Raw genomic sequence first — 72089 nt, 5'->3', positions numbered from 1 at the left:
ATTGTCTTCTTAGAAATGCCACAAAAAATATTTCCTTTTCCCTGAAACGTTCTACCCGGACATAAAATATATGGACGTTGACGTGAAATTTCCTTTTGAGACAATAGATGCATATATACACTAGGAGCCAAAGTGTGTTTTCTAAAAAAAATAGATTATAAAGTAGTGGATTTTTTTAACAGAAAGCGGCCTGGAGAGGCCCAGAAGCTTCATTATAAAGCGGTGGGTACAGATTTACAAAGAGACCCTCTAGCATCTATTGCCCTGGAAAACCTACAATTTAAAGATAAGGCCTCTAATATAACAAAAAGGACCGTAGCACAAAAAATGTTCAAGCTATCAGGTGCCTAGGCTCCTCCACCACCGCACGTCGGCGACCTCAAGGCACAAGATGCGCCAAGGTCAGAGAGGAGGATGCTCACGATACTCTCGTTGGCGATGCAGAACCAAATTCGCCGACCATCACTGCACCACCGGGGACGAACCACTTGGGGGGTGAAGCAACAGCGAGCTCCGGCGCATGTCAGAGAAGAAAGGCCTCCAGAAGGAGGTTGAAACTTTGGAGTAGAGCCGCCCTTCGGCCATCAGATGCTAGGGCAAGGCGTGATTGCCAACATCGGTCCCCTGGTAATGATCTTTCGAGAGAGTGATTCCGAAGATTGCCGCCCGCTCCATAGATCTACGAAGGACATCAACAGACCAGTACTCCTCTTCTTGACTAGCACCTCGATGGCCAAAAGAGAAAGGAAGATCGATCTCCCTGCCTCAATCTGGAGAGCACAAATCAAACTTTATTGAAGGCGATGTCGATGCAGCGTCACCGCCCACCTCCATCTCCTTGCACTGGACCATCATGAGCAGCAGGACCAGCACCAACCACCACCAAAAGCAGCTCGAACACCTCAGTGACGAAGTCCCCAATGGCATCTCGCCAGTCTCCACATGGGTAATACTTAGATCTAGAACTAGAAAAAAAACTACCTCTACAACAACTACTACAATGGACAAGAGGAGCCGACCTCCTTTCTTCAACTCACTCCGGCCAGCCGAGGAGAAGGAGAGAGGAGTCAAGAACAAAGGACGACTCTCAAAAGAGGGGTTGGAGAGAGAAAGCGGAGAAAGAAAAGAGAGCCCTCCCTCTTCGCGTATTAAGGGTGACTTCTTTTGGGCTTATGCTTATGCATAAGCCAGCTTCTGAGTTTCGGTGGGGAGAAACTGTGGTGGGTAGAAGCTCCTAGAAGCTAGTTTCTCCTATTCTTTTGGGCTTCTAGAATTATGGCTTATTTCTATGTTAAGTTGTAAAATGTCTATAAAGCCCCAAAAAATTGACAACACAAATCCAAATCATGGTGATTGGTTTATAAGGTCATACAAATCAGCAACATTGGTTTATGACAACACAAATCCAAATCAACAACATACCTTCATGACAATGTAGACCAAATAAAATCAGCAAATTGGTTCATGACAATACATATCAACAAATTGGTTCATCTAACAAATCCTAGTAGAACATTAATTGTTATCTTATGATACAGATAAAGTCAGAAATAAACGATATCTTCATAGAACAATATGTATATCACAAATGTCAAATCACTAGAAGAGCATCAATTCACAATCAGAGAACATTTGGAACAAATATACTAACAGAGTATCAATGAAAATACAAGTAAACATTGGAATGAGCTAGTTGCCAGTGGAGGATGAGGCAGATCGCGGAGGAAAACGTCGACGGTTAGCTGGTGGGGGCGGAGCAGAGAGCTCGTCGGTGGCACCGGTCTGCGAGTAGAGAGGTGGGCGCCGTCCTTGCTGCAGGTGGAGATGCGGGACGAGAACTCAGGGATGCGGGGGCAGCAGCGGTGAAGACGGTGAGGTCAGCTGTAGAGGACGAGGTCGAATTTCGGCCAGCGGGGGCGGAGTTCAAGCTCGTCGGTGACGGATGCAGATGCGGGTGGCGTCCTTACTGTGGATGCTGGGCGAGACTAGGAGGGATGCGCGGGCGGGGAGTGGGGTGGCGGCGCTGCTGCCCTGTCGGGCCGGAGCGGAGAGCTCGTCGGCGGTGGATGCAGGGGCGGGCGTCGTCCTTGATGCGGAAGCACAGGCGGCGACGCAAGGCGAGCACAGGAGAGGCGGCCGCGCTCCTTCCCTTCCGGAGCTGACGACGGCGGGTCACCGGCCCTAGAGCGGTGGCGGCTTTGGGGTGTGAGAGCAGGGCGACTGCGGGAGAGGAGGGACGCGTCCGGGTGTACCGATTCACGGGAGAAGCTCGGGAAACTGCCGAGGACCAGATTCTCGCTACGTGAAGAAATTAGGCTTCACAGTGGGAGGAAGCTGTGCAGATCTTTTGGGTTTCAGCTGTTTAGGACCTAGAAGTTGGGGTAGAAGACCAAAAGAAGTCACCCTAAGTAGTGGATTAAAAAAAAAAGATCGAGAGTGCATTCCCTGGCGCTTGCTTGAAGAAGACAAAAACTGCCCCCATGCAGGATCGAACTACAGACCTTCAGTTTACAAGACTGACGCTCTACCACTGAGCTATAGGGGCTATATGGCGTCAGTGCAATTCCACTTGTTAATGTATTAAGGATGTATTTCATCTATGCCCGCGCTCTGCGCTTCGGCGAGCCATGGACACGCAGCGACGTGGACGGCACCTCTGTTCGATCCAAGCCTACACGGCCGTGCTGATGGTGCCTTCCGCTCCCATGGCTTCTCACCTTGGCATACTGCTCTTTTTTCGAGGTCAGCCTCCTCAGGCGCAGCGACTGCCGCAGCCTGTCCTTCCTCCTCTCCCTCACCGACGACGACCCCACTCTCCATCTGCTTGCACCCCTTCCAGTACGGTCGTGATCACTATCGTACGAGTCCTCCTCCTCGTCCGTGCTTGAGCCGGCGGAGCCCCGTTCAATGTCCGGAGGCCGACGGCGGCGACGACCGCGGTACACGCGCTTCGTGTCACGCAGCTTGCGCCAGAGGAAGCAGGACGTGTCCGTCAGCGCGTGGCAGCAGGACGAGCATGCCGCCGCGGCCATCTTGCAGCTGTTCTTCGCCACGCACTGGATGATGCCTACTTTGCACATGAGGTACACGAAGAAGAGCACTGCCAACAAAAAAAAAAACAAGGCAAATCAGAACGGAAGGACCGCGACATTGCTATAAAGAATCCATGGCAATTAATGGAATCGAGGCTTTACTGATGTAGACGAGGACCAGAACCATGAACAGCCTGCCTAAACTGGCGACGCACAAGTGCTCCAGGAAGCAGGCCACATCCCACGTCCCCGAACAAACGCCCCTTAATTAATCCCAGAGAATCATCAATTGCATGCTGTCAAATCCACGCTCGTAATTCAAGAAGAAACAATTTCGATCTTGGTTCCAGGGCTTGCTTACTCGCAGGACGCGCTGAAGACAGCCCTCAAGGGCGCGGTGAAGGCATTGCCGATGAGCGTGCCGACGCCGTTCGCCGCTGTGCCCACGACGGAACCCATCTTCTTGTAACTAACTCTCCTATGGACCAAGAAGATGACAATCCGCCAAACTCATCATCCGTGGGCTGTGGCAGTTAACCGATGGAGAAAGCGTTGATCAGTCGTGGACGCAATGCGCAGCATACCTCGCGTGGATTGCTAAAAATCGTTTGGCATCGCCGAGAACTCGGATTGATCAATCAATATCAGAACAAGTACCTTACCTCGCAGAAATCAAAACTTCTTTTCTGGAGGAAAATTGTTGCGAGCGTGTGTGATTTTGTTCGAGACGGAGCGAGACAGGGGAGGGACTAGGGCAGTAACTGGCGCTCCTACGAGTTGGGCCGGGCCAGGCCTAGCGCCCATTGAGATCGACGTCCAGCCCATTAGCAGAGTCGGTTAGGAGTTAGGACTAAAGACGGCGGCAGCTCTCTTGTCTCTTTACCTGTTTGTTCCCCTCTTCCCTTCCAGCCGCGACGCCGCTCACTAACCCTAAAACCCTACTCCGGCCCCGCTCTAGCTCCCGCTTCGATGCAACCGCAGCAGCCGGAGCCCGTCAGCTATCTGTGCGGAGGTTGTCTATCTTTTCCTACATCTCTTTTTACTTTGATTCGATTTGTCGAGCACGGAGAGAAGCACCCGTATGCGCGTGCGTGTGTGTCAGGACAGTCACCTGATGAAGCGACACTTCTTCACTTATCGGATGGCTCAGAGAGATTCCGACAAGATCCATCGGTCCATGGCAATCGTGTTTAATTTCTGTTTTTCCGCCTTAATTATCATTAGCAAGTCTGTAATCATATTTACCAAACTAAGCGTGATCCTGTCCTCGTATATAAAGGGCAGGGGTGGGTGGATGGGAGGCACGCTATGCAATATGAAACCCTATTTTCCTGTTTATCGTCTTCCTCCCTCTATCGACGAGCGCCGCCGGAGCGTCTCTCTCCTACCTCTTGCCTAAATTCCGGTCAGTGAGAAACGTCTCCTGACAAGGTGGTATCAGAGCAAATCAGCTCTCGGACCTAAGGCTAGCATCGGCGAAGCCCTCCCTCCCTCCCAAATATACCACTCTCCCACCCACTTTCCTTCTGTATCATGGCGGGCAGGCCCAGATCCAGGAACTCATCCCGATCTCGAAATTCGTCACGGGATCGAAGCAACGACGATGCTCCAATCCTCGGATCGGCGTCGACAACGGACGCAGAGCTCGCCGCGCTCCGAGCACAGCAACGCCAGGAGCGGGACGCGCGATCTGTGGGGAGGCGCCTCCGCAACTACCAGGCAGAATCCACGGCTTCCATCAACCTGCTCACGAACCAGATGGAGAACATGGTGGTGCTGATGGAGCAGATGCAGACCAGCATCGACCGGCTTTCGCAGCCCGAAGGTACGCCACAACCCGATACTGGCCAAGCTCCAACCTTTGTGACACCTCCCCCACGCTCAAGCTCGCACCTTTCCCCCATCCCTGAGCTACCCACACCACAACCCACACCACCAGCCTCAAATCCGCCACCTTCAGCCTCCGCACCAAATCCACCACCTTTCCCACCAAACCTGGGTCGACTCACTCCGGCGCAGTTGCCCCTACCACCGAGCACACACGATGCCCGTCAGAAAGCCGTGAGCATGGAGAGCGAGCCAATCGTGTCCACGGGAGCGGGTTCGTCCTCGCGTCACAACCAGGTGCAGTGCACCAATCCATCCACACACCCTCAATACTACCAAACCATGCCTGCCGCTCAGCAACAGCCACCACCACTGAACCCCACCACCACCCATAGCCCACAAATTCCTACTCACAACACTCAGCCACATCCTCCATACACCCAGCCAATACAACAAACCATGCCTTATACCCACAATCAATCACCAAACCAACCTTTTCCCTCACACCGTTTCCAACAGCAACACATCGCCAGTGACTTGCACCTGCGTACACCCCATGTGGAATTACCGATTTTCACAGGAGATGCACCACGAGCTTGGTTACTTGAGTGTGAAGATGTGTTCAATCTCGTGGAAATTCCAGTGGCCAGCAGAGTCAAATGGGGATTAGCACATATAAGAGGTCAAGCAAAGACATGGATCAATAGCTCAGACATTCATTTGCAGTCGATGACATGGCCAGAACTCAGTCAAGTGTTGATCGACCGTTTCCATGATACTATAGCTAATGACCCAATGGATCAGCTACAGTTGCTCAAGCAAACCACAACGGTCAATGCATACATCGACCAATATGAGCAATGGATGCAACAAATGAAAAGGGAACTGATGACCCACAAGTATAGGGGGTGTATCGTAGTATTTTCGATAAGTAAGAATGTCGATCCCAACGAGGAGCAGAAGGTGTTGACAAGCAGTTTCGATGAAGGATTCACTTTAAATGCTCACAGACAAGTATTCAGGGGGTTTTGATGTAACAGTTGAATAAAGTACGAGTATGTAAAGTGCGAGAGTAACAATTGCAGCGAGTGGCCCAATCCTTTTTAGCACAAAGGACAAGCCGGGTTGTTTACTTATAATTACCAAACGTTCTCGAGGACACACGGGATTTTAGTCTAGTGCTTTCGCTACATACGGCTAAATAATCTTCATTGTTATGATAAGTGTTGTGTGGGTGAACCTATGCTAATGTACAACCCTTCCTAGAACTAATACATACTTGTGATTATACCCCTTGCAAGCATCCGCAACTACAAGAAAGTAATTAAGAATAAATCTAACCACAGCCTTAAACTCTGAGATCCTGCGATCCCTCCTGCATCGATATACCAACGGGGGTTTAGGTTTCTATCACTCCGGCAACCCCGCAATTAGCAAACGAATACAAGATGCATTCCCCTAGGCCCATAAATGGTGAAGTGTCATGTAGTCGACGTTCACATGACACCACTAGAAGAATAACACCACAACTTAAATATCACACCATTGAATATTACTCAACCATAGTTCACTACTAACATTTAGACTTCACCCATGTCCTCAAGAACTAAACGAACTACTCACGAGACATCAAATGGAACATGATCAGAGGTGATATGATGATGAATAACAATCTGAACATAAACTTGGTTCAATGGTTTCACTCAATAGCATCAACAACAAGTAGAGATCGATACCGGGAGAGTTTCCCCTATCAAACAATCAAGATCAAACCCAAATTGCTATGGCGATGACGGTGTCCAGCGGTGGAGACGGCGGTGATGATGGTGGAGATGATGATGATGGTGATGGCGATGATGTCCAGCTCGATGACGGTGACGATGGCGTCGATTTCCCCCTCCCGGAGGGAATTTCCCCGGTGGATTCCTGCCCGCCGGAGAGCTCTTTTCTCTCTGGTGTTCTCCGCCCCGCAGAGGCGGCTGTAACTCTTCGCGAGGTACCCTCTGTGGCTTAGGTTTTCGGGACAAAGGATTTCGCGAAGAAAAGGAGGTGAAAGGGGTCGTGGGCCCCCCAAACCACATGGCGGCGCGGCCAGGGCATGGGCCGCGCCGCCCTAGGGTGTGGGCCCACCCTGGGTCCTCCTGGCCCCTCCTTCTGGCTTCCTTCGTCATCTTGAAAAATAGGATTTTTGGTATAATTTCCTCCCATAGTTGATCTTCCGAAATATTGCATTCTGACGGTGCTTTTTCCAGCAGAATCCTGGCTCCGGTGCTTGACCCTCCAATAATGATGAAACATGCAAAATAGATGAAATAACATAAGTATTGTGTCCCAATATGAAATATATCAATGAATAACAGCAAATTATGATATAAAATAGTGATGCAAATTGGACGTATCAACTCCCCCCAAGCTTAGACTTCGCTTGTCCCCAAGCGAAACTGAACTCGATAGACAGGACCACATGTTTATGGAGTGAAGAGTCGATAAATAAAATACGGACAAGAAGCATCATATTCATTCACACAGGACATTATAGTAAACAACCTCTTATAACTCATCTTGAAACAAGTATAAGGTAATCACAAGTAAAGGTGCATAAGGAATCATAATTGGTGATGGCAAACTTCGTTCTTGGTCAGAGAACAATTAATAGATTATATTTATCTCATTGAGCAGCGCTCTTATGTTAAAGTTTATAAGGCACAACTTGCATACTCAATCATAATGGTCTTCTCATGATCATTGATAACTTGCAAAGCTATATTCATTCAGATAAAACTTGTACTAAACAAGGAAGAATAAAAGACATGATGTAGCAAATCACAATATAATGGTTTGATCTCAACTACTCAAATGCTTGCTTGAGATGGAGGGAAATAGGTTTACTGACTCAGCATAAAGTAAAAGACAGGCCCTTCGCAGAGGGAAGCAGGGATTAAATCATGTGCTAGAGCTTTTTCAGTTTTGCAATCATATAAAGAGAATAAAAGTAACATTTTGAGAGGTGTTTGTTGTTGTCAACGATCGGTAGCGGGTACTCTAACCCCTTGCCGGACAACCTCCTAAGAGCGGCTCCCATATTATTTTCATTTTGTGTGGCACTCCTTCCAACCTTTCTTTCACAAACCATGGCTAACCGAATCCTCGGGTGCCTGCCAACAATCTCATACCATGAAGGAGTGCCTTTTTATTTTAGTTTTATTATGATGATGACACTCCCCCCAACCTTTGCTTACACAAGCCATGGCTAACCGAATCCTTCGGGTGCCGTCCATCAATCACATACCATGGAGGAGTGTCTATTTAGTTTAATTAATTTGGGACTGGGAATCCCATTGCCAGCTCTTTTTGCAAAATTATTGGATAAGCGGATGAAGCCACTAGTCCATTGGTGGAAGTTGCCCAACAAGATTGAAAGATAAAACACCACCTACTTCCTCATGAGCTATGAAACATTAACACAAATAAGAGATACTAAGTTTTGAATTGTTTAAAGGTAGCACATGAAGTATTTACTTGGAATGGCAGAAAATACCATGTAGTAGGTAGGTATGGTGGACACAAATGGCATAGGTTTGGGTTAAGGTTTGGATGCACGAGAAGTATTCCCTCTCAAGATCAGGTCTTTGGCTAGCAAGGTTAATTAGCAAGCATAAGAGTCGAGGGAAACAAACAAATATACATATGATAGAAACAATCATGCATCTTCCTTGTAAGCACAAACAATTTTAACTTCAGAATAATAGGCTATGAGCTAACAAGAAAGACAATGAAACAACTACATGTATTTCTCTTTTCTATTTAAACCTCAAACTGTTGTTGCTATTGACCAATGCTAAGTTTGCCAAAACCAAATAGATTTATTCAATGCTCCCAAAGTGATACCAATACTAACAACAAGGTGAATCATATAATAGAGATTGCAAACTAGAATAAGATGTGCAATATGTAAATGATAAGACTTCTCATTAATATTCCATAACGATAACTCACACTAAGGGATACATAGATAACCAACTAAAGGGGAGATACTTCCAACGGCAACCCATCTTATACGATAACTTCCCTACTCATGATATGACACTACTCGATAATAAAAATAAAAGGTAGTGATAATGTGATACCGCGGCACTCCCCCAAGCTTGGAACAAACCAAGGGGATGCCAATACCGATGATAAATTACTCCTTTGGTGATGGTGGTGATGAATTCCTGACAAGCTTCTCAATAAGCTCCTGAAGCTCGTCAATCCTGTATATGAGATTGCGAATCATCTCTGAATTGTGCTCGACGCGGTTAAAGAGTCTGTCTGACGGCGAGTCCCAATTCTTGGAGTTATTTCCCCACTCTTCAGCCTCAGGCTCCTTCTCTCCTGCAGTGTTAGAGCGATCTATATCCCACTGGCTAGGCAATGCTGCCTTGGGAGTCCCTTCAATTTGATTATTGAAAATTAGATTATGGAAGGGGTGATGAGTGCCTGATGGAGATGTTTTCGAAGCTAGGTAATGACGTGGAACCCCTCCTCCAGTGCGAATTCTTGCGCTCTTGTTTGCACTAAAAGGGTTGTCCACCACCTTGATGCTTGCGATAGTAGCACGCGGGTGTGCGCGCGAATCTTCCTCCACCTCTTCTTCATCCTCTTCCTTGACGTCCTTGACTTCCTCTTTCCACCCAAGATCTCGATCATCTTCATCCGGAAACTCCTTGCCCTTGTTCTTGGAAACCATGGTGCTTCTAAACTGAAAACATATCCTGGCAGAAACAGCTCGAAACAAAACACGTCGAGAACACGATATACGGACCTCCAGGGGTCCGGGGGATTATATAGCAAAATTTTTCGCGACAAACGGAAAGTACCAGATCGAACCAGAGTCGGAAAGGGGCGACGGGGCGGCCAAACCATAGGTCGGCGCGGGCCCAGGCTTGGCCGCGCCGGCCTATGGTGGCGCCCCCTCGTGCGTCCTTTCCACTCCGTTTCGAACTCGTAATTTCTCATATTTTCCAAAAACAGCGAAAATATTGTTCGGAAAGTAAATTGCGTAATTTTCATTACCAGTACTGTTACCTATTCAAAGTCGAGTTCTGGTGAACTGTCAATTTGCCCTTTGATGAAAGCCTCCGGTGTTTCCACTTGAATAATATCAACATCAACATTATAGGAATCACCTGAGATATAATGCTTGAGTCTTTGTCCATTCACCACTTGCGTAGCATTGCCTTGGAGAGAACTAATTTTGATTGCTCCTGAACGATACACCTCCTCGACAACATATGGTCCTTCCCATTTCGAGAGTAATTTCCCTGCAAAGAATCTGAGACGAGACCGATACAATAGGACTTTATCCCCAATATTAGATTCTCTTTTGATAATCCTCCTATCATGCCATTTTTTAACTTTCTCTTTAAAGAGTTTAGCATTTTCATAAGCTTCACTTCTCCATTCATCTAGAGAACTCAATTGCAACAACCTCTTATCACCGGCAAGTTTAGGATCTTTATTTAATTCTCTAACAGCCCAATAAGCTTTGTGCTCTAGTTCTAAAGGTAAATGACAAGCTTTCCCATAAACCATTTTATAAGGTGACATTCCCATGGGATTTTTATAAGCAGTTCTATAAGCCCAAAGTGCATCCTTCAATTTACTAGCCCAATTCTTTCTAGTTTTATTAACAGTCTTTCCCAAAATAGATTTAATCTCTCTATTTGATAATTCTACTTGACCACTAGTTTGAGGATGATAAGCGGAAGCAATCCTATGATTAATACCATACATAGCAAGAGTTTTTCTAAAACCTCCATGAATAAAATGAGAACCTCCATCAGTCATAATATATCTAGGTACTCCAAATCTAGGAAAAATAATATCTAAAAGCATTCTTAAAGAGGTCTCACCATCAGCACTTTTTGTAGGTATAGCTTCCACCCATTTAGTAACGTAATCAACAGCAACAAGTATATGAGTGTTACCTTCCAACGACGGAAAAGGTCCCATGAAGTCAAATCCCCAACAATCAAACGGTTCAATAACAAGAGTATAATTCATGAGCATTTCATTGCGTCTGGAGATATTACCAACCCTTTGGCATTCATCACAAGATAAAATAAACTTTCTCGCATCCTTGAAGAGAGTTGGCCAATAAAAACCTGATTGTAGAACCTTTTGCGCGGTTCTTTCTCCGGCGTGATGTCCTCCATAAGCACTACCATGACATTTACTCAATATCTCCTGTTGTTCATATTCGGGAACACATCTTCGCATAATACCATCCACTCCTTCTTTATATAAGTGTGGGTCATCCCAGAAATAATGCCTCAAATCATAAAAGAATTTCCTCCTTTGCTGAGCTGAAAAGGTTGGAGGCAAGTACTTGGAAACAATAAAGTTAGCATAATCAGCATACCAAGGACTGTCTCGCGAGCTCACCTTTATTACAGCCAATTGTTCATTTGGAAAACTATCATTAACAGGAATAGGATCATAAGCAATATTTTCCAATCTAGACAAATTATCAGCAACAGGATTATCCGCACCTTTCCTATCTACAATATGTAAATCAAATTCTTGCAAAAGAAGTACCCATCTAATAAGCCTCGGCTTAGCATCTTTCTTTGTCATTAGGTATCTAATTGCAGTATGATCAGTATGAATAGTAACTTTTGAATCAACAATATAAGATCTAAATTTATCACAAGCAAAGACTACAGCTAATAATTCTTTTTCAGTTGTAGCATAATTTCTTTGAGCAGCATCAAGAGTTTTACTAGCATAATGAATAACATTCAGTTTTTTATCTACTCGCTGTCCAAGAACAGCGCCTACAAAGAAAATCACTAGCATCACACATAATTTCAAATGGTAAGTTCCAATCAGGAGGTTCAACTATAGGAGCAGTTGTTAAGGCTTTCTTAAGAGTTTCAAAAGCTTCCTTACAATCATCATCAAAAACAAATGGTACATCTTTTTGAAGAAGATTAGTAAGAGGCTTTGAAATCTTGGAGAAATCTTTAATAAATCTCCTATAAAACCCAGCATGACCAAGAACACTACGAATACCTTTAACATCCCTCGGATAGGGCATCTTCTCAATTGCTTCAACTTTAGCTCTATCAACTTCAATACCTCTCTCAGAAATTTTATGTCCCAATACAATTCCTTCATTAACCATAAAGTGGCATTTCTCCCAATTAAGAACAAGGTTAGTTTCTTCACATCTCTGCAAAACTTTATCAAGGTTTCGCAAGCAACTATCAAAAGAATTCCCATAGACGGAAAAATCATCCATGAATACCTCTACAATACTTTCACAAAAACCATGAAAAATAGCAGACATGCATCTTTGAAAAGTAGCAGGAGCATTACATAAACCAAAAGGCATGCGTCTATAAGCATAAGTTCCATAGGGACAGGTAAAGGTGGTTTTCTCTTGATCTTTAGCTTTAACCGCAATTTGTGAAAACCCAGAATAACCATCAAGAAAACAAAAATGAGTATTTTTAGACAATCTTTCCAGCATTTGATCAATAAATGGTAAAGGGTAATGATCTTTCTTAGTAACTTTATTAACTTTTCGAAAATCAATGCACATTCTATACCCTACAACTACTCTTTGAGGAATGAGCTCATCATTATCATTAGGCACAATGATCATACCTCCTTTCTTGGGAACGCATGCACGGTGACTAACCCATCTACTATCAGCAATAGGATATATAATACCAGCTTCAAGAAGTCATAATACCTCATTCCTTACCACTTCCTTCATCTTTGGAATTAGACGACGCTGATGTTCAACAACAGGCTTTGCATCATCTACCATATTAATAGCATGTTGGCAAATAGAGGGAGAAATCCCTTTCAAATCATCAAGAGTGTAGCCAATAGCGCCTCGGTGCTTCTTCAATATTTCCAATAACCTTTCTTCTTCAATCTCTGAAAGCTTAGAACTAATAATAACAGGATATATTTTCTTATCATCTATATGAGCATATTTAAGATTATCAGGCAAAGGCTTTAAATCAAAAACAGGATCTTCCTTTGGTGGCGGTGTTGTACCCAAATCTTCCACCGGTAAATCATGCTTGAGAATAGGTTGGCGAAGAAAAATTTCCTCAAGCTCATCTCTTTCTTTCCTAAAAATTTCACTCTCGCTATCCTCCAAATGTTGCTGCAAAGGATTATTAGGAACAAGAACAATAGATGCACATTGCTCCATTTTAAAATCATTACTAGGCAAATCAGCTTTATAAGGAGTTTTAGTAAATTTAGAGAAGTTAAACTCATAAGATTCACCAGCAAATTTAGTCAAAATTTTCTCTTTCTTGCAATCTATAATAGCTCCACAAGTATTTAGAAAAGGTCTACCAAAAATAATAGGACAATAATCACTAGCAGCAGAACCAAGTACCAAAAAGTCAGCAGGATATTTAATCTTACCGCATAATACTTCCACATCTCGAACAATACCAATTGGAGAAATAGTTTCTCTATTAGCCAGCTGAATAACCACATCAATATCTTCAAGTTCACAAGAATCAATTTCGTGCATAATCTCCGTGTAAAGCTCATACGGAATAGCACACTTGCACCAATATCACATAATCCATAATAGCAATGATCACCAATTCTAACAGATAGCATAGGAACGCTAGCTTGTTTGGGTTTATTAGGATGTGAAACAATATTAGAAGCATCTTCACAGAAAATAATATGACCATCCTCCACATTTTCAGTCACAAGATCTTTAACTATTGCAACAGCAGGTTCAACTTTTATTTGTTCTTCAGGTTCTACAGGTTTCTTTTCACTTTTATGAACCGCACTATTTATAACAGAGTACTCCTTCATTTTAGCAGGGAAAGGAGTTTTTTCAATATAAGCTTCAGGAATAACATGATCAGCAGTTTCAACTACAACGCATTTATTAATAGATGAATCAATTTTATCTTTATACGGTTCATGATACTTATCAAAATTCTTATCAGGCAATTCATAATGAGAGGCAAAAGCTTTATAAAGATTTACAGCAACTTGAGAATCAAGACCATATGTAGCACTCATATTACGAAATTTATCAGTATCCATAAAAGCTTCAATGCATTTATAATCATAAATTATACCTGATTCTCTATCCTTGTCGTTCTCCCAACCTTCAGTATTTTCTTGGATCCGATCAAGAAGGTCCCTTTTAAACTCTTCTTTGTTGCGTGTAAATGATCCAGAACAAGAAGTATCCAGCAGGGTCTTGTCTTGAAAAGAAAGTCTTGCATAGAAATTATCAATAATAACATTACCAGGAAGCTCATGAATGGGGCATTTGAGCATTAAAGACTTCAATCTCCCCCAAGTTTGGGCAATACTCTCTCCATCATGAGGCCAAAAATTATATATGCGATTCCGATCCTTGTGAATTTCACTTGGAGGATAGAACTTAGAATAAAACCGGGGCACAATATCATTCCATTCAAGAGAATCCCCATTATCCAGTAATTTATACCAATGCGCCGCTTTACCAGACAACGATAAAGAGAATAGTTTCTTCCTCACTTCATCCATAGCAATACCTGCACATTTGAATAACCCGCATAATTCATGCAAAAACAGTAAATGATCACCGGGATGGACAGTTCCATCCCCTTCATAGCGGTTATCCATAACACGTTCAATAATTTTCATAGGTATTTTATATGGTATTACTTCCTCACCTGGCGCCTCATCCACTACCGTTGCAGTAGTAGTAGATTTCCCAAATAAAAATTGAAGAGAAGATCTCTCCATAATGACTTATAGCAGCAGGCAGAAATAAAATCAGCACAACAGTAAAGGTTTTCCTTACCAATTCCACTTACCAATAGCGCTTCACTCCCCGGCAACGGCGCCAAAAAATAGTCTTGATGACCCACAAGTATAGGGGGTGTATCGTAGTATTTTCGATAAGTAAGAATGTCGATCCCAACGAGGAGCAGAAGGTGTTGACAAGCAGTTTCGATGAAGGATTCACTGTAAATGCTCACAGACAAGTATTCAGGGGGTTTTGATGTAACAGTTGAATAAAGTACGAGTATGTAAAGTGCGAGAGTAACAATTGCAGCGAGTGGCCCAATCCTTTTTAGCACAAAGGACAAGCCGGGTTGTTTACTTATAATTACCAAACGTTCTCGAGGACACACGGGATTTTAGTCTAGTGCTTTCGCTACATACGGCTAAATAATCTTCATTGTTATGATAAGTGTTGTGTGGGTGAACCTATGCTAATGTACAGCCCTTCCTAGAACTAATACATACTTGTGATTATACCCCTTGCAAGCATCCGCAACTACAAGAAAGTAATTAAGAATAAATCTAACCACAGCCTTAAACTCTGAGATCCTGCGATCCCTCCTGCATCGATATACCAACGGGGGTTTAGGTTTCTATCACTCCGGCAACCCCGCAATTAGCAAACGAATACAAGATGCATTCCCCTAGGCCCATAAATGGTGAAGTGTCATGTAGTCGACGTTCACATGACACCACTAGAAGAATAACACCACAACTTAAATATCACACCATTGAATATTACTCAACCATAGTTCACTACTAACATTTAGACTTCACCCATGTCCTCAAGAACTAAACGAACTACTCACGAGACATCATATGGAACATGATCAGAGGTGATATGATGATGAATAACAATCTGAACATAAACTTGGTTCAATGGTTTCACTCAATAGCATCAACAACAAGTAGAGATCGATACCGGGAGAGTTTCCCCTATCAAACAATCAAGATCAAACCCAAATTGCTATGGCGATGACGGTGTCCAGCGGTGGAGACGGCGGTGATGATGGTGGAGATGATGATGATGGTGATGGCGATGATGTCCAGCTCGATGATGGTGACGATGGCGTCGATTTCCCCCTCCCGGAGGGAATTTCCCCGGCGGATTCCTGCCCGCCGGAGAGCTCTTTTCTCTCTGGTGTTCTCCACCCCGCAGAGGCGGCTGTAACTCTTCGCGAGGTACCCTCTGTGGCTTAGGTTTTCGGGACGAAGGATTTCGCGAAGAAAAGGAGGCGAAAGGGGTCGTGGGCCCCCCCAAACCACATGGCGGCGCGGCCAGGGCATGGGCCGCGCCGCCCTAGGGTGTGGGCCCACCCTGGGTCCTCCTGGCCCCTCCTTCTGGCTTCCTTCGTCATCTTGAAAAATAGGATTTTTGGTATAATTTCCTCCCATAGTTGATCTTCCGAAATATTGCATTCTGACGGTGCTTTTTCCAGCAGAATCCTGGCTCCGGTGCTTGACCCTCCAATAATGATGAAACATGCAAAATAGATGAAATAACATAAGTATTGTGTCCCAATATGAAATATATCAATGAATAACAGCAAATTATGATATAAAATAGTGATGCAAATTGGACGTATCAGGAACGCAGCTATCTACCTCAAGATTTCTTTGTAGACAGGTTTACCAGTGGGCTCAAGGATAGCATCAAACACTTGGTCTAATGTCAGAAACCTGAAACTCTGCTATCTGCTTATTGGTACGCAAGAAAGTATGAGCAAGCTTATCTAGTGAATGTTAAAAAGCAAGCCCCAGCTGCAGTGATTCCTAGGCCATTTCCTCAACAGCAAAACCAGAGGCCAGCCATTCCAAGAGACAACAGAAACAGGGCACCCAACAATAACAGGGGCCCAAGGATGTGCTGGTACTGCAATGAAAACTTTTTCCTTGGCCATAGATGTCCACAGATGCAAAGAACACTGAATATGATTGCCCTCCAAGGTTATGAGGAAGAAGAGGAGCAGGATCAGCCTGTACAAATGTTGATTGATCCACCACCACCAGCAATACAACAGGTGGTAGTAAGGCCTAAACAAGTGTCTGAGCAACAACCTGAGCAGCAACAGATACCAGCTCGACCAGAGGAAATGGCTATGTGCATTTCTGCTGCAGCCTATACTGGCTCTCCTAGTGATTCCACCATATCTTTGCTTCTGAACTTCCACATGGCACAAGCAGTGGCCCTTGCTGGCACAGGAAGTACAAGCACATTTATGGACATGTCTTTTGCCAAAGCACACAACATACCATTGACAGCTACTCAAGAAAGAACAGTCAAGATAGCAGGAGGAGGCACTCTGGCTTCTGGCTTCATAGCATACAAGTGCAAGTTTACTGTCCAAGGCACAACTTTCATGACAAATTTTAGAATCCTAGAATTGCAAGGGGCTGACATCATACTAGGAGTGGATTGGTTCAAGCAACACAACCCTGTTACCTTTGACTTCATTGGCAGACAGCTCACTACTGGGGTACAAGGGAAATTGCTCACCTTCAAGGATCACCTCCTACCCACAGACAAGCTGCTAATATCTTCAGACACATGCAACAAGCTGTTGTCTCAAGGAGCTACTGGGTATTTCTTGCTATACACTGACATGGAACAACAACAAGTTAGTCAGGCAGAAGGTATGCCAGTATCTGACGCCATCGGCCAACTGCTACATCAGTTCAGAGACATATTTGAATTACCAAAGGGACTGCCTCCACAACGTGAGCAGGATCACACCATTCCATTGCTGCCTAGCACGAAACCACCAAACATTAGAACTTACAGAATGTCTCACAGCCAAAAAACTATTGTGGAACAGATAATCCAGGAAATGCTCCAGAACAGAGAGATCAGGCTAAGCTCTAGCCCCTATTCCTCACCCATCTTGCTAGTGAAGAAGAAGGATAAATCATGGAGACTGTGCACTGACTTCAGGGGCCTGAATGAGCAAACTATCAAGAACAAATTTCCCATACCTGTCATTGAGGACTTATTGGATGAATTGCATGGTGCACAGCTGTTCTCTAAGTTTGATTTGCGCTCTGGATATCACCAGATAAGAATGCATGATGTAGATATTCACAAAACTGCATTCTCCACTCATTTGGGACACTATGAATATCTGGTGATGCCCTTTGGACTATGCAATGCCCCAGCTACCTTCCAACAGCTAATGAACACCATATTTGCACCATATCTCAGGAAATTTGTGTTGGTTTTCTTTGATGATGTACTGGTTTATAGCAAAAATGTGGAAGAGCATAAGAAACACTTGGAAATTGTGATGCAAGCATTTCAAGACAACCAGCTTAAGGCCAAACTATCCAAGTGCAGATTTGAACAGACACAAGTGGAATATTTGGGGCACATCATATCTGGCAAAGGAGTGGCAACTGATCCTTCCAAGATCCAAGACATCATTGATTGGAAAACACCACAAACAATAAAACAATTGAGAGGATTCTTGGGGCTGGCTAGGTACTACAGGAGGTTTATACCACACTATGCTCTCATCTGCCAACCCCTTCACAAGGCCTTGAAGAAAAATTCCTTTGCATGGGAGGAATAACAACAACTAGCTTTTGACAAACTCAAACAAGTCATGTCTCAACCTCCCTTACTGGCTCTACCAAATTTCTCCATCCCTTTCACTTTGGAAACTGATGCTTGTGATACTGGCTTAGGAGCTGTCCTCATGCAACAAGCACGCCCCTTGGCATACTTCAATCGTGCTTTGGGTCCAAAAAATGCAGCTCTATCAGTCTATGAGAATGAAGCACTTGCTATCATGGAATCCTTGAAGAAATGGAGACACTATTTTCTGGGCAACAAGCTCATTATCAGGAAAGATCAGTGCAGCCTCAAATACATTGCAAGTCAACGGCTGCTTGAGGGAATTCAACACAAATTGATGCTCAAACTCCTGGAATTTGATTATTCCATCCAATACAAAAAAGGTTCTGAAAATACTGCTGCAGATGCTCTTTCCAGGAAATACCAGCCTTCAGACACAGTTGGGGAACAAGAACACTGTCAAGCTTTAGCTGTAGTTGTTCCTTCCTGGACACATGACATTAATACTTCCTATTGTAATGATGAAGTGGCCTCCAAACTCCTACAAGAGGTAACAGTTGCCCCAACCAACCATGCTAATTATTCTGTTCAATCTGGCATCCTTAGGTACAAAGGAAGAGTATACATTGGCATAGCAACTGATCTCAAGCAGAGGGTGTTTGACTCCTTCCACTCTTCCATCTTTGGAGGGCATTCTGGAGCAAGAGTTACTTATCACAAACTCAAACACAGCTTTTACTGGCCCAAGATGAAACAGTATGTAGCAGAGCAAATTGCAGTCTGTCCTGTTTGTCAAATCTCAAAAACAGAAAAGGTCCAGTACCCTGGATTATTGGAACCATTAAATATTCCCCAGAAGAAATGGTCTGAGGTGAGTCTTGACTTTGTGGAAGGTTTACCTATGTCCAAAGGGAAGAATGTGATATTAGTGGTAGTGGACGGACTCACAAAATATGCCCACTTTCTTCCTCTGTCTCACCCTTAGGCAGTCCAAACAGTAGCTGACATATTCATCAACAACATCATCAAGCTGCATGGTCCTCCAACAGTGATCACTTCTGACAGAGACACCATATTCCTAAGCAAGCTGTGGAAGGAAATATTTGATGCACTAAAGATCTCTCTGCATTTCTCTACTGCTTACCATCCTAAATCTGATGGGCAAACTGAGAGGGTCAATCAGTGTATGGAGCAATACCTCAGATGCATGGTCTTCCAGCAGCCCAAGAAATGGATTGATTATCTTCCAGCTGCTGAATTCTGGTACAACTGTAGCTATCATACTGCAATTAAGATGTCACCTTTTGAGGCATTGTATGAGTATGCCCCTCCCCTATTGACTGAACTACCTGCAACCTCCTCTATGACACCTGCTGCACAAGCAACTCTACTGGACAAATAGAAAATGCTCTTGATCCTGCAGCATAACTTGGCTAAAGCCTAGAAGTCTATGAAGAAGTATGCTGACTTGCACAGGACGCCGAGGTCTTTTGATCTGGGGGACATGGTCTACTTGAAGATGTTGCCACAAAGAGAAACAGCACTGGGTGCAGGCAACCCTTTGAAACTGGCCTCTAAGTGGTATGGACCTTACAAAGTGATACAGTTGGTGGGAAAAAGAGCTTACAAATTGCAGTTACCCGAAGGCACCTTACTGCATGACGTTTTCCATGTTAGCCAGCTAAAGAAGCACCTTGGCCCCAAAGCTATTCCCTCCAAGAATTTGCCATTGGTAACTCCAGCAGGTAAAGTCAAGTACTACCCTGTGGCTCTTCTTCAGCAACGCCAAGTCCCTCGCAGTGCTAGTGACTATGATGTTGCGGTGCCTCAATGGATCATCCAATGGGAAGAATGACAGCTGATGAAGCCACCTGGGAAGATGCCGACTTCATCGCCAACACATTCCCAACCTTCAAGCCCTGAGGTCTTGCCTCAAGGGGGGAGCATTGTCAGGACAGTCACCTGATGAAGCGACACTTCTTCAGTTATCGGATGGCTCAGAGAGATTCCGACAAGATCCAACGGTCCATGGCAATCGTGTTTAATTTCTGTTTTTCCCGCCTTAATTATCATTAGCAAGTCTGTAATCGTATTTACCAAACTAAGCGTGACCCTGTCCTGGTATATAAAGGGCAGGGGTGGGTGGATGGGAGGCACGCTATGCAATATGAAACCCTATTTTCCTGTTTATCGTCTTCCTCCCTCTATCGACGAGCGCCGCCGGAGCGTCTCTCTCCTACCTCTTGCCTAAATTCCGGTCAGTGAGAACCGTCTCCTGACAGTGTGTGGGGTCGATCCGACTTGGTCCTGCCTTTGGCAATGAGGGGAATGCGAAATGTTGAATTGTTGGAGCTAGCAATCAAACTACTAATTTTTCCTGGAGAATTTTTCTTCCATTTCATACAACATTATGAGTACGATGTCCATGTGTCTCTGGGAGTTTCTTCTCTTATCCTCTGTTCCCTTTCTAGCCCCTAAAATATTTGGCTACTTTACAATTTAGTCCCTCGGGAACTATATATCTACAACATCCACAAGTATTCTTCTAATAACTCAACACTCTCCCTCAAGATGGGGCAAATGCATCATACAACCCCATCTTGTTACACAAAACAGAGAATAATTTATCAGGTAAACCTTTAGTCAAAATATCCGCAAGTTGATTTCATGAACTCACATAGGGCATGCAGATAATTCCTCGATCCATCTTCTCCTTGATGAAATGCCTATCAATTTCAATATGCTTTGTGCGGTCATGTTGGATAGGATTATTTGCAATGTCAAGTGCTGCTTTATTATCACAATATAGCATCAATGGTTTTGACTCAAACAATCCCAGCTCCATCAAAAGGATTCTCAACCACAACACCTCACATACTCCATGCGCCATAGACCTAAACTCTGCTTCAACCGTAGAACGCGCTACCACACTTTGCTTTTTACTGCGCCAAGTTACTAAATTTCCTCCAACAAAAGCACAATAACCAGATGTTGACCGCCTATCATCTAAAGCACCAGCCCAATCTGCATCTGTGTAACATTCCACTTGTAGATTGCCATTAGATGAATATAGCAGACCTCGACTAGGGCACCCTTTGAGATATCTAATAATTCTGATTATAGCATCCATATGACGTGTTCTAGGATCATGCATGAATTGACTAACCACACTAACAGCAAATGCAATATCAGGTCGAGTATGGGAGAGATAAATTAACTTCCCAACAAGTCTTTGATAACGCTCTCGATCTACAGGTGATCCAGCTTCACTCATGAGACGATGATTTCGCTCAATTGGTGTAGGAGCTGGACGACATCCAACTAATCCAGTTTCTTTTAATAGGTCTAAGACATATTTCCGTTGAGATATATAAATACCTTTTTTTGCTTCTAGAGACTTCAATTCCAAGGAAATACCGCAATTTCCCAAGATCCTTGACTTCAAATCCTTGAGCAAGTTTACCCTTGAGATGTTCAATTTCCTCTTCGTTATCCCCTGTAATAACAATGTCATCAACGTAAACTATTAATATGGCTAGTTTTCCCTCATGGCGTTTATTAAACAGAGTATGATCAGCATTACTCTGTTTGTAGCCCATTTGAATTATAGCTCGTCTGAATCTATCAAACCAGGCCCGGGTGACTGTTTAAGACTTTATAAAGATCGATACAGTCTTAAGACTTTGCCTTCGGTTTGGCTAGTGTCAAAACTAGGTGGTATATGCATATAAATTCTTCTTGTAGATCCCCATGAAGAAATGCATTCTTTACGTCAAGTTGATGAAGCTCCCAACCAAGATTAGATGCACAGGAAATCAAAGTTCTTATTGAATTCATCTTGGCCACAGGTGCAAAATTTTCTTCATAATCAATTCCATATGTTTGTGTATAACCTTTCGCCACTAAACGAGCATTATATCGTTCCACTTTACCATCAGGATTTTGCTTGACTGTAAATATCCACTTACAGCCAACAGGTTGCTTTCCACGAGGGAGTTCAACTAGCTTCCATGTACCATTCTTTTCCAAGGCTTTCATTTCCTCCATCATTGCAGCCTTCCACTTGGGATCTTGTATAGCATCTCTCCAGTCTTTCGGTAGGGATGTAGAGTCGAGAGAAGTGAGGAACCCCTTGAATGATGAACTGCAGTTTTCATAAGATACAAATTTTGCAAGATCATGCTTATAGCCAATACAATCTTTAAGATGTGCTGGAAAATGTGTCAGTCTTATTGGTTTTCGTAAAGCAATAGGATAATCAACTGATGAAGAGTTCAGTTCTGTCACCAGATTTTCTGCTCCTTCTCCTGTTGCATCACCAACAGAACCATCTCGCGATATAGGATCAGTATGGGTTGAAGTACTAGAAGTATGCTCGATATCTCCTCCTGTCACTTCAACCTCTTGTTGTGGCAGTGATTACGCACATTCCTCCGGAACAGTTGAGTCATTGTTTTCATCATTTGTACTTGCATTTTTCTCTTCTTCCACTTCAGGTTGGGTCTCAGTAGTGTCTAGGAAAGGAATCAAGACTTGACCAGCACGAAGTGGTCCTTCATTAACTTTCTCCCCCTCATTATCAATTTCCGGAGTAATTTTGTTGGATGAGATGTAATATGGCTCTTTTTCTCGAAAGGTAACATCCATACTCACGAAGAAGCGCTTTTCAGTAGGACTCCAACAACGATAGACCTTTTGAGTAGGAGAATATCCAACAAAAATACACTTGATAGCCCAAGGATCAAGTTTTCCGATAGAGTTCCTGTAATCATGAATAAAGCATGTACAACCAAATACTTTTGGAGGCACAATAAATGAATTAGTACCACTTAGACATTCAATTGGAGTTCTAAAATTCAAAATTCTAGTTGGCATGCGATTTATCAGATAAGCTGCTGTTTTAATGGCTTCTCCCCAAAGAAATTTTGGAACATTCATTTCGAACATAATAGATCAAGCAACTTCTAGTAGATGCCTATATTTTCTCTCAGCTACTCCATTTTGTGCTGCAGTATCCACACAAGTAGTTTGATGTATAATGCCATTGGATGATAGAAAATAGTCAAAGTCTTTGTTAACATACTCTGTTCCATTATCAGAACGAAGTACTTTGATTTTTGCATTATACTGATTACCAACCAAAGCATAGAAATCCTTAAACGCAGACAGCACATCACACTTTCGTTTAAGCACATACAGCCATGTACAACGGCTAAAACCATCAATAAAAGTTACAAACCAGCGCTCTCCTAACAGAGAGGTTACGGTAGAGGGACCCCAAACATCTGAGTGGACAACCTCAAAAGGATCTCTACTTCTTTCATTACTACTAGGATAAGTGGCTCGTGTGTGTTTCGCTAGTTCACACACATCACATACCAACTTGTCCTTACAACAAGTTGCAAAATATGAGGGGTACATAATTTCTAGGACCCGAAAAGACACATGCCCAATTCCAATCCCAAGTATTTTCCCTGTCTTGAGTTCCTGAAATACACAGAATTCAGGCTCAAACCAAGCTCCACAGATCACAAAGGATCCTCAATCAAAAGAGCTAGCTCTTCTCCAAGAAATTCCCAAAACTGACGATAACTGACTCCGGCGCTGCAACCTTCAGAGACAAGAAGGTGAGTACCTTGGATGGAGAGAGTCTCCTCCCCCTTTCTTTGTTCCCTAGCGACGGCGGCGGCCGGAGTCAGTCATCATCACGAAGGCCATGGTCTTCATCCGGTTCCTCCTCATGTCCCTCATCTCTCCCGCTAGATAACGGGCGTATCTTCGTTCCGCCTCCACCCTAGTGGGGTATCCCTTGTAGCTATTGCCGCTGAAACGGTGCACCTATCTCCGACAGTCCTCCCAGTCGTCGTAGACTCCAGGAACCCTCCCCTTGTACACGACATATGTCGTCGGCATCTCCATTCACAAGACAAGTAAAACGTTAGTACCAATGCAATGAACAAGTGCCAACTCAAATAAGAGACAAGTAGTATGAACTAAATAGCATGTGCCTCATACTTTGTTGGTCTAAATAAATAATAACATACAGGGATGGGGTCAGTGAGGCTAGGTAGGATGCACAATAGATTGATATTTGTGGCCATCACACCAAGCCTCACTGGCCCCACCCCGGAGTGTACAAGTGACCGAACATTTTAATCATCGGCCAATGCAATTAAGAAGTGTGAACTCAAATAGAAGACAAGTAGTACGAATTAAATAGCGTGCCTCATACTTTGTCGGTCGAAACAAATATTAACATCCAGGGATGGAGTCAGTGAGGCTAGGTAGGATGCACAATAGATTGATACTTGTGGCCGTCGCACCAAGGCTCACTGGCTCCACCCCCGAGTGTACGAGTGACCGAACATTCTAATCATCGGCGAACTCCAAATACGAGGCAAGTAGTGGTCGAGTAAATGCAAATAATTATTAAGCTATGTACGCCATAATCTTGAAATATATAGCAAAGTAAATGAAACTATAGACACATGTTCACATGCACATTCATACAACTAAATAAAAGCAACTAGTCGATTCTATGGGAATATATAGCAATTATTACAGTACGGAAGTTCAAGGACATATCGTTCAAGCTTTAGCAAGTGTTCCCGTCGTAGGATCAGGTTGTACGCCTAGGGGGGAATGGACGGCAGCCCTCAAGCGAGTTGAACGGCCTCTCATCACGCGACATCTCCAAGCGGAGTTCTATCTCGTCATTAGGTGGTAGACCGTAGCCGTAGAAGAACTCGCCAGACCTATTGTTGACATCCTGCAGGATTATCGTGCAAATGAACTGCTGGATGCGACCCTAGTTCTTTCTAATCTCTCTATCAGGGACATCCGCCATGTTTGCAAACCTGTTTCTGAGATTCTCTGGCAGCACCATGTCATCTGCGTACTTTATGTACTCCTGCATCTGAAGGATGGCGTACCACGCGTCCATCCCATTGTCGGGCGTCGACTGCCTGAGGCAGGGGAAGTTGATTGTGTGGGTTAAGACCAAGCCTCCTCGGGATTTCCTCTCTACTTTGAGGGGGCCTGCCTTGTTGGCGAAGCCGGTGAGAGCATCATTGAGAAGGGCCTTGATGTGGGTGTAGTCTTTCTTGTGGTCCCTACCCGAGTCGAGATAGACTGCATGCGAGTGTTGCGGGTGCACGACGATGAGGGTGAAGAACTTGTCTCTGCGGAAAACATACGGATTAACCTTTGGAAATGCAAATGGAGATATAGGATAGAATGGTAATGGGGGACTAGCGAGTGATTACTTACTCAGGGAAGTAAGGGATGAGAATGGCGCCCTTTTTAATGTTCGCCAGCATGAAATCCTCGACCTGCTGGGTGGCAATCGCCCGATCCCCAACGTTGCAGATGATGCTCTCCCGCATATAGAAGGGGTCCATTATCGCGATGGTCGGCGTCTCCTCCTTAACAATCTGGGCAGACAAGCTAAGCACAACTAGGCGAACCACACTAAAGTGGAGCGCTTGCATGCGATAGATGCTGAAGATGTCGTTGAACCGGATGAAGCACAAGTCCGCGGGGTACTTCTCGACGAAGTTCATGCCAGTTGGCACCTTCGCCACCAAGAGAGGGTAACCAGGATCTTTTGATTTGAGAAGAAGGTTCTCCACATGCAAGACAGTCTCATGCAAGCTCCTCATATCCGGGGTGAGTTTCTTCACGACATGCTCCGGCAGCATCGGTTGACCCAAGTGATGCAGAGGTCGCCAATTGTTTGGCAACTTGTCAAGGAGTGGGACCTTGTCCTTGGATATGGCCGCCGCCGCCTTGTCTTGGGCGTCCTTCTTATTTTGCCTCTTCCTCTTCTTGGGTTGTACTGATGGACCCTCCATCGCCGTAGTGGCCGTAGCACGGAGTGTGTTTGGGCTCAACATATTTTTGACGGCGGCGGTGGCGACCTCCTCAGGATTTTCCTCCTCAGCCGTTTCTTGAGAATCGAACAGCTTCTTGGAGCACACATATTTCAAGGCCGGCGCATCCTCATGGACAACTTGTGAAGACGTAGGAATATCCCATTGGAAGTTGTCACGTTCGTATTCCTCGGCCTCTGGCGCAGCTGGCTGTTGTGGTGGGGCGCTGACCTCTGGCGCAGCTGGCCGTTCTGGTGGGGCGATGACCACGGGCGCCGCTGGCTGTCATGGAGGGACGCTGACATGTGGCGCCGCAAGGTGCTTGTCTTTGCTTGCCGTCGACCCCGAGTAGGTGTTGATCCGAATTAGGGTCTTCGGCCATAGCAGTACCCAACCCTTCAGTGAGGCCAGATTCAACGGGCTATCGTCATCGGCACCATGCGGTTGATTAGGAGGAAACAAATCCTCATAGACCGGTAACGCCCGATCCACTTCAACCCGGTAAACGTCATCCGCCATATCTCGTGTGTGCCACTTCTTATCCAGGGGCCGAAAGATGGACCCCCTCGCGACGTCTTTGAGTTCGTCGTTTACTCTCATCAGGAAGGTGCATGGCGTTGAGAGCGCCTGCGAGAACATGTGTATGGCGTTAGAGAGAGGGCAAGGATGACGAAACTAATATATTAACTTGATGTACACATTAGTTAATTACCGTGAGGGCGTTGAGCTCGGCTAATGTCGACGGGCCAGCACATGCGGCGGCGGGCGTGCAAGTGACGGAGGGGCTGCTACCCGGCATGGACGGTGAATCCCTAGCACCAGCGACATTGCCGGCGGCCGGAGGAGTCTCCATTATAACATTGTCATTGCCGGCGGCCGGAGGAGTCTCCATTATAACATTGTCATTGCCGGCGGACGGCGGCGCCATCGAGTTGCTGCCGTCGAAGCTAACCACTTGCATTTCCGGGGGGGGCCTTGTTTGCCACCCTCATACCACGCGCGTAGAGCGTTGAAATCTGCTTGGACTGAAGCGGCGACTTCAGCTTTGACTTCAGGTACGAGTGTAGCTTTGAGTTGCGGTACCAGTTGCGGTACCAAACCAGCTTGGACTTGGGCTAGGATTGAATCCCTCATTTCCTCTGCCTCCCGCTGCTTCCTCTCATTGCGCGCATTTTTATCGGCCGCAGACGACAAGCCGTAGTGATCATGCCTGTGGCCTGTACCGGCGCCAGCCACACGGCCTCTATGCGGCCTTCTCGTAGGTGAATGCTCATTGACGATGTTTAGCGCCCGTACGAGAGGCTTGTCCCATGCTACCCTGCCCGTCGACGCCTGGGACGAGGAGCCTTCGTCACCTGGTTGAGAAAGTCTTTGTCTTTCTTCTTCCTGCGGAAGAAACGTGAACCATTTAGAAATGTTGCTACTATTATATGAACGATACTTGATCTAATAAAACCGGTAAATTGCTTACCAGTTTTTTCTCCAACGACAGGACCTTCTGGTCGTTCGTGAACCAAATTATGTCGGTTACGACCTTGGGGTCCGTGACAAGTTCCCCGGTTAGTTTCTTCTTATGGTACCGCGACCTGATGAATCTTCTTTCAAGCGGGTCCTTGTACTTGAGCCAGGGGTTCTCAATGCCGGCATTTACATACGCCTCATCCTCCTTCGCCCAATAGGGCTCCTTTCCCTCGTACCCACGGCTCCCAAGGTTGTGGTTGCCGATGTTAAGCTCCCGCATTTCCTTCCCCCACAACTTGCGATTCTTCGTCGCTTGTAGCTCTTCATTGGCCACAAAAGCATCAAAGTCTGCCTGGGAGACATGCGAAAAGGCAGAGTGGACCTCTTCGAAACCTTTGCCGTCAGCAATCATCTTCCGCACCATGTACTTATAGCCGCTGAGGTGTTTGGTGAACTTCAAGAGGGCTTGTGAGTTCACAATGTTCTTGGATTCATCAGTGGAGGCGTAGTCGCCTAGGAACTTGTATCGTGAGTGCAACCTCGCAATGAGCTGGGCTCGCAAATGCGCTTTGCTCTCAGCTCGGAGATCCGTCTCGTTGAGATTGATGACCTCTCGGAGGATACATGCCAGTTGGTTGCCGTACCCCTTGGCAACATCCTTAGGCTCCACCGGCAAACCACTGGCGGGGTCCACCTCTTTGACTGTGTCTCTGCCGGTGCCGACTGTGTTTTGGCGCCTTGCCTTCCGCGGCCTCTTGGCTCCACTTGTCCCGGTGGCAGTACTCCCGGTGGTGCCGCTAGGATCGTCGCCGCTTGTCTCGCCGCCACCCCCGGCGGCGCCGGTTGCCTCATCGCCGCTAGACTCGTAGGTACTACCCCCGGTGGCGCCGCTTGCCTCGTTGCCGCTCGGCTCGTCGGCACTACCCCCGGCGGCATCCTCCATCTCATGGTCCTCGTCGCCGCCAACACCAGCGGCCTCGGCATCCTCCTCCGTCCTAAAGAAGTGCCTATTGTAGTGCTCCTCTAACTCTTCTTGAGACGACATGGTGGCTTGCACTAATAGAAGATGAAAAAGAGTTAGAATTCACGGAAAAATTCGGCATGACCTTTGCTAAAAATTGGTCATGCCGAGTGCTAGAATTGCCGGAACGGAAATGAATCGACATTCCGGCACTCAATAGCAACTCAATCCCTGTAACAGAAATGCAAACATATAAATGCCATAACCATAACCATAACCATCTCCATAACCATGCCATCACCATAACCATCACCATATAAATTACAGTAGCATTTCAGCATATACATTACAGTGGCATTTTACATCAGCATAAAAATAACACTTGACAGCATCCATTTAAAACCAGAAAAGGAAATATTTGCAACTTAACACTTTAAATCCCATTACTGCTAGCATAGCAGTAGCTAGCAACTTAGCTCAACCATCACCATAACCATAACCATAACAGCAACATGCACAGCAGCAGCATGCATAGCATCAGCATTTAAATACCACCAGTAGCATTTTCATTTTGTTTTAAATGAACCAAAGAATGAATTAAACCCTAAAGTGTTCATTTCATCATTTTTTATACCAGTAGCTACTGAATTTTTCATGTAAACCATCAGCACAAATCATTTATGAACTAAATAACCATAATCTCACAAGAATCCATCAAGTAAATCATCAGGCAACATCACTTTTATCAAGTAAATGGGTCATCAATTTATCACAGCAAGACAAATATGTGTGGATGAATAAAATCATCCAAACAGGGGCACCACAATCATATACCCCCAACAGAGAAACCAAATACATTATATATACATAAGCTTCAGGGAATTACTTGGGGTCCAGAAAACTAATCCATGATATGAATGCTATGAGAAATACAAATGAGTGAAAAAGGTGTACAAATAAGTGGAATTAAAGTGACATTCCTTCACCTTGTACATGCACTGGCCAATTAACTAAACAAAATCAATTTTCATTTTAGCTACTGCAAGTAAAATCAATTTTGAACCAAACCTCTATTTCATTTTCTTTTTTTGGCAGTAGGTAATGATGCATTTTCATTTTGAACCAAATTTATTTACAACCAGTGAGCATGCATGAGCATTTTGAACCAAACAATTGAGCATTTTTAACCAGTAGCAATTTATGGCAGCATTTTTGCATTTCATTCTTGTTAGGAGCATGAGCATGAGCAATCAATTTTGCATTTCATTCATGTTATGAGCATGAGCATGCAACACCTACACTGGCAGCAATTCATTTTGTATATTAGCATTTCATTCTTTCTTTTTTGATCCATTGATCCAGAGAATAAATGCAGTAGCATTTTTAAACCAGAGAACTATATGAATGCAATGCAATGCAACCAGGGGTCATTTTACATATGAATGCAATGCAATGCAAAACTATATGAACTAAATACCACCAGTAGCATTTACATTGTAATCCTCATAGTGAAGCTCTCTGCCCGGGGTCATTTTTATTTTGATCAATATATAAAACAATAGGAGCCTAGCTAAATGAACTAAATTTAAAACCAGATAACAAATTCATTTTCTTTTATTTTTTCAAACCAGAGAACACTTGTTCTTTTTATGAACCAGAGAATTGCTAACATCATTTCATCATTCATTTTAAACCAGAGAATTGCTAAAATTTGCATTTCTTGCAATGTTAACCAAAGGTAATCATCCATGAACCAGGGTATGAACTACGAATTAAATTTTACTGATGCCATTCTTGCATTTTAGCTAAATGAACCAGGGTATTAAACATGAATTAAATTTTACTGATGCCATTCTTTAACCCTAGCAATTAACCGGAGATGAGGAAGAACCCTAACCAGAGAGCATCTAGCAATTCATGTTGGTGGCTTGGGTCACCGGAGATGAGGAAGAACCCTAAAAAGAGAGGGAAGGGGGAGGGAAGGGGAGAGGGAAGGGGAGAGGGAAGCTCACCAATGGCGCGCGGCTCCTTCTTCTCCAACGGCGGCGCCGACATCCCCTCGCGCGGGCAACCTTCTTCTCCAATGGCGCGCGGCACCTCCTTCTCCACGGGTCTTCCGCGGCGGCGTACAGGGCAGGTGGTGGGGGATGGTCGAGGGGATGGTGGAGGGCGGTGGCGGGGCGCAGAACGGCGGCGCTCGAGAGGGGGAGTTGAGGTGGCGACAGAACGGCGGCGCTCGATCGACGGTGGGGGTTGAGATGTGGCTGTGTGGGGAGAAGGAAGAAGGGAAAAAAAGGTTAAGTCCTAATTACAGCTGATCCAGGGTTATTGCCGGCGCACCACATACCTGGTTCGCCGGGGACAAGTATACCCCCGGCGAATTAATAAGCCTGGTGCGCCGGCAATAAGGCTAGCACAGCTGTAACCTGGACATGTGTTTAGCATGGTATTGTGGGACATGTTTATTTATTTCTTTTCTCTTTATTGTATGTTTCTTTTCTTTTACCCCAAATACTATAGTATTTTATTTTTCTTATATTTTCAAGATAATAATGAAGCAATATGCATGAGTTATGTAAAAACATGAAGATAAATATATATGAGTTATATATACATACACAAAATATTGACCAACACAATATTAATTAGTCATACATAAAATATTGGCCATGACCATATGAGTAGTTATGAATTACACAAAATATGAGTTATAGATTGCAAATAAAGTTTTACATCATCGATTGAGAAGAGTGTTTCGCTTTCTTCTTGCTTTTCTTGCTCGTCGTTGAATAATTTAGCCCCGTGTCGTGACTTCTTCTTTTGAAGGGTCGACCTGACCTCGGTAGCGTGGTCCTGCTTCTTCTTGTGGTGTATGTTGTGTCTTCGTCCTCGGATTCTTCCATCATTGGGTCTCCGACTTGTCCTTCGAAGTCTTCCTCGTTGGCGACTCCATCCATTCCGACGATGGTCCTCTTGCCTCTCCTCACGATAACACGGCTAGGCCTGGATGGGTCGGTTATGAAGAAGCATTGGTGCACGTGTTCTGCCAGTACCCATGGCTCATTCTGCGCGGTGGCGTTCGTGGACTTTGATTTGTTGGCTTCGGGTAGAAACATGGTGGTGAAATACCGGTCTTCTTTTGTGACGCTCTTAGCCCATCTGATACGGAACATCGGCACTTTCTCCCCAGCGTAGCTAAGCTCCCAGATTTCCTCGATTCTTCCGTAGTATCTAGTATTTACGTCACCCGTCCAGGAATCCATCGTTACCCCTGAGTTCTGGTAAACACTGTTCTTGTCTTTTTCTTCCGTGTAGAATGTGTACCCGTTGATATCGTACGCTTGGTAAGTCATGATGTTGGGCGCGGGGCCATGTGACAAGGCCAATACTAGTTTATCCTTGTCAGAATCCATTGGTGGGGGATTAGCATCAATGTGGTCTTTGAACCAGCGCGCGAAAGAGGAGTTCTGCTCTCTGTATATTTCTGCTTCCGTCATCATCGGCTTGCCACTGTTCTCTATCATGGTTTTGTGCTCTTTCAACCAAGGATCGATCAAGTCAATGTGTTGTAGCGCTACTAAGTTGGCCCTGTCAAAGTCGGAAGTCCGACCAGACATGTGCACGTGCAGTTCCTTCCTTCCATTTTTGTGGCCTACTCCCTCGAACCTGCGGAGGTGCTTGTTTTGAGGCAAACCAACAGGATCCTCGATGTCTAGATAATTCATGCAGAAAGAGATGCACTCTTCGGTGAGCCAGCCCTGGACGATGCTTCCATCCGGATGTGACCTGTTACGAACGTATCCTTTAATGACCCCATTCATTCTTTCAAATGGCATCATGTTGTGTAAGAATGCCGGCCCTAGACTGATGATATCATCCATGATATGGATCAACAGATGGACCATCACGTCAAAGAATGCAGGCGGGAAGTACATCTCCATCTCACATAGGATCACCACGATCTCTTCCTGGAGCCTTACGAGTTTCTTCACGCTTATCGACTTCCGAGTTATGACGTCGAAGAAGTTACAGAGCCCAGTCAGCGTTGCACGGACATGGTCATCCATTATACCTCGGATTGCAACCGGAAGAATCTGCGTCATCATCACGTGATAGTCATGAGACTTCATGCCGCTGAAGTTTCGTTTCTTGGGGTCCATGTATCTGCTTATTAGCCCGGAGTAACCGAAGGGCACTCTGACTCCTAGAAGGCAATTGAAAAATTGATCGACCTCGGCCGGACTAAAAGTGAAGAAGGAGGGGGGACAGTAATAGTCTAGCTGCTTAATCCTTTTGCGCTTCTGACCGCCGTCCGCCTCCTCCTCCGACTGTCCCTCTTGGGCCGGCGGGATCTGAAGCTCTTCCCTGATGCCCAAAACTTTCAGGTCGTGTCTTGCTTTCGGCCCATCTTTGGTCCGGTCCGGCATGTTGAGAAGAGTGCCAAGCAAGCTCTCGCACACGTTCTTTGTAATATGCATGACATCAAGGCAGTGAGGTGTATCGAGAATTTTCCAGTACGGCAAGTCCCAAAACACGGACCTCCTTTTCATACACCAATGAGCGGCGTTGTTTCCTTTTTCTTCTTCTTCTCTCCAGGCTTTTGACGAATCTTTCCCGGCGCAGGGCACTCCTTCCAACCTTTTAGTAATGTATTGATCTCTTCGCCGCTCTTCTTACGTGGAGGTCCTCGGGGTTCATTTGTACCATCGAACAGATCTCCACGCTTTCTCCACGGGTCTGTCTTCTGTAGCCACCTTCGATGCCCCATGTAAACTGTTTTCGAAGAGCCGGGATCCTTACCAAGCTGCAAAAACATCGTCTCTTCCATGCACCTGACACATGCCTTGTGTCCATGGCACACCTGGCACGAAATGTAACCGTATCCGAGGTAGTCCTGCACCGTCGTGATCAGCGAAGCTCTCAAAGGGAAATATTCTTCCGCGACGGCGTCCCATGTATCTACCCCTTCCTCCGCCCACAACGTTTCAAGCTCCTCCTTTAATAGTTCGAGATACATGTTGATATCGTTTCCTGGCTGTGTCGGCCCTTGAATTAGCATACTCATCTGTATGTACTTCCTCTTCATGCACAGCCAGGGCGGGAGGTTGTAGATCCATACAAACACGGGCCATGTGCTATGTGTGCTGCTCTGGTTTCCGAACGGATTGAATCCGTCCATGCTCGCACCCAACCTGATGTTTCTGGGATCTGCCCCAAAACTTCCGAATTCATTGTCTAATGCTTTCCACTGGCTTGCATCCGAAGGGTGCGTCAGCACTGGGTGCGCAATCCGCTCTTCATCATTCAACACTGCCTCCTTTCTTTCTGCGTGCCAGCGCATGAGCTTTGCTTCCTTGCGGTCCGCGTAGAACCGTTGAAGCCGGGGGGCGAGCGGGAAGTACCACACAACTTTCCGAGGAGCTTTCTTCTTCCCTTTCTTGTACCGTTCAGCTTCACACACAGGACATTTGGTCTTGTCCATGTGCTCCTTGCGATACATGATACAGTCGTTGATGCAGGCGTGATACTTTTCGTGGGGTAAGTCGAGAGGGCACGTGATTCTCTTGGCCTCGGCTAGACTACCAGGACACGTGTTCCCGGCAGGAAGGAGATCTTTCATGTATTCCAGGATGTCGTCGACGCTTGTGTCTGTCCATCCGTGTTTCGCCTTCATCTGCAGCACATCGAGAGCTTCTCTCAAGCGAGACTCCCCCAACCCACGACCTGAGTCGTACAACGGAGTATTCGAGTCTATCTCGAGTTGCTCAAGCTTTGATTTCCGCTTGCCGCCTTTCGTCTTTTCGAGAAGCAGATCTTGAAGATGAGGGTCCCGCACGACTGAAGCTAGCGGCACCTCTTCGTCATCGTCAAGGTTATTGTCGTCGTCAAGGTTATCGTCCTGTGCGACAAGCTCTTCATCGTCATCAATATCATGATGCCCTCCTTCTTGCCGGCCATTATTACCACCTGCTGCCGTCGCCCGATTGACCTCCGCGCCATCATCACTCATCCATTGAGTGTGTCCATGCATGAAACCATTAGTGAGCAGGTGCCCCTGCAATTTGCCTGAATACGGGTCAAACCATTTCCCTCGTTTGCATCTTCGGCACGGACACAATACCTCCGTGCGGTTATTTTCATACATGTCGATGATCGCGTGTTTCAGATATCTCATCACGATGCTTTCACTCAACTCGATAACCATTATCGCCTGCATGGTAAGATTACATAATTGATTAGAACCACGCATCCGTCGGTAGTTTTCACGGAAAATTTTGGCATGACCTTCCTACACGGTAGGACATAGGAGCGCCAGAAATGTGCCGAAACGGAAACTTAAAGAATCAACATTTCGGCGCAACGTTGGCAACTCATTTTCAACGCCAACACACACAAGCACAAGAACAACATATATATATGCCACACACGAGAGCTTTGCTTCAAATGTCCAACATACGTCGATTTCATTCCTCAATTTGTTCATTAATCACCTATTTGTTTGATATATTCGTCAACGAGATCGAGACGTCGCGCCGCTACCACGGCGTATGGAAGCCGACTTTCTAGATCTGGATCTAGATTGAGCGGTCAATGCGGGATAGTAGATCTAGATCTACATAGGGGGATGTGGGAGATGCATGTAGGAAGGGAAGATTTGGTAAAAAAATATGATTTTGTTTGGTCAAATTGGCTAAATTTGGGGTAGAAATGGGCAAAAAATAGGTGGGTTGGGAGAAGGGTCGGGTTGTGTGGAGGAGTGGAGTGGTAGTAGTGGGGAAGTGGTTGTTGAGCAGAAATAACTGCCCAGGTTACTGCCGGCGCACCAGGTCATGGGTGCGCCGGCAGAACATAGCCCTTTCGGCTATATCACCCCCGGGCCAGGCCCAAAAATCATTGCCGGCGCACCAGCACAGGGGTGCGCCGGCAATAGCGCTTGTTCCGCCGGCGCATCCCTGGGCTGGTGCGCCGGCAATGATTCTTGGGCCTGGCCCGAATCGGCCGCGGCCATGCCAGGATTTATCCCCGGCGCGTCTTTTCAGGTGCTGCGCCGGCAGTAGTGCTGCATCGCCGGCGCGGCTGCAAAGTGGTGCGCCGGCAACAATTTCCACCGGCGCACGTCCTAGGTGGTGCGCCGGCACCACTTGCCTCCACCTACAGGCTTTTTCCTAGTAGTGACCTCCACCAGATCGGTACGTGCGACATATCTCGATCTGTTTAGCGATGGATGTTGTACTGTTTGCTATGCTACTGTTCATGTTGATCACTACATCTAGTATGTTCGAGTTTCACATGTTAGTAGTTACTGTCGTCATGCTTAATATTCTGGAATTAATCATGGAAATTGTGCCTAATTATCCAACAATCCAAAAACCTAATTGTAGGCAATTTCCTGAGTTAACAATGGCTGGTTTTTCCGATGCACTGAGGCCGGATAAGTTTACCGGTGTGCACTTTAAGAGGTGGCATTATAAGGCCATGCTCTGGCTTACTCATCTGAAAGTGTTCGAAGTTACTGATGGTTTACCTGAAGGAACTATATCTGACCAAGATCAGAACAAGTTCAAGGAAAACAATACTCTCTTCGTCGGATGCGTTCTGAGTATTCTTGCTGATCGTCTGTGTGATGTGTACATGCACATAACAGATGGTAAAGAGCTCTGGGAGGCACTGAATGCTAAGTTCGGTGCAACCGATGCAGGCAGTGAACTGTACATCATGGAGAACTTCCATGACATCAGGATGGTTAACAACCGTTCTGTAGTCGAACAAGCTCATGAGATACAGTGCATTGCGAAAGAGCTTGAACTCCTTAAGTGTGCCTTACCTGACAAGTTTGTGGCTGGATGCATCATCGCTAAGTTGCCCCCTTCATGGAGGAACTTTGCCACAACTCTCAAACACAAGAGACAGGAGATATCAGTTGAAAATCTGATAGCATCTCTTGATGTTGAGGAGAAAGCTCGGGCTAAGGATAATACTGAGAAAGGAGAGGGTCAGTCTAGCGCCAACATGGTGCAGAAGAAACCCTACAGCAAGAACAAAGGGAATAACAAGCCCTCCTTCAATAAGCCTATGAAGACTACAACCTTCAAGAAGAAGAAGATGATAAACAAAGCAGATCTGAGCTGCTTTACATGTGGAGAGACTGGCCACTTTTCTAAGGACTGTCCAGAGAGGGCAGACCGCAAGAAAAAGGCGAGGCAAGTCAACACGGTGACCGCTAGCAATGCTGATGGGTACGGTAATCTCTTTACTGTTCTTTCGGTATTTCAATCTCCATGTTGGTGGATTGATACAGGTGCTAATGTTCATGTGTGTGCTGACATATCCATGTTCACTTCTTACCAGGTCGCCCGGGATTCTTCCGTCTTGATGGGGAATGGGTCACATGCTTGTTCGTGGTGTTGGCACGAGATCTGAAGTTCACTTCGGGGAAGATCGTGCAGCTGAGGAACGTGCAGCATGTCCCTACTATGAACAAGAATCTCGTTAGCGGCTCCCTTCTATGCAGAGATGGGTTTAAGGTTGTTTTAGAGTCGAATAAAGTAGTTGTTTCCAAGTTTGGACAATTTATTGGTAAAGGCTATGAGTGCAGAGGCTTGTTCCGCTTTTCGCTTTCTGATTTCAGTAATAAGTCTGTGAACCATATATGTGGCAATGTTAGTGATGATACCAGTGTTTGGCATTCTCGTTTATGTCACATTAATTTTGGTTTAATGTCTCGGCTATCCAGTTTAAGTTTAATTCCGAATTTCACCATTGCCAAAGGTTCTAAGTGCCATAGTTGTGTGCAATCAAAGCAACCTCGGAAGCCTCACAAGGCGGCCGAGGAGAGAAACCTGGCACCTCTAGAACTCATACATTCTGATCTATGCGAGATGAATGGTGTGTTGACAAAAGGTGGAAAGAGATATTTCATGATATTGATTGATGATGCGACTAGATTTTGCTATGTTTATTTGTTGCGAACTAAAGATGAAGCTTTAGACTACTTTAAAATTTATAAGGCGGAAGTTGAAAATCAACTAGAGAGAAAGATCAAGCGTCTTAGGTCGGATCGTGGTGGCGAGTATTTTCCTAAAATCTTTGATGAATTCTGTGAGGAACATGGCATTATTCATGAGAGGACGCCTCCCTATTCACCCCAATCAAACGGGGTTGCCGAGAGGAAAAACCGCACGCTGACTGACTTGGTGAATTCCATGTTAGCCACTGCTGGTTTATCAAAGGCATGGTGGGGGAGGCTTTGTTGACTTCATGTCATGTCCTGAATAGAGTTCCTAACAAGAATAAAGATAAAACCCCTTACGAGGAGTGGGCTGGGAGAAAACCATCACTTTCGTATTTGCGCACGTGGGGATGTTTGGCGAAAGTCAATATTCCAATTACTAAGAAGCGCAAACTTGGACCAAAGACAGTGGATTGTATCTTTCTAGGTTATGCTCCTCGGAGTGTAGGATATAGATTTTTAGTAGTTCAATCCGAGGTGCCTGATATGCATGTTGATACTATTATGGAATCTCGTGATGCAACATTTTTTGAGAATATGTTTCCTATGAAAGATATGCATAGCATTGCTAGAATTTCTACTGAGATAATTCCTGAGTCCAGTACATCTAATGAGTATTTTGAACAATCACATGAGAATGTTACTGAGAAGGATGACAATGAAGCTCCTAAACGGAGCAAGAGACGAAGGATTGAAAAATCCTTTGGTGATGATTTCATTGTGTACCTTGTGGATGATACTCCCACGTCTATTGCAGAGGCATATGCATCTCCAGATGCAGATGACTGGAAAGAAGCTGTCCATAACGAGATGGACTCGATCCTTTCTAATGGAACTTGGGAGCTATCAGAACGACCCCATGGATGCAAGCCTGTGGGCTGCAAATGGGTGTTCAAGAAGAAGCTAAGACCCGATGGTACTATTGAAAAGTACAAGGCGCGGCTTGTAGCGAAAGGCTACACACAGAGAGAAGGCGAAGATTACTTCGACACCTATTCACCTGTCGCTAGACTTACCACCATTCGAGTACTACTATCCATGGCTGCCTCCTATGGTCTTATCGTTCATCAAATGGACGTAAAGACAGCTTTCCTTAATGGAGAGTTGAAAGAGGAAATCTATATGGATCAGCCTGATGGGTTTGTAGTAAAAGGTGAAGAAAGAAAGGTGTGCAAGTTGCTGAAATCTTTATATGGCCTGAAACAAGCACCTAAGCAATGGCATGAGAAGTTTGACAGAACTTTAACTTCTGTAGGCTTTGTTGTCAATGAGGCTGACAAGTGTGTTTACTATCGCTATGGTGGGGGCGAAGGTGTTATACTATGTTTGTATGTGGATGATATTCTGATCTTTGGTACAAACATGAGAGTAATACACGAGGTCAAGTCTTTCTTGTCAAAGAGTTTTGATATGAAAGATCTGGGAGAAGCTGATGTGATTCTGAACATCAAGCTGATTAAGAACGAGAGTGGGATTACTCTAACGCAATCCCATTATGTTGAGAAGATTTTGAGCCGGTTCGGCTATATTGATAGCAAGTCTTCTCCAACACCTTATGATCCCAGTGTGACACTACGCAAGAACCGGAGGATTGCCATAGATCAATTGAGATATTCTCAGATCGTTGGCTCACTCATGTACTTAGCGAGCGCGACTAGACCCGACATCTCTTTTGCTGTTAGCAAGTTGAGTAGGTTCATGTCAAACCCGGGTACTGATCATTGGCATGCACTTGATAGGGTCATGCGCTACCTATGTGGTACAATGAGTTATGGGATTCACTATTCAGGGCACCCAGCTGTGCTTGAAGGATATAGTGATTCGAATTGGATCTCAGATGTAGCTGATCTGTACGCCACAAGTGGGTATGTATTTACCTTTGGAGGTGGCGCAGTATCATGGAGATCTTGCAAGCAAACCATATTGACGAGGTCAACTATGGAAGCAGAACTTACTGCTTTAGACACAACCACTGTTGAATCAGAATGGTTGCGTGAGCTCTTGATGGACTTGCCTGTGGTTGAAAAACCTGTTCCGGCAATCCTTTTGAATTGTGACAATCAAACTGTAATTGTCAAAGTGAACAATTCTAAGGATAACGCGAAGTCATCAAGACACGTCAAGAGACGTTTGAAATCTGTCAGGAAATTGCGAAACTCTGGAGTAATAATTGTTACATATATTCAAACAGACAAAAACCTGGCAGATCCCTTTACAAAGGGACTATCACGTAATGTGATAGAAAGTGCATCGAGGGAGATGGGTTTGAGACCCGTTGATGTTACACCATAGTGGTAACCCAACCTTTGTGATCGGAGATCCCGTGAATTAGGACCTGGGAAGAACAAACTAGTGGTTTAATTGAGGAGAGTATTATGTAACCCTCTCTATGTGAAGATGCACAACTCTCAATTGCTGTAAGGCAGGTTGGCAACAAGCCTTAATGTGTTTATGTTGGCTATATTAGCAAAGATGCTGTCCTACAGAGCATTCTTGAAATAACACACCTATATGAGTCCGATTGTTAAACGTCGCAATCTATGAGATTTTGGGTGATCTCTAGTAAACTCATGAAGAGACCACGAAGTATGACGCATATGCTTCACCCGCGGGGTAGGCTACTGGCAGCCATGTACTGGTCATGACTTTGAGTGAAACCCTGTTCACGCAAAACTTGCAATTCAAGGCTTAGTCCATTGTTCAAGTGTGAATGGATGTAGCTTAAGGTTCTAGGCGGAAGTTCAACTTAACAGTCTCCGCTGAAACACTGGTATATAAACAAGCAGTGAGTATTGGTAAATCTCTAAATGGGGATTTGAGATCTGGTGGGGGATTGTTGAAATATTGGGCCCACTTTTAGTGGCCCAAATTAGATTTCAGTTTTTCCTATAAATCTCAAAGCCCACATAGTGGCAGCCTTGTGAGTTTGAGCCCAAGTTGGTGGCAGCTCACCAGGGAGTGGCAAGAGGTGGGAAGTTTAGTCCCACATGGAAAGTTGGGAGGAAGTTAGACCACCTTATAAGGTGGGTTGTTCCACCACTAGTAAGTAGGTGAGAATAGGAGTGCTACACGCGCGCGCTCCTCCTCCTCCTCGCTCGACTCGACTCGACACGACACGACGCGCGCGCCGCGCTCGTGGTGAGTGGATTGAGCCTCGAGCCGAGACTTTCCTTACTTTTTGCAGCTCAGGAAAACGAACAGAGTCCTAGACGGACGCGTCGCAGTTAGTCGGTTCGGGTCGCTCCCGGATCGTGGGCTATCTGTAGACGTGGGTGTGGCCCACGTTGCCTAGGGTTTCCCGAGCCTATATAATCTCTTGCCTGGCTACCGCAGAAACACATCTAATACACGAGTTAGGGTTTCCACCTCTCTCTGCTTGCGCCGCCATCGTAGCCTACTCCATCCCGCGCGCCGACGTGCATCGGCGAACGGGAGAGCAGGTCTCCGGAACCGCTCGTCCTTGCGATCCTGTACGGGAGAGGGCGAATTAGGTTTTTGGGAAGCGCTCTGCGCGACTGCTCAAGCTCTCCATCACGGGTCGCCTTCCGTCCAAGTCGGGCGGTGCTGCCTACCGTCGTCTACAACGCCGTCTACTTCGACCCGTCGTCCCCGTCATCAACAACGTTGTCATCAACAACGTTACTGCTGCGACATCATCTGCTACACCTCCACCGCCACCTCCACCAGATCGGTACGTGCGACATATCTCGATCTGTTTAGCGATGGATGTTGTACTGTTTGCTATGCTACTGTTCATGTTGCTACATCTAGTATGTTCGAGTTTCACATGTTAGTAGTTACTGTCGTCATGCTTAATATTCTGGAATTAATCATGAAAATTGTGCCTAATTATCCAACACAGAGTACTCTCTGTAATCCTTTACGTTACTGATGCCCAAGGGATGTAACCATGTGCAAGTTATATGTTCTCATTGTATTGCAAACAAACTGCATACATGCTTCCATTTTCTCAACCGTTTTTGAAATATCTATATAGCCTGGTGCATCTTGAGAAAGATCCACTTAAATTTTTTAAGTTGAGAACCATTTTTTTTATCCCAAAATTGCTCCTTAACACACTTAAGGGTAAAAAATATGGTTTGAAGTTTATGAGGTTAGGCGGACTCTTCATCAAGAAAGTGGTTATCTAGATATTCTGTATGAACTTTGAAAATTACAATTTAAGGTATATATGTGCTCACCGAAGTGCCTATGAACCTTGAGAATGCTTCTATTTTACTTGTGCATTAGTTTGTCACTCATTCAAGTTAGAAGTTAGATCCATATGAGAAATACGAAACTTGAAAAGGTCCACATAGCCTCTTAGTCATTTTTAGTTTTAAACTGGATTTTGTCCCCGAAAGTGCATGCTAACATATTAAGGGGTAGAATACACATTTTGGAGCTTATGAAGTTAGGCAGATTTTTCATGAAGGTTCACATGGTTATCTAGACATTTCATAAGAACTTTGAAACTTATATCATGCACGATTGTACGGCAACATAAGGGGTACAATGTATACTTTGAAACATGATCTAGACATGTTCAAAATAACTGAATATCCTACATCATTGTATACTGTTATATTGATCACATTTTCTTAATTCCTTAATTAATACAGCCACATTGGATATAAGTATGTGTACTGCATGGTTACTCAAAAGTGCATATGTCTAGCATATGCTGCCATTTACATGTGCAGTAATATGCTATTCACTCGAATTAGTAGACAAATGGGGAAACAAAAGGTGAAGTCCACATTAGCTCCTAAAACTCGTGGAAAAGCTGTGTAATACCATTATATAACAAATGTCTTGCAATGTTACGTACTGACACTTCGAGTGTTGGAAGTGCAGTTTGAGATTTGTAAGGTTAGGTGGATTGGATCCCAAAGAGTTCAGGATGGTCATTGGCATTTTTTTTTTTTTACTTTGGGGAGTTAGTGGTTGAGGTTCCACTGGAACCATCTCAATCATACTTGACGTTGTCAGAAATCATTAGTAGCACTATCTTATATTTTGAACAAATATTCTATCATACTATAATTTTCAAAATTTAGTATCTGATTTCTTTCACGCATTCAGAGTTGAGCAAAACAACTACTAGGGAGTGCCTTATAATTGTGTTTTGGTGCAATACTTGTCTAACATCCTTTGCTTGTTCAGAGACCATTAATTGGGGATAATGTTGCTGATAAAACACACTGTCGATATTTTAGTACATTTTGTTTGACAGATACCTTGATGAAAACTTATTTACCATGAAAATTTGCCATCAAGAAAATTATTCAGCTCCGTATTCTCCACCCTCTCCAACTAAAAAAACTACCTATGTTACAAACGCTGAATTTTACATCCAGGCCTAGTGATGTTGTTGATGAAGTAACAGAGACTGTGGAAAACCGGTTGCTTTTGAGTTATAATTTTTTCTGTTTCTCCATGAACTAACATTTGAAGTTATAAATTGAAGTTCAAAATTTGCTCTTATGACTATCTCAACGATGACACTCGAGATTAGATTCTTTAGCTGTCTATTTCAAACTGAATTTGTTTGAACATTTAATATTTTCATGTTGTGCTGTCATGTGTGGTTTCTGATTAAACCGTCTTCTCATTGGGCAGTTGTTCAATACGAAGCACGCTAAGGACAAACTTCCGGACATCTTTTGCTGCTAGTTCGTTCATCTAGCGATTTACGGTGTGCCCCGAGACAAAGCTACATCGGAGATATGTATATTATACAGTATACCTATATCGGTATAGGTCGCATCTGTTTATTGGTCTTTGGCTTGAAGACTTGATGTGATACAACTTGCCAAACTGTATTGTGATTTGGAACATTTTTTTTTTCGAAATGGGGGAATGCCCCGGCTTCTGCATCGTGGCGATGCACACAGCCCTTTATTAATCAAAAGAGGTTCTGAGTATTACAGCATTACACGGCACGCAGGATCAAGGATTGATACAACAATCAATCCATGAACGAAAAACAAAAGAAGAAAGACTACATATCAACGTAGCCTTCTAGTATGACGCCAACCAGCCTGGCACAAGATATCCTGAGCGACCATCAGGAGCCGTGTGCATCCAGAAACCATGGCATCCCGTTGTCCTACCGGAGATAGTAGAGCCCAAAGTTGGACCCAATGGGAGACCATGTGAATAACCTGCAAGAAATGAAAAGAAGGTTTTTTATTAAAAATCATATCATTCCTGACCCTCCAAATAGACCAACATAAAGCAGCAACCCCAATCCGGATGTATGCCTTAGATTGTCTATCTACTCCATTTAACCAATTACCAAACAGATTGGTAATATTGGTGGGAGCTGGAAGATCATAAGTAAAGTTCACTGTACGCCATAAGAGTTTAGCTAAGGGACATTCAATAAAAAGGTGTTGAATGGTCTCCTGTTCCCCACAGAAGACACATTTTGTACATCCATTCCAATGCCGTTTAACTAAATTATCTTTGGTTAACAAAACCTTATTACTCAAGAACCACATGAAAATTTTAATTTTTAGCGGAATTTTCACCTTCCATAGATATTTTCTCAGAAAAGGGGTATGATCACACATAAGGTCTTCATACATCAATTTTACTGTAAACAGACCATTAGACGACAGGTTCCAAACAAAACGATCTTCTTCTTCAGTTAATTGTACCACCATTAGTTTTCTACATAGCTGCAACCATGACGTCCATTTATTACCATTTAAAATTCTCCGAAAAGTAATATTCAATGGCGTCTGACCTAGTACTTGAGCAATTCTGACATTCTTATGATGCACAATATTATATAACGACGGATATTGTTGGGCTAAAGGAGTCTTCCCTAACCAGGTATCTTCCCAAAAGCGAGTACTGCTACCATTACCCACTTTGAAGAATCCCCTAGAAAAAAACTCCTGTTTTACCTCCATTATACCTTTCCAAAAAGGGGAATCAGTAGGTTTTGCTTGAACCTCCGATAATGTCTTATGTCTTAGGTATTTATTATGTAATAATTCTTGCCACACTCCTTCCTCATTAATAAGTTGAAAAAGCCACTTACTCAATAAACATCTGTTTTTTATTTCCAGAACCTCAATACCCAATCCCCCTTGATCTTTAGGTCTACAGACTATGTTCCATTTTGTAAGCCGGTATTTCCTTTTGTTTTCGTCGGACTGCCAAAAGAATCTTGATCTATAGAAGTCCAAACGTTTCCTGACCCCAACAGGTATTTGCAGGAAAGACAACATAAACATCGGTAAGCTAGTTAATACTGAATTAACAAGAACTAACCTATCACCATAGGATAGTAACTTCCCTTTCCAGCATCCTAATTTACTCTCAAACCGTGTTTCTACCGGATATCAATCAGAGTTCTTGAGTTTCTTGTAATGGATTGGAATACCCAAATATCTAAATGGGAGTTGTCCAGCATCACATCCAAAGATTTGTTTATACTGATTCTCCTCCTCCTTAGCCTTTCCAAAATAAAAAATCTCACTCTTATGAAAATTAATCTTTAGTCCCGATAATTCTTCAAAGAGACATAAAATTAATTTCATATTAACGGCTTTGCTCAAGTCATGCTCCAAAAAAAGAATTGTATCATCAGCGTATTGTAGTATAGAGAGACCTCCCTCAACTAAATGCGGAATAAGTCCTCCAACTTGACCATCTTCTTTGGCACGTTCAATTAGGATGGCAAGCATATCAACTACAATATTAAAAAGGATCGGAGACAACGGGTCTCCTTGCCGTAGGCCTTTTCTTGTCTGGAAATAATGACCAATATCATCATTCACCTTAACACCAACACTACCACCTTGTACGAATTGTTTCACTATCCTACTCCACTCTGGAGCAAAGCCTTTCATCCTTAATGTTTGTTGTAGAAAAGACCATTTCACCTTGTCATATGCTTTTTCGAAATCGATCTTAAATAATACCCCATCCATCTTCTTTGTATGTAACTCATGAATTGTTTCATGAAGAATTACCACCCCTTCCAAAATATTCCTACCTGGCATGAAAGCTGATTGAGTCGGTTTAATGACTTTCGGGGCAATCCCCGATATACGATTAGTACCAACTTTAGTGAATATTTTGAAACAGACATTAAGAAGACAGATAGGTCTATATTGTTGAATCTGAACCGCATTTTCTTTTTTGGGTAGTAGTGTGATGACCCCGAAATTCAGTTTATAAAGGGGCAAATCCCCATTAGAAAACTGAGAGAATAAGGCCATCAGATCATTCTTTATTACTCCCCAAAATGTCTGGTAGAACTCAGCAGGAAACCCGTCAGGCCCCGGCGGTTTGTTGAGTTCCATCTGAGAAATCGCTTGAAAAACCTCCTCTTCAGTAAAAGGGGCTGTCAAAATCTCATTCTCAATTGGTGAAATTTGCGTAATATCATGCAACTCCGTTTCATTTAAAGTTATATTAGTTGGATTGGGTGCTCCAAATAATTTCTTATAGAACTCCGTAATATAAACTTTTAGATTATCTTCCCCAGCAATAGTCCCCTCTTGCTGTTCAAGTTGGAAAATTTTCTTCTTTCGGTGTTTACCATTAGCTATTAAGTGAAAATATCTCGTATTATTACCCCCTTCCTGGATATGCTTAACCTTTGCTCTTTGGGCCCATTTAGATTCCTCATCTCTTCTTAATTTATTCAGACTATCATTTGCTCTTTTTAATGCCTCTCTTTCATTTGTATTTAAAATATTAGTTTCGGCTTTCACGTCCAACTTGTCGATGATATTCAATAATCGCTCTTTTTCTTTCTTATACTTTCCACTTTGGTTCTTTGCCCAACCTCTAAGAAATCTCCTTAGATGTCTTAATTTATTCAACCAAATCTCCATAGGATTAGCTCCACCAATAACTGATTTCCACTCCTTTACTACCATATCAAAAAAACCTTCTTGACGCAACCAATGTAACTCAAAAGAGAATTTGCTTGGTTACCCAGGTGTGCTTTCACTCCTGAGTCAATAAGTATAGGAGTATGATCAGAATCAGCTCTGGATAAAGCTCTAACAGTAACCAAAGGGAATTTCTGTTCCCACGAAATGGATGCTAAAACTCTATCTAGCTTCTCATATGTAGGCTCAGATCTTCTACTTGCCCATGTAAATTGTCTCCCTGTGAGATTAATTTCACGCAAGTTCAAATGCTCAATAATTGCATTAAAAACAAAGGGCCAACGCGCTTTGAAATTATTATTATTTTTCTCCTCTCGGTTACGAATAATATTGAAATCACCCCCTACCAACATAGGTAATGTTTCAGATTCACAAGTTCTCACCAATTCAGCCAAAAATTCTGCTTTGTGCTCGTCTTGGGCAGCCCCATAGACCGGCACCAGAATCCATTCAAAACCATCTCTCTTACATTTGATATGGAGTTTAACACAAAAATCTCCTGTACTTACTTTTAACACTTGTAGCGTATCGGAGTTTATTCCCACTAGAATACCTCCTGAGCGACCATGTGGTGGTAAGCAAAACCAAGAGAAATTATACCCCGCCGCCAATTGGTTAAGAAAGGGAATCGAAAAATTAGATCTTCCAGTTTCCAACAAAGCTATGAAATCCAATTTATGCTCCCTAATCGCCTCTTTAACAAACAAGTGTTTAGCAGTATCCCCAAAACCACCTGGATTCCAATTAATACCTTTTAGATTCTGCATTACGACAGTTGTTTCTTAATTCTTTTTCTAGTACTTTTGCGGATATTGTTAGTATCATAAATTTTCCGTTGCCTCGTTTTCTTTACCTTCACTACTGGTTTAAGATGTTCTATTTGATCGTCCAAATCGAGGGAGGTGACATCATCATCATCAATCAAGTCTTCACAAAGATTGGATACTCTTGACAATACAAGAGTCTCCAGCCCTTCCTTCATATTTTCAGTCTCAATCTTTTTTTTCTCTAATATAGTTAGAATACGTGCTTCTTCCACCATTTTAATCCCTTTAACGGATTTTCCTATCTCTCCAACAGAATTACCTAAAGATATGCCTAATCGATCCGCTCTCCTAGCAATCTCAGAATCAGAGATATTAATAATAGAGTGCACAGGGGTTGTCAACTGACCTGAAACGAAAGAATCATCCCTCAACTGCGCCATCTTCATTGCCTTCTCCATCTGAGGCATGTCTGCATTAGGCTGGCCACCCAACCGTATACTCGACCTCACACCAGAATTGGGCTTTGGAATACCCCCAAACGCAATTACCTCCTCTACAGAAGGACGATGAGAAACAGATTCATTCTCCACTATAGATATAGATCGAGTGTGCAAAGTATCAATAGATGAACCCTCTAAAAATATTGGTAACTCACCGGTATCTTTCAGAAATGAGTCATCACTCATTGTATTGATAGCACCAGAAGCACTCTTTTCATTCTTCTGAACATAAGGACTTCCCATAGTATCATCCACATGTATGTTATCTGGTTCCAAAGAAGCATCAACATCATCATTAATACTAGAAATCCGTGGATTGAGATTGAGATTGTGTGTAAGAAATCCGTGGATTGTGATTTGGAACATTTGAGGATTGAGATTGTGTGTAAGAAATCCGTGGATGGAAAATTTGTTTCTCGGCTTTGTTCTTTGCTTGTGCAGTTTGCTCAGGTAATGATGGCTTGATTCCATCTCGCGCTGAATATATTAATCAAACCCTCCAATACCCATGAGGTCTACTAGTGTGCTAGGTTAGTAGTGTCTGTAATTTGTTCAACATTCTGGAATTATTTTACAGCAAACACAAATATATATGTGTCTTCTTTTTGTCTCTCCGAGTTTATGTGTTGAGTTTAAGATTAAACACAAATATATATGATATTGAACATGCATGCTGTGTAATGCTGCTATTCTGTTCTGATATTTTAAGATTAAACCTTTAACTTAAGGCCCAGTGTACTATTACACCTCAAGGTGCTATAGCACACCCAAAATGTGTAGCTGTAATGCTGTATGCTGGTTGATAATTCAGAAGTTGTGCTGCATACGGACTAGACTTCCATTTGGCACTTGAATATACATTGTAAGTGGAAATTTTGTGGCCGTTGGCAGAGAGTACATACACAAGTTTCCATGAATGACCTTCCAAATCATCGTTTTAAACAAGAAAAGTGGGCATAAAAAACAGGCTTTGAAACCTACACTAATGCCCTGTTGCTGTCAATTCAAGGAATCATGGCTGTCTTCATGAAGAACAACACTGGCTAAACAGTTATCCTCGCAAGATATGAGTGAAAACAAGAAGGTAAACATACAAGCGCACAGCTGCAGGCCGGCAAAACTTGTCCGGCTGTTCGTACCCAAAGATACAATGAGAAATCCTGTTGCAAACTGCTCTCTTCCCTATCCCCGCTCCTATATAAACCCTGCATGCCAATGATAGCTCTCATCTCAGAGTCAGAGTTCAACAACCCTCACATCAAAGATGAAGAATATTTCTTTCTTCTTCCTGCTTCTCACTTGCCTGGCTGCACTGCAGCTGCACGCCAATGCATCACAGGAGGCTCAGCTGAGAGCCTTCATCTCGTCCAGGAAGAAGACCGACAGTAGTACCGACACGTTTAAAGTGCGTAACATAGCTGACAGGGTTGCCAGCAGCCTGAGTACAGTGAGCTCTGTATCTGACAAGGAAGCCGACAAGATCACGGGGTTGCCTGGGCAGCCAGAGGGCGTCGACTTCAACCAGTATGGCGGGTACGTGACCGTCGACGAGGAAAATGGCCGCGCACTATTCTACTACCTCGTCGAAGCACCTTCCGCTGCTGCAGAGAAACCACTCGTTCTGTGGCTCAACGGAGGTAAGAATTATAAACTGCTGCCTCTTTTCTGTAGGATTGTAGTGCACTTGCATAGTTGAAAATACTCCGTCTATAAATAGATGCCTAAGGTTTATCTAAATTTGAATGTATCTAGACACTAAATAGCGTCTAGATACATCTAGATTTAGATAAATCTTAGACATCTATTTAGCTAATTAGGTAAATATTCCCATCCACAGGGCCAGGATGCTCGTCGCTCGGCTACGGGGCAATGCAGGAACTCGGCCCGTTCCGTGTGTCCGAAGACAACAAAACGCTCACCAGAAACGTGAACGCCTGGAACAATGGTAACCTCTGGCTTGCACCAGTTAATTCTTCCCCTTATTTGGGGGAGGTGCCTCCCATGGGAGGTTGGATAGATCACTAGTTACAGGACACAACTCTAATGCTTTGCTTATGGATAAATAATGGCAGTCGCTAACGTGATCTTCCTGGAGTCGCCTGCTGGTGTTGGGTTCTCCTACTCGAACACGTCTTCTGACTATGATCTCAGCGGAGACGAGAGAACGGCTGATGATGCATATGTTTTTCTGGTGAAATGGCTGGAGAGGTTCCCAGAGTACAAGGACCGTGCATTCTATATCTCTGGGGAGAGCTTCGCCGGCCACTACGTGCCAGAGCTCGCCGCCACCATCCTGCTCCACAACACCTACAACAACAGAACCATCGTAAACCTGCAGGGAATCCTGGTACGTACGTCAAATTTACAGGCTAAGAAATCTTGTTAAGAACAGCGATAGTAATAATGGGTCTCCTTTTGTCTTGCAGGTTGGGAATCCATATCTTGACATGAACAGAAATATTAAGGGGGCAGTCGACTATTTCTGGACTCACGCGGTGATGTCCGACGAGGTCTACACCAATGTGACCAAGAACTGCGACTTCGACAGCGTGGATGGGGAATGGTACTCAGAGCCAGTATGCAGTGGTGCTTTGGATGGCTTCCAACCGGGCGACATTGATGGCTACAACATTTACGCTCCAGTTTGCCTTGACGGGCCCAATGGAACGTATTACTCCAGTGGCTATGTAAGACAGCAAACAACTCTTTCTATCTTGAATAGAAGAAGTAAAAAAAAAAGTATTACTTATATCCATTAGAAGTAGCCACTCTGAATTGCTAATTGCCATATTTTTATCTTTTCAAATTGCAGTTAGCAGGATACGATCCATGTAGTGATTATCCTACAAACGCCTATCTCAATGATCCCGCGGTGCAGAATGCTTTCCATGCTAGAGCGACAAAGTGGAAAAGCTGCACGTAAGATCCATGAATTAATTTGGACGCCATTGCAGCACTTATAGGTTACCAATTCGTGTTGTTTCTTCGTCCACACGTCCAAATCTCATCTCATGTTTGCAGGAACTTGCACTGGAAAGATGCGCCAATGTCCATGCTCGCAACACTCAAATTTCTAATTGAGAGCAAACTTCCCGTTTGGATATTCAGGTAACATTTCATGACTGTATGATATTATCTCAAACTTGACAAGTGCTGAAGTAGCAAATGATTTTTGCAGTGGTGATTTCGACTCTGTTTGTCCGCTTCCGGGGACGAGGTATACTATCCAAGACCTTGCCCTCCCTGTCACCACTTCATGGCGCCCATGGACAGCAAAGGAGGAGGTAATTCCCCTATTTTCCAAACTATTCTATTCATCTACACATATGATAGATCACCTCGAAAATAGCTAATGACTTCACTGGTTGCACTTGCAGGTGGGAGGATATGTTCAGCAGTACGCCGGTGGATTTACATTTCTCTCTGTGAGAGGAGCTGGCCATATGGTTCCATCCTTCCAGCCCGAGAGAGCCTTGATAATGTTGAGCTTTTTCCTCCAAGGGGTGCTCCCACCATACATCGAACAACAGTGATCCATGACAAGTGTTGTGACGTTAATAATGAGTTGCAGCTCCCTATGAGTTGATTGTTCCTTTCAAAAGTTGTTTTACTTAATTTTGGTGTAACATTCACTTGTATCCGGCAACAGTTGGGCGAGGTTCATGCCCCTGTGAATGGGCATGGATTTGTCTGAGGATTTTATGATGTAACTTTAATAGCAAAAATACTATGGTTCAATTGTACTACTTATTGGTCACAGATGAAATTTTATATTCCTGAGACATACATAGTTCCTGGCCAATTGATGATTTTCTGCCAAAATCAGTTATTTTGCTTATTTTGCGAGGAAAACGAGTTCGGTTGATTATAAGGAAGAAAATTAAAAGTAATATCGATCATATATTTTTTACAAGAAGGGCCGTGTTCCCGCTGCACTAGGAGTAAAACTGTTTTGCTAATTGTTCAGGTCATATGCAAGTCATTTTTGTGCTCATCATTTCACACACCACATCCACATGACAACAGCGTGAGTTGCTCCCTAAATACATGTGACGCATGTTACATTAATGTTGTGGTGTGTGAGATTGCCACAACCTACTCCATGTGCCTATATCCAGTTGTATGTGATGAGGGTTTTTGAAGTCAATATTTGGTGTAGGGATGGCAAGCGGACGGGTTTGGATGGGCAGACCTCCCCCACATCCACGCACAACTCCATGTAGCAGAATTTAATCGTCTTGTTCTCATACAACACAATTAGGTGACTTTTGGGGCTTTGGTTATGTGAAAGTTGGATTAAGACTATGTACAAAGTTTGAGTAATTCACATGTGGCTACCACCCGTTAGATGGGTATCCAGTAGATATCCATGGAGAAAAATATCCACACATGCCCAAACCGTCAGTTCACGGGTATTCGGCCCGTGTAACTTACGGGTATAAATACCCTTATGTCCATGTCAACGGGGCGGATATTTCTAGATACACAGATCCATTGATATTATTGAGATCTGGCGCGCAATAAACTTTTCATGGGCCATAATTTTTAACTCATTTTCCTCTAAAAATGATTGTGACATGTTTGTTGTTCATTTCCTACAAAAAAAAATCAAGAAATATCACTTTTGTCTATTGTTCGAATTTAACTTAATTTTTTCCCTACACAACAATCTCAGGTATATTAATTAACGCTACTTTCTTTGCACTAAATTTTTCTCTACCTCCGATGGGTTATAAACTTCTATATCCCTGTCAGAAGAAGTATATCCAGGACCTCCTTGCTTGTGTTTCTTTTGGTGATGAGCGCGCCTTCGAACTCCTATGGAGTTCAATAATGTTCACCTTTGTGCCTCTGATGATGATCCATTATTTGATCCGGCGCGCTATCATCACTTGTTTGGGAGCCTTGCCTATCTAACTTTCACTCGTCTAGATATCTCCTATCCTTTCCATATTCTAAATCAGTTCATCTCTATTCCCACCTCCCTTCACTATATTCACCTCATCCGTGTTCTACGATATCTTCGTGGCATGATGAAAGAATCGTATGCCGCACCTGGGGGGGGGGTGATTAGGTGCTACGCAATTTTGTAGTTCTTTTTTTTAAAATTTAGGCTTGACACAAAGGTAAATTCTCTAGATATGCAACTATGTGAATTTACCTACATGATAAGGTATACAACTAAGCAAGATATAGCTAGACAAAATATAATAATTCAATCAAGGATAGAGATAACCGAGAGTGGAGCACGCAGAGACACATAGATGATTCTCATAGTTCCTTCCTTTTGAGGGGAAATACGTCTACGTTTGGAGGGGTGTGGTCGCCACAAATGCCTAACCAACGCCACGAAGGCCTCACCCAGGTCTCCTGTGAGAAACGCCACAAAGGTCTAGCCCACTTCCACTAAGGGATTTCCACAAGGCGGAAACCGGACCTTTACAAGGTTCTTGGGGCACACATCCACAACCGAATTGAAGGCTCCCAATATCTGTAACGGTACAATAACAACAAGAAGAAGAACAAATCAACCACAAACAACTAGGGTTTCCAAATGGAACACTAGCAAAGGGGCCCTCAAACAAGTGAGGGAGAAATGCAAATCGCTTCAGTGAAGATGTAGATCGGAGTCTTCTCCTTCGATTCTCCAAAGCTCAAGAGATTTGGGTGGTTGGGGGAGGAGATCTGATGATTTTCGAGTTCTTGGTGGCTCAGCAATGGTGGAAGAAGACATGAGGGTTTGAGCAACTTTCCATGGTAGGGGAAAGGTCCTATTTATACCACCCAACAGATTGTGACCGTTGGAGCATCTTCAACGGCACTGCCGCCGAGGACGGGCGACAGTATCGTTCCTGGCAGGAAGTCCAGAGCCTGCTCGATGCAGATGATCACGGAAGGCACTGCCAGTGCCGATCGCATAGGCGACAGTACCGCCCAACATAACCGTCCAAGCTCAGTGCCGCCAGGGACAGAGGCACTGCCGCCAGCCCTGGCGATAGTACCGCCCAGATCAGCGGCAGTGCCTCCATTATCAGCGGCAGTGCCTGATGCGGGCTAAGCCCGGGGGTGTGCCCAATCTTCACGGTTTGACCCGGGTGAGTGTGATTGCGGAGGGGGATTCGCGGGGAAGTGGATGAACGCGAAGAACACGATACAAACACACGCACACACACAAATCGGTTATCCTCGTTGGCCCGAACCACCAACTCGATAGAAGTGCGAGAGAAAGACCAAAGGTAGAATCTCTTGCAAAAGATCGACAAATCCAAATAGAAGTCCAAAGAGTAAAAGACCAACTAAGAATAGAGTTGCAAAGCAAGAGATTCTCAATTGATAGAATTACTAGAATGGAAAAGATCCGGATAAGGAGGGATACAATAGATGGATCATCTAAGGTGGGGGTTTCCCAAATCCACTAAGGGATAATAGAGGCATAATCCAATTCATCTAAACATCATCTCTCCCTCAAGAAGGTGGGGGTAGGTGCCAATATATAGGTAGGGGGCCGAAGGGGTAAGTTACAAGCTAAAGGGGCTGAGATCTGGCTGAAGTTCGACAGGGCGGAAGTTCCGGTCGCTGAGGGCGGAAGTTCCGGTCGGGGGCGGAAGTTCCGGCCATGAGGGGCAGAAGTTCCGGTCGCAGTTCTTCAGTGCGAGCATCTTCAGTCTTGGATGGAATCTGGGCGGAAGTTCCGGCGGTGGTGGGCGGAAGTTCCGGCCTGGAGCGTCCAGCTCCTCTTTCTCCTTCTCTTCCATGCTTTCGTGACATCGGCCTTGCGTCCTCGGGTCTCCATGGCATCCTCTCTTCTCCCCGTACTTGTCGTCGGTTTCCTATCATCAAGATATGACGGGGTATGAAGTAGTATATCGTCCCAAATAGGCGATTCGAGGCACGCGTAAAGGAGAAGATTCACCTTAGCGTGTCGTCTTGGCGATGAAGCACATGATGCGGTGAAGACCGAAAGTCGCCCCGTATCAGTGCCGCCATGAACGGTGGCAGCGCCGCCCAGATTTGGGACATGCATGGAAAATTGGTGACTTTCATATTTGCTTCCCGGGGACTACCCGTCGATAAACAATTACGTAATTTCTCTGCAACACTTAGCAACGTATTAAACGATCACCGATGTTGTCTTCAAACACACAAAATATTAGAGATCATCAAATGCTCTTTCAATCTCCCCGTTTTTGGTGTTTGATGAAAATATCGGGATTTTGCAAGAACGGATATAAAAGACATTCTTTCAAGATATGAAAAGCACCCCCACCCCCTTAAATGTGTGCATATAAGATGTTTGCATTTGAATACAAGAGCACACATTAGGTATAGAGAACTTTCAACAAAACAAATATGAAACAAGGTGATCTCAACAATTTGCATGACTAAGAGACATAGTAAGATACAAGTTGAGGTATGATGACTATGCCATTTTATAAGTATACTCTCAACCATGTATATATCCAAAAGCCATATGTCTCAAGGCATATAAATCAGTCAAGTGAGATGAAGACATAGATAACTTGAGATATATAGATCAAATCATCCATAATAGCAATCTCAACCATTAAAGATAGCGAAATCCATAATAATAATATGTCTTCCACCTAATATGTCTCACTTCCACACTTAGAACAGAGTTTTAAACGAGATAAGCAACAAATTGTTCAAGCACGACACAACTGATAATAAAAAGGACACAAGCTCTTAAGGAATCACAAAAGGCAAATGCTTGTGTCTCACCCTTGCATAACCCGTGACAAATCCTAAATAGACCTTCTTCTCCCCCTTTGGCATCGAAATGCCAAAAAGAGACAAGAAGCGATGCTACAACGTCCCATGGAGACTCAATCCTCGTCGGACTCCTCAGCATCATCAGAAGATTGCTCCTCATCCTCATCTTCAGACTCGACGGGCTCAGGATCGGACATTTCTGCATCACTATCAACATGCTAGAGAGAGGGGCCAGGCATCCCAAGCTGTTCAGACGCAGTCACATTCCCATGCTTGGATAACCACTCCTCCTTAGGAGTGATGCTCGTCTCAGATCCATCCTCAACTGGAATGTTCAGCTTCCTCATAATCAGCTTGGTGTCCCTCTTGTCCATCTTCCATGCCCTGTGAGCTTGGTATTGGCGCTGATTTATGTCAACCTTGAGGACAAACATCCGGGAAATCTTTGCCGCCATGCGAGCCATCCAGCCCTTGTCATCACTAGGAGGTAAAGAAGCCTCAGCATCCCGATGTGCAGCAGTAGAAACACCAGGGGGTATAGGGTGGACCTTGACCTTGAGATCCTTAGCCTTGTGCATCGTGCAATGAAAAATTAACCTCCATAAGATCTCCAAATTCCATAGCCTCCCAGCGAGAAGCAATGAACCTCCTTGCTTTATTTTCTGTTTTAAATTTTTGTTTTGAATTTTTTGTTCAGCTTCCTCATAATTAACCTCCTTGCTTTATTTTCTGTTTTAAATTTTTGTTTTGAATTTTTTGTTTGAATTCTAATTTAGATTCTGGTTTGTTTTGTAGGTTTTTTTACTGCTGGATTTATTTCCACTAGAATTTAATAGTGATGGTCAAAAAATACCTTATATATTTTGTAAATTTAATTGTCAAATTTTGATTGTGGCTAGATATTTAAATAGGTATGCGAAGAATGATGATTTCAATTTCTTATGCTTTTGGAGTTCAAAATTATTCTGATATGATTTATGCCATCACCACGTGATAAGTAAAAGTTTTATTTTATATTCCCTTTTGTAAAGAATTAATTTACAAGACTAATATTAGTATTTGGTTTGTTATTTGAGAATATAATCTTTTGAGCATGATTTTATGTGCTTATTTTTCTAAGGGCTTGGAATTTAGATTAGGTTTATTCTAAAGTTATTAATATGCCTACTTAACACATTTATTTGAACTTCCTAGACACATCATATGATTTTTCATAAGTCATGTAATGAATATTTGATTTGTATGATACTTAACAAGTTTGGCCACTAAATGGAAAGGTAGGTTTCCTATTGGTTTTACAATTACCTAATTGGCATTTAAGCTTGAGGTATATATGGCTTGGGTTTATACTTGTGATCCATGATACACAAGTTAGGGAACAATATTTTATGTGGAGTGGATCTCATGTTAAATGGTGTAGGGTTTTGCTTATGTTTCACTAATTGAAACATAACTGGACATGAGGTGTGGTAGGTTCTACTTATGATCCCAAGTGACTCACAAACTAGGGTTGAAATATGGTCATAGTCTATAGGTATGATTTGACACCATTATTAATTGGTTAGGGTTGCTCTTCCTCACCATTGATAAGACTCTTGGATCAAGCCAATACTAGAGTTGTCTCAAGTGTTTGGATAAGCAAGGTTTCAAGTGTAATGCCATTATTCGCCACTCAAGATATGAGGAATGGTCTAAGGTTTATTACTAATGGTATACCTATCATTTCATGTGATGGATGATATCTGCTTATAACATCAAGTTTAAATTATCTTCTATATCTACAAAGCATGGCGGTGCATTAGACATGATCAACTTATTCCTCACTAATCTCTCTGTATTATTCCTCTCATCGCACTCATCCTAGATTCTTACAGTTTATTATCAATACCAAGTTGTGATGTTTATGGAATTGGCTTCCTAAGGTATTGCTATTGGAATAAGGTTATCACCTCCAAGATCAAATGTTGACTAGAACAACTAGGATTAGTTCTTCTCTTGTATTCTTGTATGAACATGGCTATGGTTAGTATTATAACTTATCTCACTTCTCAATACTTTGACACATCCTAGGGCTCTACTCAAAATATGATGATATGACTTGTAAATATATGGTTTGCCTAGGATTTCTACCTTGGTATCTTTTGTAGCTTGTTCTTTAGGAAATCTGATAAACCTGCATCTTGTGGTATGCATCCACCTCCTCTAGCTTCTTCATCATGATCCTATCTAATGTATGGAAGGTCTCAAGGTTTTGGTTTCCTTGTAGCATGTTACTAGATGATCAAATGGGTGAAGGGTGTGACTCCTTTTATAGGCTTAGGCAAGCTCTAGTATCATGACACATAGGTGGGTGACTCTTGTTTTGGTTTGATGAGTAAGGTGCTTGGTTGTCATGCCCTCATCCATGCATAGAAATCCTTTGAGCATGAGGTGTCATAGCTTGGAATGCAAGTCATGTAGATATTTTCATCCTATGTGGCATGGATTTTATCCTCCCATATGATTTTTTTTTGGATAGCCAAGTGGCATTTGTATCTAGATGTCTTGTGAATGCCTTTATACTTGTGGATAATGCACCATATCATATATGATGGGATTTATATTATAATATTGGTCAAAAGGTCAAAGTTGAAGGTTATTCCTAAATTTTGGATAGTTTGTGTTTGATTTCACCAAGGCATGAGCATATGAGTTTCAAAATACTCATAGTTAGTTTTATTCAAATAGTTTGAACTATAACTCGTAATGTAAACTGATTTAGTTTTATGAGATTCCATATATTTAATAAGTTATAATATAAATAAGAATGTGTGATTTTTATGCACTTAAGACCTTGTGGTTTACCATATTTGGTAATAAGTTTAGAAGTGAATAAAATTACACACAAAGGTAGTGAGAGTGGATTTTGTACACCCACGCATGGGTGTGGGTGTTTCCGTCACCGTCCATTGTGCTTTGAGATTCGGATAAAAAGAGGAGAGAGAAAGGAATCTTTCCATATACTATGGTGGGCACGAATCTCGAGGAATAAATGAACGGTTACGAAAACACCCACACCCATGCATGGGTGTACAAAAGTATTTCCACAAAGGTAGTTGCTAACTTTTAAGTGTTAATAAGTTAGGGTTTGATTCTTAAAGAATGTGTTGTTGTAAGGAATACCATATTATGATCCTTTATATGATTTGGTTTTTGATCTTCACTTAAAGTGTTGTGTAATAGTTCTAGTTCCTTTTGATCCAACCTATGGATCAAATTATGTCTACCCAAAACAAGGGTTTAGCAAAGGTGACATTGAGGTTCATAGTGCTTGGCTTGATGAGCTACTTCAATTCTATCAAGTCAAGTGAAACTTCAGTTACTGTGACAAGTTTTATTTGAAAGCGCGAAAATTCCCCGGATTTTCTATGCATGAATGTAATGCACACATCTATATTCTCTCTTTTTGTAGCCTCTAAACCTGGGATATTACAAGACGATGATGAGATTTATGCAAGCCAATAAACCTCCTATCCCTCATACCACCACTACTGAGGTTGGTACTCCTAGTTTGGATAAGACCACTCTTGGTGCCCCTACGGAGGCCGTGTAACATCCCAAGTTTTCAATAAAAGAAACAAGAGAGAGTTTCCAAGAATCCAAAAATTAGAGCCAACAAAAACTTTTTCTCATCATATAGGACTATGCATATAGCTCACCTTATTAATTAATTGAGTGTGATTTTGCCATGATGCTAGTTTATGTGTTTACTCTTACTCTAAAACCCTAACAATGATCACTTTATCATCCAAAGTCAAAGAAAAAGAAAATGGAAAAGAAATTATAAAAATCAATTCCACACACACATATGGCCTATGCCATTTTTGCAAAACATTAACCTAGACCATTTTTGTTTGCACCATTAGTTGTAAATGGATACTAAACACTTATTAACACTTTTGGAAACAATCAAACTCAATTCAAATCAAATTTGAATCAAATTTGTGCTCACATGTGATTATGGTCATATGTGACAATTTCAGCATGATACCCCACTTTGTGTCAACACCCGGATTTTTAAGTCCAGATGCCTATTATGCCATTCCTCGCAATCCCAGGAATATTATTTTTGCGAGACATAATAGATTGATATCACAACACATCATTCATTACAACACATAATCGTCTTACAAATAAAGGATCACATGATCCAGTCTCATTACAATAATAGAAGTTCTATTTATTCATTACATAACACATAGCGGAAGCGAAAGTAGCGTAGTAGTAGTCCATCTATTCCACAGGCAACTGTTGACGTCAGGAGTGATCCTAGTTGTCGTAGACGTCCTGCTGTCCTTCTTCCGGGTTCTGGTACTCGTCTTCATAGTCTGGCCATTTGAATAGCCAGGGACACAGCCATGAGTACTTTAAAGTACTCGCAAACTAATACTAAGGTAAATACTATCAACTATAGTAAGGGGGTTCTAAGCTCTAATTTCATTTGCATAAAGCCAGTTTTATTTCGTAAACACTTTAATAATCAAAAGCCTTCATTTGCTCAACTAACTCAAGTGGGAACATTAGTGTCATTCCCACAACTCAGTTGTGATTCAAAGTCAAAGTCACCTTTCAATTCAAATCACAAGTCACCATTCATATTTTTAGAAAAGTTCTGATGACGGAACAGTATGGCCTTTCCAACTGTCCATAACCGCGGACGCGGCTATTCGAATAGGTTTAACTCTGCAGAGGTTGTACTCTTGTGCCACAACAATTGCAATAGTTCGTCAGGGGTAACTGGCCCTGATTTATCGTACGCAGTACGCGAACTACCAATCCTAACCTTTCATTTACATACTCTAGTATGGGCACCTCTCCCCATGAGCTTGGCCTCCCAGTGAAGACACGCGGTCAGCCTGGGAACTGCACAGGGCTTGGGCCGGACATTCACCTCATTTCACGTCATTTCACATCATTCCTTCTGTAGAGGCAGCCCCCAGCATAACCCCGATGACGCTGGTTCAGAGGGAACCCATACTAAAATACATAAGTTTCCAGCTAAGCCTTACCCAGATTCAGGTATTGTGGGGGTACTTGTAAAATTGGAATGGTATCGCATCCGAACCCAACCATCAGTGTTTTTGGTAAAATTCACCAAGTCATTCACCAGTCATATTCACCTTTAAAATCTCTCAATAGAATGACTCATCATTCCAAGGTTTTCAAAGTCATTTCCATTCACAAGTTCCCAAATAGAGTAGTCACTTTTAATATTGAGCACTAGCATCTAGTTATGAGGGGTGCTAAGTATCTTGGAGCTTGCTAGGCTAAGTGTGATGCTCTTGTACTACTCTATAATTCAACCAAGTGAATCATAAACCAAAAGTAACTTTGATAATTAAAATCAAGTAAAGCTTGTAAAGTAAAAACTTGGGATAGGTTCATGAGGTAAAAAGTAATGGTGCCTTGCTCTTGTAGAGCTTTGCACTTTGCAAGAATATAAACTTGCAACCAAAATAGTTTGCATTGGTAATAGCTTGCCTTGATTGGTGATGTGATCAAAGTTCTCTTGCTCTTCCTCTTGGTAGAAGACCTCTTCCTCTTGATAGTCTCCGGTACTAGCGTCTATAAACGAATACGAGGATACAATCACCAAACAACACTTAAGTAGTCTTAATTAGCCTTATTGGCTCACACAAAGGATCTAGCATCACTACTTAACATTTATTCTCAAATTATGCTAGGGTTTCTTTATTTAACATTAGGAAAATAATTTCCTCTCATTGAAAGTTGAAAATAGGGTTTCTCTTTGGTTTGGAGAAATAATTTCCTCTCATTGAATTCTTCTTAAGATTTAATTTCTCTTATGAATAATATATGACCTAGGTTGACCAAAGTCAACCTCTTCATACTTATCATTTGAGAAAATGATTTAAATGAGATTCCTCATCTCATGTGATTTAAATAACCAATGCAAAATTAAATACTATCTTGATTTAAATTCTACAAGTGAGCAAGTATGAGCCTAAGTAAATAAAGGTCAACCCATTACTTCATATTACTTGAGAAATGATTTAGATGAGGTGTTACACCTCATGCATTTTAATACTAGCATGGAAATGATTTAATGTCTCTAAGTAACCAAGCATGAGACTTATTAGACCAAGGTCAGTACCTCTATTTGAATTACTTAGGATCACCATTTAAATGAGAGAGAAGCTCCCATACTATTTAAATAAATTTAGGTGTATGTGTTAAATGGACTAGAAATGGCTCCATAGTCATTATTTGGATCTAGTCCATGATCATGCAAAACAACTATACCATATCTTTGCATAATCAATTAGAGCATGTCAAGTGTGATTTATTAGAGTTGGAATCAACTCAAAATCATTTATAGATAATTTTTAATATTTATTTGAAGTTAGAAAAGGCCCTGCCTTGTTATTTTTATCATTTGATTTTAATTACGAATTTGGACACGAGGCCAGTGGCGTTGGGTAGATAATTTCATTAGCTTTCTGAATATATAAAATTTGTTCAATTTGGTGAAGTAGATTTCAAACTATTCAATTTTGAACTTGGCAGCAGTATTGGATTTGAACTAAATGGATTAAATCATATTTGAATTATTGGGCCACGCGGGAAAATCTAACGGGCCGAAACAAAATAAACGAACACTACGTGGCCCAACACGCATCTGGTGCGCGTGGGCTGCCTGACGAGGTGGGGGCCACCCGTCAGTGGCGCTTAGCCACGCGAAACGTTACGCGCGAGATGAACCTTGGATTAGAGAGGAGATCCACGGCTCACAGAGGCCATCGTCTCCGGCGGGATTCCGACGAGCTCACGGCGTGACTAGGGGGTCGGAGGGCGTACCGAGGTTCCCGCGGGGTTCTGCTGGGTGCTGGTCGACGTTGGCGTGGACGAGGAAGCGACTGGTACCGTCGGCGAGGCTCGGGGCGGCGTGAATCGGCGACGGCGATCTGCGGGCTCCGGCGACTCCTATCTTCAAATTGGGGTGACTACGGCGCTAATTGGATGAGCTAGTGGTGCTGGAAGACTCAGTGGTGAGAGGGGAGCAAGGTGGTGTGAGAGATGGGGTCGAGGGAGTGCTCCTTTTATAGGAGGGCGAGGGTTCCGTGGGTGCTGCGAAGGGGCGGCCATGGCGCGGCCGTTCTGGCGTGCCAAAGGGCGAGGCGAGGACAACTACGGGTAGGCAGCATCACGGCGATGCTCAAGGTACAGCTAGCGCGGCCAGGGCGCGATAGGATTGCTCGGGCGCGTGCGGTGATCATTGCAGTACCCGCGGTACTTCTCCGGCGAGGACGACGGTGACGAGGCAGCCGCAGTCGATCGAGTGCGTCTACGAGGTAGAGGTGCGGGTGGCGGTTCTCGTCACAGGCCTAGGGATGCAGGGGGAGGACGACGTTGATAGGGCGCGAGATGCTCTGGCGCTCTCCAGAGCGTGGTCACCGCGTGCTTGGCACGTCCTAGCATGGTGCTGGGCGTGTTGGTGCTGGCCAATGCCGTGGTTTGGCGAGCTGTGGCTTGGTACTGGCGTTGTCCTTGTGTGTAGAGGAAGCTCTGTGACATGGTGAAAGTGAGAGGGGAAGGCCAGAGAGAGGGATGGCATGGGTGGCCGGCATGGTGCACGACATGGTTAGTTTAGGTCTTTTTCTCACTTTAAACGGTGGTGCAAGTACATGGCATTGATGCAGGGGTTGCAGGGGAGTGTGATCATCACAAGCTAAAAGAGGTTTAGGCTAAGAACCACTGGATAATGAGATGTAACACAAAAGCTATATGCTGCCGCTGTGTGTTCGACACAATGGCCGCATGAGAAAAAGTTTTGAATTTTGAAATTCTTTTTGGTGAACTTCAAACATATTATTAAAGAGAAAGAATGGTGATGGTGGTGGTCAATTTGGTGAAGATTTGCAACAATTCAAAAAGTGGGTCATCTTCACATAGTTTCAAAGTCTCCACTTGTCAAATTCATTCTGGTCAACCTGGTCAACATTAGGTATGGTGGTCAACATGAAAGTTGTTCACCTTGACATGGTCTTGGATGACCTGGCAATAGTTGACCAAGTTTGGTTGAAGAAAAGTCAAAGCCAGAGGGGTAAAGTGAGGAACATTTTATAAAATGGCCAAATGACCATTATCACATGTATGTTGATTTTGAGATTTGCTTTGATTTGATTTTGGTTTCTTTGATGCAATTGTGTTTGTTTATCATATATAAGAGTTTTACAAACAATAGATCAAGCAATGGTGGCCTTGGTTGAAGATTTGCAAATTTGGCTAAGTGTATGTGAGTGAATTTTGGGGATTTTCTCCCTATTTGATTTCTCTCCATTTGAGTTGACTTTTGTTGACTCTAATGTGATTCTTATTGGTTTTAGAAACATGTTCAAACCATTGAAACCAATTCAAATGGTCTTGCTCAAAGATTTGCAAAAATGGCCATAACACATAAGAGGTGATGTGTCATATTTCATTAAACTTGTAAATTGTTTATCTTGCTTCACTTGGGCATGGGTTAGGGTCAATTTAGTATTATATTAGTTTGAGAGATGGTTTTACATCAAGTGGTCAAGGTTTAAAGGCTTAGGGCAAGAATTGGGTATTATGGCTATGTGTCACATATGCCTCTATGCATATGTTGCATTTGAGTTTTAATTTGACTTGGCTTGACCCAATTGGTGTTGTTGAGTGTTGAAATGGTATATAGGAGTGATCCAACCATTCACAACATGTATTAGGGTCAATATTCTTAGATTCACAAATTTGCTATTTTACTCTCATATGCCTCTATGGCATTTTTAGTTTCCTTTTAATTTCTTTTGTTTCACTTAGGTTTTGGTTTGATAAGTGCTAGATTGGGTGTATGAAGGTTTTCCAAACCTCTAAGCAAGTATAACAGCTTAGGGTAAAGATTTATAGAAATAGCCATAGGCACATATGCCTTTTTCTTATTTAATTCCTTTTTATTTTATTTTAACTAGGATGGTGAAAAGAGGGGTGAGGTTTTAGGGTTTAAGATTATTTCAAATACTAATAACAAGCAATCATGGCAATAGCACAAGGATTAAGCAAGCTAACTATGTATCAAACTTAATTTAATAAAAGTTTTTGTTGGTTCCAAAATTTGGAACTAGGGAAATTCATTTGTTTTGTTTTGAAATTTTGGGATGTTACAAACCCTTCCCCCTTAAACAAATCTCGTCCCGAGATTTTAAGAAAAGTTAGGTTCCTAAGAGAGATTGAGCGTTTTATTAACAGGAAGACATACTTGGCATGGTCTAGGGTGCTTCCTGAGCTTCAGTGGCAGTCATGTGGTAGAGACGGCCGTTGTTGTTGTTCTGGTTCCTTCTTCCGGCAAAGCGGCGCTGTTGCTAAGCAGGTGCTGCGGTATTGGCGGCAATCCTGGCAAGCTTCTTGGGGCACTCATTGGAGAAGTGACCCACAACTCCACATTCGTAGCAGTTGACGGTGGACTTGTCTTTGGGGATGACGGGGGTAGCATTGCTTCCAGTCCTTGGGGCAGTATTGGTGTTGTTGTTGTTTCCATTGTTGTTGCTGATGTGGTGGTGGTTGTTGTTGTTGTTGTGGTTGTTGTTGTTGTTGCCTCCGGTCTTCGGGGGTCCTCCGTTGTTGTTGGGGTAGTTGGGGCGATAATTCTGAGCAGTTGGCTTGTTGTTTCTCTGGGAGAATCCTCCAGAGGAGTTGTTGCGATACTTCTGGTTATGGTGGGGTCCACTCTGGTTCATCATCCTTCGCTTGCGGTTCTCATTGGCCTGATGTAGCTTTCCTTCCATCTGTATGGCTGAGTCCACGAGGGCTTCCAAGTCAGCGAATGGAATGTTCACTAACACTGTTTGCATCTCGTCATGCAGTCCGTTCAGAAATCTCTCCTTCCTTTTCTCATTGGTGTAGGTCTCATCCGGGGCGTACATTGACAGCGTTAGAAACCTATCGCGGTATTCCACCACGGACATCCTTCCTTGCTTGAGTTCACGGAACTCGTCTCTCATCTTCTTGATCAGTCCTTGGGGCACATGGTATTTGCTGAACTTCAGCTTGAAGTCTTCCCATGTCATCATCTGTCCCGCATTCATTGCACGGGCACTTGTCCACCAGGCTCTGGCAGGTCCTGACAGATAGTGGGTGGCGAACAGTACTTTTTCTGCGGCTTCAACTTCCGCAACTTCGAGGTTGTTCTCCATGGTCTGGAGCCAGTCATCAGCATCAAGGGGCTCTTCAGTCTTGTTGAATACCGGAGGGTTGGTGTGCTGAAAGTTCTTCAGCTTCGATCCAGGGTGATCGTGGTTTCCGTGGCCTTGATTGTTCTGAGCTATCTGTTGCAGTGCGGTAATGTTGGCTTGGCGTTCAGCTCTCTCGACTTCTCGGTCTGCCATCATCGTCTGCAGTAGTTGCATCATGGCATCCTGGGTGGCGTTGCGGGTTGGTGGGGCCATCTGAACATTGAGGTAGATGATAAGATAAGAGGGAAATTTATAGGGTTTGTTTTGTTAAAATTTAAGAAGTTCATAGATTGAAAACTTGAGTAGTGTTGCGGGGGTAAAAACCAACAACACTTTTTCATTCATACCAAACATCACATATTACCAAGCTAACACACCGTTGGTTTGAAGAACCATTCGTTCGCTCTACGATACAAGGGGATCCTGATACAACTCACACATACGAAAGTCTTTAAATGATACTACTCTTCAGGGGGGAATACTTCGTCTTCACGGGTAAGGTGCTTGGTGAAAGGCGAGGGCGTTGTCCAATTCCTTGCGGGTCTTGTACAACATGAAGTCGAGGTGTGCTACATAGTGGTTCATCTCCGTGTGCGGGGGCATGGTCATCGGTCTTCCGGTGGGGTCATGTCTTGGGTAGTAAATGAAGCGGGTATTCTTGAGCTTGTTCACATTCTGTCCGCACAGACGGGCAATTGCTTCCTGCATGGCTTTGGCTATTCCATCCTTCCAAGTGTTTCCCGTAACAGAGAACCAGATGGTTTCCCATGTTGAGGCTCCAAGCTTTCCTCTCAGATCTGCAGTAACTTCCCACCGAGGTGGTCCTCCTGATGGATTGTTGAGGGGTATTCCGAAGAACTCGGGATACGGGCGTCCTAAATAATCAACCAGTTGTTTCAAATCCTTCTCGAACATGAGGTTTCCTCCGTGGCCAAGCTGATAAGACTTGCAGGTGTACTCCATCTGTGAAGAATTATGATGAGTAAGTTAGAGAAGTGTGTCAAAATTTTATGTAGTAGTATAAGAAGAATAGAGCATAACTTTCTTATTTTGAAGAAGATCTCAAGGATAAGAGGGAGAATAAGTTTTCTTAAATAGTCACTTCATTTGTTTTGAAACTAGATTTTTCAGACGTCCATTCTCACTAGGGTCTCCTAAGGTCAAACAATGGCTCTGATACCCCACTTTGTGTCAACACCCGGATTTTTAAGTCCAGATGCCTATTATGCCATTCCTCGCAATCCCAGGAATATTGTTTTTGCGAGACATAATAGATTGATATCACAACACATCATTCATTACAACACATAATCGTCTTACAAATAAAGGATCACATGATCCAGTCTCATTACAATAATAGAAGTTCTATTTATTCATTACATAACACATAGCGGAAGCGAAAGTAGCGTAGTAGTAGTCCATCTATTCCACAGGCAACTGTTGACGTCAGGAGTGATCCTAGTTGTCGTAGACGTCCTGCTGTCCTTCTTCCGGGTTCTGGTACTCGTCTTCATAGTCTGGCCATTTGAATAGCCAGGGACACAGCCATGAGTACTTTAAAGTACTCGCAAACTAATACTAAGGTAAATACTATCAACTATAGTAAGGGGGTTCTAAGCTCTAGTTTCATTTGCATAAAGCCAGTTTTATTTCGTAAACACTTTAATAATCAAAAGCCTTCATTTGCTCAACTAACTCAAGTGGGAACATTAGTGTCATTCCCACAACTCAGTTGTGATTCAAAGTCAAAGTCACCTTTCAATTCAAATCACAAGTCACCATTCATATTTTTAGAAAAGTTCTGATGACGGAACAGTATGGCCTTTCCAACTATCCATAACCGTGGACGCGGCTATTCGAATAGGTTTAACTCTGCAGAGGTTGCACTCTTGTGCCACAACAATTGCAATAGTTCATCAGGGGTAACTGGCCCTGATTTATCGTACGCAGTACGCGAACTACCAATCCTAACCTTTCATTTACATACTCTAGTATAGGCACCTCTCCCCATGAGCTTGGCCTCCCAGTGAAGACACGCGGTCAGCCTGGGAACTGCACAGGGCTTGGGCCGGACATTCACCTCATTTCATGTCATTTCACATCATTCCTTCTGTAGAGGCAGCCTCCAGCATAACCCCGATGACGCTTGTTCAGAGGGAACCCATACTAAAATACATAAGTTTCCAGCTAAGCCTTACCCAGATTCAGGTATTGTGGGGGTACTTGTAAAATTGGAATGGTATCGCATCCGAACCCAACCATCAGTGTTTTTGGTAAAATTCACCAAGTCATTCACCAGTCATATTCACCTTTAAAATCTCTCAATAGAATGACTCATCATTCCAAGTTTTTCAAAGTCATTTCCATTCACAAGTTCCCAAATAGAGTAGTCACTTTTAATATTGAGCACAAGCATCTAGTTATGAGGGGTGCTAAGTATCTTGGATCTTGCTAGGCTAAGTGTGATGCTCTTGTACTACTCTATAATTCAACCAAGTGAATCATAAACCAAAAGTAACTTTGATAATTAAAATCAAGTAAAGCTTGTAAAGTAAAAACTTGGGATAGGTTCATGAGGTAAAAAGTAATGGTGCCTTGCTCTTGTAGAGCTTTGCACTTTGCAAGAATATAAACTTGCAACCAAAATAGTTTGCATTAGTCTAGCTTGCATTGGTAATAGCTTGCCTTGATTGGTGATGTGATCAAAGTTCTCTTGCTCTTCCTCTTGGTAGAAGACCTCTTCCTCTTGATAGTCTCTGGTACTAGCGTCTATAAACGAATACGAGGATACAATCACCAAACAACACTTAAGTAGTCTTAATTAGCCTTATTGGCTCACACAAAGGATCTAGCATCACTACTTAACATTTATTCTCAAATTATGCTAGGGTTTCTTTATTTAACATTAGGAAAATAATTTCCTCTCATTGAAAGTTGAAAATAGGGTTTCTCTTTCGTTTGGAGAAATAATTTCCTCTCATTGAATTCTTCTTAAGATTTAATTTCTCTTATGAATAATATATGACCTAGGTTGACCAAAGTCAACCTCTTCATACTTATCATTTGAGAAAATGATTTAAATGAGATTCCTCATCTCATGTGATTTAAATAACCATTGCAAAATTAAATACTATCTTGATTTAAATTCTACAAGTGAGCAAGTATGAGCCTAAGTAAATAAAGGTCAACCCATTACTTCATATTACTTGAGAAATGATTTAGATGAGGTGTTACACCTCATGCATTTTAATACTAGCATGGAAATGATTTAATGTCTCTAAGTAACCAAGCATGAGACTTATTAGACCAAGGTCAGTACCTCTATTTGAATTACTTAGGATCACCATTTAAATGAGAGAGAAGCTCCCATACTATTTAAATAAATTTAGGTGTATGTGTTAAATGGACTAGAAATGGCTCCATAGTCATTATTTGGATCTAGTCCATGATCATGCAAAACAACTATACCATATCTTTGCATAATCAATTAGAGCATGTCAAGTGTGATTTATTAGAGTTGGAATCAACTCAAAATCATTTATAGATAATTTTTAATATTTATTTGAAGTTAGAAAAGGCCCTGCCTTGTTATTTTTATCATTTGAATTTAATTACGAATTTGGACACGAGGCCAGTGGCGTTGGGTAGATAATTTCATTAGCTTTCTGAATATATAAAATTTGTTCAATTTGGTGAAGTAGATTTCAAACTATTCAATTTTGAACTTGGCAGCAGTATTGGATTTGAACTAAATGGATTAAATCATATTTGAATTATTGGGCCACGCGGGAAAACCTAACGGGCCGAAACGAAATAAACGAACACTGCGCGGCCCAACACGCATCTGGTGCGCGTGGGCTGCCTGACGAGGTAGGGGCCACCCGTCAGTGGTGCTTAGCCACGCGAAACGTTACGCGCGAGATGAACCGTTGGATTAGAGAGGAGATCCACGGCTCACAGAGGCCGTCGTCTCCGGCGGGATTCCGACGAGCTCACGGCGTGACTAGGGGGTCGGAGGGCGTACCGAGGTTCCCGCGGGGTTCTGCTGGGTGCTGGTCGATGTTGGCGTGGACGAGGAAGCGACTGGTACCGTCGGCGAGGCTCGGGGCGGCGTGAATCGGCGACGGCGATCTGCGGGCTCCGGCGACTCCTATCTTCAAATTGGGGCGACTACGGCGCTAATTGGATGAGCTAGTGGTGCTGGAAGACTCAGTGGTGAGAGGGGAGCAAGGTGGTGTGAGAGATGGGGTCGAGGGAGTGCTCCTTTTATAGGAGGGCGAGGGTTCCGTGGGTGCTGCGAAGGGGCGGCCATGGCGCGGCCGTTCTGGCATGCCAAAGGGCGAGGCGAGGACAACTACGGGTAGGCAGCCTCACGGCGATGCTCAAGGTACAGCTAGCGCGGCCAGGGCGCGATAGGATTGCTCGGGCGCGTGCGGTGATCATTGCAGTACCCGCGGTACTTCTCCGGTGAGGACGACGGTGACGAGGCAGCCGCAGTCGATCGAGTGCGTCTACGAGGTAGAGGTGCGGGTGGCGGTTCTCGTCACAGGCCTAGGGATGCAGGGGGAGGACGACGTTGATAGGGCGCGAGATGCTCTGGCGCTCTCCAGAGCGTGGTCACCGCATGCTTGGCACGTCCTAGCATGGTGTTGGGCGTGTTGGTGCTGGCCAATGCCGTGGTTCGGCGAGCTGTGGCTTGGTACTGGCGTTGTCCTTGTGTGTAGAGGAAGCTCTGTGACATGGTGAAAGTGAGAGGGGAAGGCCAGAGAGAGGGATGGCATGGGTGGCCGGCATGGTGCACGGCATGGTTAGTTTAGGTCTTTTTCTCACTTTAAACGGTGGTGCAAGTACATGGCATTGATGCAGGGGTTGCAGGGGAGTGTGATCATCACAAGCTAAAAGAGGTTTAGGCTAAGAACCACTGGATAATGAGATGTAACACAAAAGCTATATGCTGCCTGCCAGGTGTTCGACACAATGGCCGCATGAGAAAAAGTTTTGAATTTTGAAATTCTTTTTGGTGAACTTCAAACATATAATTAAAGAGAAAGAATGGTGATGGTGGTGGTCAATTTGGTGAAGATTTGCAACAATTCAAAAAGTGGGTCATCTTCACATAGTTTCAAAGTCTCCACTTGTCAAATTCATTCTGGTCAACCTGGTCAACATTAGGTATGGTGGTCAACATGAAAGTTGTTCACCTTGACATGGTCTTGGATGACCTGGCAATAGTTGACCAAGTTTGGTTGAAGAAAAGTCAAAGCCAGAGGGGTAAAGTGAGGAACATTTTATAAAATGGCCAAATGACCGTTATCACATGTATGTTGATTTTGAGATTTGCTTTGATTTGATTTTGGTTTCTTTGATGCAATTGTGTTTATTTATCATATATAAGAGTTTTACAAACAATAGATCAAGCAATGGTGGCCTTGGTTGAAGATTTGCAAATTTGGCTAAGTGTATGTGAGTGAATTTTGGGGATTTTCTCCCTATTTGATTTCTCTCCATTTGAGTTGACTTTTGTTGACTCTAATGTGATTCTTATTGGTTTTAGAAACATGTTCAAACCATTGAAACCAATTCAAATGGTCTTGCTCAAAGATTTGCAAAAATGGCCATAACACATAAGAGGTGATGTGTCATATTTCATTAAACTTGTAAATTGTTTATCTTGCTTCACTTGGGCATGGGTTAGGGTCAATTTAGTATTATATTAGGTTGAGAGATGGTTTTACATCAAGTGGTCAAGGTTTAAAGGCTTAGGGCAAGAATTGGGTATTATGGCTATGTGTCACATATGCCTCTATGCATATGTTGCATTTGAGTTTTAATTTGACTTGGCTTGACCCAATTGGTGTTGTTGAGTGTTGAAATGGTATATAGGAGTGATCCAACCATTCACAACATGTATTAGGGTCAATATTCTTAGATTCACAAATTTGCTATTTTACTCTCATATGCCTCTATGGCATTTTTAGTTTCCTTTTAATTTCTTTTGTTTCACTTTGGTTTTGGTTTGATAAGTGCTAGATAGGGTGTATGAAGGTTTTCCAAACCTCTAAGCAAGTATAAAAGCTTAGGGTAAAGATTTATAGAAATAGCCATAGGCACATATGCCTTTTTCTTATTTAATTTCTTTTTATTTTATTTTAACTAGGATGGTGAAAAGAGGGGTGAGGTTTTAGGGTTTAAGATTATTTCAAATACTAATAACAAGCAATCATGGCAATAGCACAAGGATTAAGCAAGCTAACTATGTATCAAACTTAATTTAATAAAAGTTTTTGTTGGTTCCAAAATTTGGAACTAGGGAAATTCATTTGTTTTGTTTTGAAATTTTGGGATGTTGCACTTTGAGCCCCTGATTT

At 43.4% G+C, this 72089-nt stretch overlaps 2 protein-coding genes, 1 long non-coding RNA gene and 1 other non-coding gene across 4 annotated transcripts; 1 reads left to right on the top strand and 3 right to left on the bottom strand.

Moving 5' to 3' along the window:
• Positions 1-2473: 2473 nt before the first annotated feature.
• TRNAT-UGU (transfer RNA threonine (anticodon UGU)) lies at positions 2474-2545 on the bottom strand. The gene has a single exon. It is a non-coding gene; the product is annotated as a tRNA-Thr (tRNA).
• LOC127330206 (uncharacterized) lies at positions 2536-3737 on the bottom strand. The gene is made up of 3 exons (XM_051356493.2): positions 3394-3737; positions 3195-3295; positions 2536-3100 (listed from the first exon to the last, which is right to left on the bottom strand). The coding sequence occupies exons 1-3, from the start codon at positions 3489-3491 to the stop codon at positions 2598-2600; spliced, it is 702 nt and encodes a 233-aa protein (XP_051212453.1). The 5' UTR covers positions 3492-3737; the 3' UTR covers positions 2536-2597.
• A 17578-nt stretch (positions 3738-21315) lies between these two features.
• On the bottom strand, positions 21316-23928 carry LOC127333580 (uncharacterized). Its single transcript, XR_007871374.1, has 2 exons — positions 21833-23928; positions 21316-21745 (listed from the first exon to the last, which is right to left on the bottom strand). It is a non-coding gene; the product is annotated as an uncharacterized lncRNA (long non-coding RNA).
• A 25076-nt stretch (positions 23929-49004) lies between these two features.
• LOC127330207 (serine carboxypeptidase 1) lies at positions 49005-51390 on the top strand. The gene is made up of 8 exons (XM_051356494.2): positions 49005-49377; positions 49578-49685; positions 49813-50087; positions 50167-50427; positions 50553-50659; positions 50762-50848; positions 50919-51024; positions 51118-51390. Exons 1-8 carry the CDS (start codon positions 49005-49007, stop codon positions 51271-51273), a joined length of 1473 nt encoding a protein of 490 aa, XP_051212454.1. The 3' UTR covers positions 51274-51390.
• The last annotated feature ends 20699 nt before the right edge of the window (positions 51391-72089 follow it).

This window comes from Lolium perenne, chromosome 2 (assembly GCF_019359855.2).
Source record: "Lolium perenne isolate Kyuss_39 chromosome 2, Kyuss_2.0, whole genome shotgun sequence".
Classification (NCBI taxonomy): Eukaryota; Viridiplantae; Streptophyta; class Magnoliopsida; order Poales; family Poaceae; genus Lolium; species Lolium perenne.
Note: the sequence above shows the minus strand (reverse complement) of the source record. Positions and strands in the feature narration are given on the sequence as shown.

Excerpts from the sequence above, each read along its gene's own strand:
- LOC127330206 (XM_051356493.2), bottom strand. The coding sequence starts at position 3,491 with ATGGGTTCCGTCGTGGGCACAGCGGCGAACGGCGTCGGCACGCTCATC. Across the intron at positions 3,296-3,393 it reads GTCTTCAGCGCGTCCTGCGA|GGGCGTTTGTTCGGGGACGT; the intron begins GTAAGCAAGCCC and ends GGATTAATTAAG. Across the intron at positions 3,101-3,194 it reads TCTGGTCCTCGTCTACATCA|TGCTCTTCTTCGTGTACCTC; the intron begins GTAAAGCCTCGA and ends TTTTGTTGGCAG.
- LOC127330207 (XM_051356494.2), top strand. The coding sequence starts at position 49,005 with ATGAAGAATATTTCTTTCTTCTTCCTGCTTCTCACTTGCCTGGCTGCA. Across the intron at positions 49,378-49,577 it reads CGTTCTGTGGCTCAACGGAG|GGCCAGGATGCTCGTCGCTC; the intron begins GTAAGAATTATA and ends TCCCATCCACAG. Across the intron at positions 50,428-50,552 it reads CGTATTACTCCAGTGGCTAT|TTAGCAGGATACGATCCATG; the intron begins GTAAGACAGCAA and ends TTCAAATTGCAG.